Here is a 72,089-nt window from a genome sequence, read left to right on the forward strand (position 1 = left end):
GCTCTTAGCGGAGTGCAAGTGCAAAGAACCTTTTGTTGACTATACAGCAGCTAACTGGAGGATACCAACATCTCACAGTATTCCTCCAGGGATTTTTTAAGATGACCCTTTCTTTCCCCTTTTGATCTCTTAAAAGCTAGTGTCACTACAGCCCTGGCAGGATTGTCACTGTGTAATGCACTCAATAGCCTTCAGAAGTGCATTCCCATGGTAATACTTCAAACGCTGATGGCTACATTATTTCAACACAGTAAGTCTAATATCAGATGCTTGAGTCATCTGTCCAGCTCCTCCATTAACATAGTTAGGTACTGATACTTCAGCAGTTACAGATATTATTGAAATCATATTGCAATCAAGGAACAAACGCACAACACAAAAGCATGATGCAGCAAACCCTAAAGCAACAGTGAAACAGAGCTAGTACGGGTGAAAAGAGGAGGAGGAGGAGCACTAGTTCAAGAATTTAATGCAAATTAGAACTTAATCTGACCCATAATTTCTGTCTTGAGTCCTCATTTTGACCGTAGAGCAGTTGGAATCCTGTCCTTATTAGTGTAAATGACTGCATGGTGCAAGGAAACAGAAAACCAAGCTCAGCACTTTTCTCCTCTATAAATAAATTTAAGAGAAACACCTTGGGACTTAGATGGAAATGGAGTAGACCAAGGCTAGGTCATGAGAAGGAGGATGTCCTCTTTCTGCTAGGTTTGGACTTGGGCTAAAAACTGTGCATTCATCTGGATTTGTTAAAAGCCTGGTAGGTAGAAGTATACCAAGCACAATCAAATTCTGAAAACTAGATTGCATCCCATGCGTGCTCCCTTATGCATGGTCTGTGGGTACAGGGTACAAGTCATGGGATTAAAGCAGGTAAACAGGGGCCCTGAAAGGACAGCAAACAATTCCCCTACATATGACCTCTCTCAGGGAGACTGGAAGCTGCTACACATGCTATGTGAAGGGCAGCAGACCCAGAGGTAGGGAAGCTGGGACAGAAAATGGAGGATAGGATCCTATGGGGATGGGGCAGTGTTGAGGTGGAGCACCAGCACCTGGCAGCAGTTGCCTCCTGGTTTCACTTGAGGGCCAGGAGAAGAATCTCATCTCACTTACCTATAGATGGGTAAATTCAGAAATCTTGAACTAGTTATCTACAACATCTTAATAGTCCTCAGGGAGACATAGGCATTTCTAAAGGATGACTTATAAGGCACTTTAAACATTTACTGTCAAATAAGACAAATCATTCCCTATATCTCTCCATGGACTACAGAAGTACTCCGTATGCCCAGCTTGAGATGTCTGTACTGCAGATGTCTAAATTAAGGCAGCAACATCCCACTTTGTAGTGCCCTGATGATCATAGTATGAGGAAGAAATATTGTCTTAATTTGCAGGGCTTCACTGTTGATAGCCATCCATTGCAGTATCGAGGAAACCAGTGCTGTTTCCTACTACAGCTGCAAAATCTGTCCTAAATCCTTGTTAAATCAGTTACAAAAAGATGCTCAAGTTTTTGCCGTGTCAGAAAGGGCAGCCTGTTACTGCACCTGAGCTCAACACAGCCTTTTTTCAGTTTGCAGCAAGAGAAATTCTGTTTGCAGTGATAAAAAAACTCATGAAACAAACTAAAGATATCAAACAAAGAAGTATATGTCAAAAGATATTATGGTCACATATGTCAGCAAAAGAAAGGCAAGGTATAAATGAAGATGCTTGTAGCAGTTTGTGCCACGACAGCAAGCACTGCTGCACAGCACTTTATCTTTCAGTTCATGCAGCTTTGATATTTAAGTGTTACTGTTAGCCCCGAGTATTTCAGGTACTATTTCTATTTCTTGGATTGAATCCGTTACTGGAAGCAGTGATGCATTGCATGCATGAGCTTTATAACTCATTACAAAGGACTCCACAAGTTTTCAGCAGCAGCACAACACCAGAGGCCAGAGGCCTGTTTGACTCTTCCATTGTCACACAGAAAAAAAGCAAGAGTATAGTTAGGCCAGTAATTTCAGGTTTCTGACTGGCTCATTTTGTACCATTAAACTGTAGAAATGCTTATTTTCACTGGTAGTACTTCATAGTTCAAGTTCTGCTGCTACATGTTTTTTTAAAGCTGTTTTAATGCTTCAATATTTTTGCATAGTTTTGTGACTGAAGACGAAGCTTGTTGTAACTTAAGTGTTCAACTGAGTACTTTGTGAAAATATTAACTTCACTTTTTAAAGAAGTGAAAAGAGAGATGAAGGTTTCCATGATGACAGAGGAAATATTTAAAGTTATCAGAATATGTGTCTCTAAGGTCCAAGTAAAAGAGAATTATTAATTGAAAAAGTTTCTGATTTTAATCCAGTTTTATGATTTGTAGACCTTAATCATAAGCTTAGAACTCCTGGGGTTGCCATTCCTACTGCAATGTCTATCTTTCATGGAAACTGGAACCTTTCCAGAGAGGCACAGATACTGCTTCAGTACCTGAAAAATGATTTTATGCTACACAACTGACTCAGAGTGCAGCAAAAAACGTACACCACACGTTCCTAACTGGACAATATGATGTCAGAAATGGAAAACAGCAGCCCACTGAAGATGAGAATACATGATACATTACCACTTCAAATACCTCTCCTGGTACCTCCTAATCTGTCTAATATGCATTACTGTTCTTTTCTATCTTGCAGTCTCATCTTTTATCTACCCATCCAATCCTTGTTATCTTTTAAAAAACCTCCATATTTGGGCCAAATGATAAAAAAAAAAAAGACTGAAAAAAAAAAGAAGCCATTACAAACATGCTGACTCCACTGGCCCTTCATCTCAGGATCATCTATTGTATTCATTGCCTCAGTAAAATAACTAATGTGGACAGAATGCAAATTCTGTTGCAGTAGAAGAGCAATCTGAGCACCTGTTTGCATTCCAGACATCTAGGGGTCATAATCAGGGGATAAATAAGACCAGTTCAAGTGTATTGCTGATTGTACTGTACCAAATTTGCTAATAAAACCCCTCCATCCCTGAAAGCCACAGAGCCTGAGAAAATGTGCTTCTGAGAAGAGCTGTAGTGTGAGCTGATTTATGAGTGTGCAGTCAAGAAGTGAAAATGGCAAGGCAAAAAATTAACGCAAGGCTGGGTGAGGTCATTAGGAGCCCTACTAAGCTGTTTGCAAAATGACAAAATAACAGTGTCTAAATTCCACTGCAAATCCCACAGACTGCATGCTGGAAACAACAAAATGAGATTAACAAAGGGTCATCTATATTAGAAAGTTTTGCTGCTTTAGTCAATAAAAAAATAAACATAATTAAAGCTGTCAAATCTTTCTAGTATGATTGCAGTTTTACTGGTTAAATGAAGAAGCACTTGGAACTTAATGTGGTTCAGATATATCATTTACCCATCTGACTGTACCAGACTCTGCCATATTTTAAAATACCCAGTTGTCTTCCACAGGTAGTTCTGGCCTTCTAAGTCTTCTAGACCTATGTGGAAGCAAAGCTAGACCAAGAAAATGTTCTGGAGATGGCTAAATTAGATCAGGCTGGTCCACTATAGACAGGTACTGTGTACTTCTGTTCTTGAAGCAGTTGTCCTATGATTCAAGCATTAAATTGCAGTTAAATACTTTCTCCAGTTCTACTACAGGCTTCCTGGGAGTTCAGGAACACCAGTCGGAACGGGTGGTTCTTTGTCCACAAGTAGGAAAAAAATTCCTTTCTTCTCTTTAAAGAAATTTTGAGAAGTGGGATTATCCCTTACTGAAAAGGCTGCTGATAGTTCCTCTACTGCATTTAAATAACTGAATACATCTGGCAAGTCATAAATAAACATACAGGGCTTAAATTTCCATATAGTGAGTGCTTTTTATGACAGAGTATCTAATTACTCTGATTGCACGTTTGTTGGTTTACCGAAGTAACAACCTTAGTGCGTTGTAATGTTAGTGATCTGTCTTCACACCCCTGACAAAAACAACAATATGAACAAAAATAGCTGAAGTTCTACTGCAATATGTAGTAACAAAATGACCAGTAAAAATAAAGCCAAAGTATATGAAAAACACAGCAGCAACCATACACCTCAGATTCAGTGTGAAATATTGTTTCCTAGTACATCTCACATTAAACAGGTTCAGAATTTTAAGTGGCAGCACACAGAATATTTTTCAGAAATAGTTTTGATGGCATTTTTTCCAGACTTGCCATTCTGTAACGTCTAACACAGTTCAAGCTGGCATATCAGACACCATCTCAGACAATAAAGACACAGAAAAAATTTCACTTTCAGGGAAAGGTTAGAATGTTAGTGCTTCATGTCAAGCAATGCTAAGAGAACTCAACTCTTGTGAGGCCATGGGAACCAGAAAGCTCCATGCCCCAATGGTAGAGGCAGAGACCCTGGCAAATAACTTGTCTGCTTCTGAGGGGTGTCATCTGAAGACAGCTTCTGCCCCATTGAATAAGTGTTTCATTGCTGAACCTCAAAGGAAAGTGTAACTTAAAATATTTTAGGTTAAATCTGGGTGCCTTGGAATTGCCCTAACATGCAAGCCATTCACTTACATTTTTGTTATTCTATTTTAACTCCTCCAGCTTTAAGTGAAGTGGACACAGAAGATCAAGAGTTTACTTTGGGAATGACAAATACAAAGTCCTATTTCTTTGGTCTTTTACTGAATATGTAGGTTTTGGGCAAGATAAAAGATGTCCAAATCAGGGTTATTTGTACACTCTGAAGAAAACACAGATGGCTTCTCTTTCTCCTCCCACCCCCTTACAATCTTGCCTGTCCAATATTTAAATTAGACAAAGATTAATTCATTTGACTTTGAATTAAAATGAAGTTTCCTTTGAGGTAACTGAAGAAACACTAACTTGTTCAAATCTCCTTTGCTAGTTTTAAAAGAGACAGAAATTTTGATAAATTATGGACTTTGAATACACAAGATAATCATAATCTTTAAAGTCCTTATTGTTTTAGAAGCAGCAGCTCTTTTTCCATTCCTGTTTTCAGGTCCTATTTTTTAGTAAATGTTATGCAGAAATGACAGTACATAAAGGTTGCTTCTTTATGGAGTTGTTTTAAATTTAGTGCAACATGCTGGGCACGTAATTTCTAACACTGAGCTATTCAACTGCAATTAAGCTTAGGTTCTGTTGTACTCAGAAAAGCCATGCAAACTTGCTAAAACTTCAGAACCATTTCAAGTTTGCAACGAAGCCAGAAAATCTTAGCATATATTAATGCCTTGCTCCAAAGACTCTACACATTTGGGTTTCCCACATCATGCTTGGTAACACATCAAAATTCAGTTCTAAGTGATTTGCTTTTTACTGGTGTTAAATTAAGTACCTTTTCAAAGAGATGTGTCTATGTATATATAGAACAAATAGGCAATCAAATAAGTGAACACAGACAAACTCTTGCTTAAATGCTCTTGAAAATGGAAGCACCAAACTATTTCTCTGTGTAACGCATCAACCACAATTTTTAACAAGGACACTGCATGTCACTAAGTGGACAGCAGTAACTACTTTGCTCACAATGTCCCCAGGGCAATACAAAGATTTTTCATCTGAGGAAACTTTAGCAATGGAGAAGACATTCAGTAGCTTAAGTAGGCTAATTTAGAGAATGAAGGACAAGTAATTTTTCACTGCTACTAGAATTTTAAAGTCTCTTTATGCTGACCTGATATATACTGAGCTGTAATGAGAAGCTTCGTTTGAGCTTTTCTCTATCACACACTAGGTTTAGAAACTGTAGTATAGACAGAGTGTATCAAGAATCATGTCATACGTGGTCACCAAGTCACATAGAAACAACAATACACTAAGGACTTTAGCACCCTGTGAGGATTTATATGTACATATTGCCAGAGCCCAAAATATAACTATGAATCACTTAGATTTATATAGATCTGTTGGCCATCCCAATGCAGCCTTTGCCAAACATGAAAATTGAACAGAACTTTGTATACGTGAACTTTTGTTTGATCACTCCACTTTTTTTCTGAAAATATTATCAAGTTTCAGAGCTATGCTAGAGTTCTACTACTACTGTGTTCAATCACCCCACTAAATTATATGTTATGCTGACAGCTTTTTAATTGTACAGAAACCTGATTGGAAAAAGTTAGTGAAGGCGGGTGATTCATAGTGAGATCAGAAACTGCTCTCCCCTCTAAAAAAGCAACAAACAGGAGAGTTATGAAAAAGTTCCTCTTGTGAAGAACATTAAGATTACAAAGGTGCTTAACTAAAACCTGATAAAATTCCCCTTCATGCTAGTTACTGGAATTTATTTACTTTTTAAATTCAATTTTATATTCAGTTTGAAATAAATTTTTTTTGTAACAAGTTAAATGCTTCATTCTGAACTAAGAAAATAAGACATTGTTGAAACTTGGCTTTTTTTAAAAAAAGTCTCTGCTCTTTTACTATTTACTTCAATTTGACATATGAGTTTTCCTCACTGAAAACATCTTTATGAGGATTTAGTTTTTTAGCCTAGCTTTAATAAACACAGAATGGTGACAAAAATGTAACTTATGCCATTTTGTGATAGTTATAACTCACACAAAACTACTTGAGAGAGTAAATAGATGCTTTTCATGGTTACAGGCAGATGAGTCAAAATAGACACAAAACTTAAAAAAATGCCAACATCCTGCCCCTCTTCATTTTTCAATCTATTTTCCAGCCTAGTTCCAAAATTCTTTTCCTGAGGTTGGAGTAGGTCAAAGTTATTATCTTCACTCATTCTATGTGCCTAAAAGGTGTGATTCAGCAAAGCAATTAAGTGTAATTAATGAGAAAGTCATATTAGTAGCATGACTAACTTCAGTGAGAATGTAAGGAAGTGCTTGAAGTTGAGCATCACATAGATGCTCCATCTTACCATGGTCCCAATTATCATGTCTTCTCATTATTGACCAGGACTTTTATTACAATCCTCATTATGTAGCACAAGCAAAGCTAATGGGCAAATGGTTCCATACCCTCTAAAGGAAGTTTATAAAAATCTTTATTTTGTACATTAGAGTAAAGGCAAAATTTTTCCAAAGTCTGTGGATGGGTAGATGAAAAGGCAGACAGAAGGAAAACTTGAGGAATGAGCACTCAAGATTAAAGGTTATGCTGTCTCTGATTTCCCAATACAGAGGCTCTCCATGTCAGCCTCCAATTTTCTCTTAATTGATCACAGATATCTCTGGTTTTCACCAGAAATTGCATCTTTGAACAAAGATGTTTCTTTGAATGTAAACTTTAAGATTATATGTCTGTTCCCACAGCTGAGACACTAAAAACCTCCCAATCAACTGTTCAGAGTAAAGACTGCAAGAAACACTGGACAAGTGAATTACCACAGGGTGGCAAATGAAGATGGTGTGAACTTGCTTAAATGATATGCAACATGGTCATAAATCAGCACATGCTGATTTAAGGAAGATAATAATTAGAATTAATCATGGAATAATTCTGAGCATCACTATTTATGCACAGCTGGTGAGAACTGGTGCACCAAACAACAGAAAAACAAGTATTAACATCATTGTCTTCCCTGTGATTTTTTCTTGCATGACCAAGTAACACAAGTTTTGTAAACTCAGAGATCACAGAAAATTGAGGGTGTTTAATTAAATTTAGCAATGAAATAGCACTTGCTTGTGTTAAGAAAAACAAACAAACAAAAAAAAAAAAAACCACCAAAACCAAGCAAAACCAAAAAATCAAAACCCAAATCCCAATATTGACATTGTCAAGCCTAGAAAAAAGATTTGTGAAGAAAAGTATCAGTTTTTGAAAATGCTTCTCCTGGGCTTTCCTATCAATTACAATCACAAAACCCTGCTAATCTATATTTTTTAATTTCTCTGGGAATTTTAAGACAAATTATTCTTTGTTCTATAAAGACTTCAATACATAATTGAATTAGATACCAACATTTCTTCCATAAACCCCACAATTGGGCACATTTCCATCATAAGTATTAGTTTCAAAACTGAGGAAGATACTGAGGCATACTTGATGGGTGCAAGGCCATTAAAAGTGGATTTTTCTCATCTAATTCTCCCCTGTAGTCAAAGAAGGGAGATAGGGCATGCCATCACTCAACACTAGACAGCTATCTCAGAAATCTGTTCACTCTCTGGTGCCAGTTTGTTCTCCAGAGACTGTGGAAATTAATGCACTTACACTAATGCAATACATTTAGAAATTGAAATATAATAAAATATTTTTAAATATAAAAATATGTTAGAAAATGCTATCAAGTCACACAGTCTATCCCTTTCCCCCAAGAAGCTTGAACTATTCTTCAACACAGGTTTTCCAATGATATGTTTTTAGAGAATAATATGACTGAAATTTCTCTTTCTTCCTAAATCATGTGGTCTCATACTTTAACTGACAAGTCAAGAGACAGCTAAAGCACCTAATACCATTTAATTGACTTAGTGCTGGCAGTTCTCCAAAACAATGAAAAAGCTTGGAAAAAACTTAACCTCTCTTACTCTCTTTCCTCTTCTTTGCATACAAATCTAAGACAAAACTTACTGAGGATTTATGTGTAGACACAAGGAAGTTAGGTGCCCCATTATCTTAAAAGCACTGTTAAAATTTAATATGCTAATCCCTGAAAACTACTTTGAAATCCTAATCTAAAAGGATAAGAGTTGCCTGTTCATTAAAGGAACCATTCATTATAACAATATTGACAGTGTATTAATTTAATCCTTGCACTTATATTCAATTGGAATGTCTTAAATACCTAGTTACCTGCTAAGTATGAATGACTCCATAAGCATCAATGTGCTTTTCAACAAAGTGTCAGAGGCAGAGCTGCTTGGGAAGAACAACTATAGTTTGCCATGGAGAGTGTTCCACATGAAAGGCAGATCACATGGAATACTTTATCACAGAAGTTCAATAAAGCAATGAGTTCTAATAAGCTTAACAAATTGCTCAGGGAGAGTTTAAACAGGAAAGCAAGGTGGAATTGCTCAGCTGAGGATTAACCACTTATGCAATGTATTATAAAAATTGCCATTTAATATTAAACTCACTGAATCCTTTAAGCTTTTCGTGTACAACACGTTCTAATAGAAGGGTGAGTTTCTGCTCTCTCTGTAGCCCAGATTCTCAAGGGTTTGTCTTGATCTAGCCTTGTAGGTTAACTTACTAAGATCAGGGCACTAGGTTTTTCAAGCTCTCTTCTATTTAGCATGTCTTTGCAGATACGCTCCTTTCTGCAACATTTTTCTGTGTTGTGCCTTAAATTGTCCTTAGGAGTGATACAAGTCAAGCATAAAGCTAACACAAGTGGGATTTCAATAATTATTTGGCTGCTTTTCCTCTCTGCCCCAGAGTCTGAAATCCAATGCACAGACTTGCATTGGCAATGCAATAGGACAAAAAGTGAAACAGTTTTAATAAATTATTCTGAAAGATATTAGATAGAGGTCAATTCCAAATTCTTTTGAACTCCATCACAGAACTCTCATTTAATTTTCTGGGAATAGGATTTAGCCCCAATCACTTACAAAATGGGATTAAACTTCTGGCTTTCTTCCCAGAATTTGGAATGTAAGTACACCTATGAAAATATGCAGAAACATGTAACAGAGCTTCCTAAAGAAGAGAAAACCTTCTATGTAGCTTTATGAAATTGATTTTTTTGTTCCTTAGACTGCCACCTTCAGCTTATTCTGTCATTCATAAATTAATTACAATGCCTGAAGTCAGAAGCAATTTCTTGAACTTGCCTTGAATCTGTGGGCTTTCCACATTTTTCAGCATTCATTTAAAATTGAAGGGTGAGTATGAGCAGCTATCATTTCTGTAAGACCATAATAAAGGTCAAATATTTGTTAGATTGAAAGTGACATTAATACCATCAGAATTTTTATTAAAGAAGGTCCATCATGGTATCATTTTCTTGGAGAGTAACAGGTCAGTTGTCAAACCTATCACCATGTCTGCCTCTGTATTCCTACTTTTAATCCAGGACCAAAGAGAATAGAAGGCAATCAAAGAAACAGACTTCTGAAAAGCACCAATTTGACAACTTTAATTAAAGTAACAAGTTCAAGCCTCAGGCAATCTATTTCCTGGTATTCCTAGAGTTGTTTCTCCATGGTACATTGACCTAAAGAAATCTGGAGTGAGTAGAGGACTACAGAAACCATTTGTACTCTTACATAACTAGCAACTCAAGAAATCTGAATGACTTGACCCAAAACATGTGACAAACTAGGTTTCAGTTGAAGCTGACTTCATACTCAAGAGAACTGAAGAATCACCTTCCTGCTAGGCATGCCAGCCTTAGATTCAAACAGGTTACAGCTTTCAACTCCTGGTCTGAAACAGCTGAGCATGAAAGTATGAGTAATATAAAGAAATATGGCTCAATTTCACCTTAACATTTACTAATTAGAGAGAGGGAGTTGAATGAGAGGCCAGTTACCTTGTCCCCACACCCCATGCACAGTGGAATACTTCTGTGGACCTGACATTTACCATTTGCATGAAAAATACTCAGTAAATGCTGAGACAAGGATCAGGCATCAGTAGAATCACTGTATACCACTCAAAGGCACCATCTATCCTCCAAAAAAGACCTGGAACTCACATAAAGTGGTGTAACCACTTATGGGAGACATTAATGCCCTGTAGCAAGTATGGTGGTTGGGCATCTTAGAGCATCATAATATTCAATTAACAGATTAGTATATACTTTAAAAAAAATATTTACAATGTGGAAAAAGCAATAAAATGAGAAATGCAGTGAAAAGAAATACGTATTTTACATAATACCATCACGCTTCTGGTTTTAAATGTCAGTGAGAGCTAGCCAAGCTACTTGTGGTTTATAGGTTTTTGCATGTTGGTTTAAGAAGAACATAAAATTATGTAAGTGGAAGAATACATTATTTTAACTGCAGAAGGCAAGTCAAGTAAGAAAAAAAAAAAGCAAATGTAAGAAACTACTCCTATATTGCTGATCATTCAGAATACCTATACCTTTTTTTTTTTTAACCTGATAAGATGCAGAAAAGCTTACAAGAAAAAAATACAGTAGTAAATAGAGAAAAGAAATTAGGGAGTGATAAAGAAGGCACCAAAATTTATAAGAATCAATAAAGAATTAAAATCTGACTGTAGCCAGGGCAAATCAGGAAGAATTTCCATTTACATCAAGAGCAAGTTCTCCAGTTTTGCATCCAAGCAAATTCAGTGAAAGTCTGATCACAGACATGAAATTTAAAAAATATAAAAGTACTGAAAACAGTCAGGGTACACAAAAAAACCCAACAACCAACAAACCCATGTTGTTGAGTTGAAACAAGGCTCTCTAGTCTGTTAGTGTGTTTGATAAACAAAAATATACTGCTCTAATATCATCATAATTCTAGTGGCTTCCATAGAACAACACTGATTTTTAATGAGTGAGACAGAGACAGCCTTCCTGTCTGTAACAGAAGTGAACAAAGCTCTTTGCTTTGAATTCCCACATCCAAATCTAGATACAAGTACCAATTTTTTTCATCTCAGATTCCACTGGGAATACAGACAGTTTTAGTAGTGGGCATACTGAATTCCTTCATATAAAGTTATTTGACAAAATATCACACTATGATTTGCTGTAAATATAGAGTATTCTACACCTTTTAGCAGTGCCCAGTCTCCGAAGTTTTTATACTGGTGAATCTTACACAGAACTTTCTAAATCTCTGGTAAAAAACAGAGATTCTTATTAAGAGAATTTTCTTTGAGAAGGGAGGAAAATAGAAAATTTCTCTATATTTTGGCCACTTGATAAAAAAAATTCTCCTCCAAATAGGATAATGCTGAAGAGAGATCAGATCAGCCATTTGCAGTGATTTAGGGTCATGATTCACAGAACGCCAAGCCAAATACTTCCTGACACAAATGGTAGGAATGAAGGAAAACTTTAGCAAAATGAATGAAAGTTCTGAATAGGCAAAGACATATTTTCTTTGAGTATGAACACATATTTGAAAAAAAAATTCTCCTCCAAATAGGATAATGCTGAAGAGAGATCAGATCAGCCATTTGCAGTGATTTAGGGTCATGATTCACAGAACGCCAAGCCAAATACTTCCTGACACAAATGGTAGGAATGAAGGAAAACTTTAGCAAAATGAATGAAAGTTCTGAATAGGCAAAGACATATTTTCTTTGAGTATGAACACATAAGAAATTTTTCTGACCTGAACAATTTCTCATACTGGTCTAAACTATATTTGTCATGAGTTCAGCCTGTACAGCTCTTTCACATAAATTTCTACAGGTTTAAGAAGCAAAATGGGCACATTGGAAGTAGAGGAAAACTAATGCAAGACTCACAATATGGTACAACAGGGAGAACAGGAAATCCTAGTAGTACTGTGTAACTGTGAAGTGTTTCCTTCTCCAAAGTATTCTTTTTGCTAATATACACATATAAACTGAGAATAGAAGTAATTATTTCTTTACCCATTAGATATAGGAGGTCTGGCATCCTCCAGGTTTTATCCAATGCTTTAAGGCTACTGCAAAACTTCTGTATCTGTTACATATTAATTGTAGTGATTTAAGAATAAGTTTTTTTTCCTGGTTTTAGCTGCCTACTTAAAGATTGTAGAAGACTGTATCATGCACTTAAAAATTCATTATTAATACCATATTAGCATTTTGAGTCTCTAAGGGGGTAGATGTTGCTGCAGGTTAACTACAAAGAATCTGCTTTCAGGAATGAGGAGGGGAACTCTGGCATCTGTCAGCTGTGTAAATTCTACTGTTTTGTAAATATTGATCAAACAATCATGGTTAATGATACAACTCTGTAAGTGAATTAGACAAATGTTCCCACATGGCTATCAATTTAATTTCCCTGACTGAAGTAGCTTCTTTTGTAAAGGAAAACCCTTTTAAGGAAGATAAATTGTTCAGTGACATCAATGTCCATTTCAATTATGCCTTTGTTCTGGTGGAGGCTGTTCTGCATCATACACCTGCTGTTCACCTGGCTGTGTTATAAGAATATACAGTGGGAACTACATTACACTAACTTTGGACATTTATATCCCATTTCTCTGAAATATGGGATATCAGGTGTAAATAATACCCAAGCAAGTCATTGCCTTTTTTTACAAGCCTAGACAGTCAGTTAAGCTGAAATCACCCTTGTTACAAAATACACTGATTTAATTCACCTTAAAACACAACCCTGCGTCACAACAGTGCAGGAAGGTAACAGCTATCAGCTGAGCATGGGCTCAGTGCAAGAATGGGGAGCCAGGATCCACTGAAAAGTTACTTGCAAAAGGGTAGTGAACATACGTTAAAAAGACTTATTACCTCTTAGAAGTAATTCATGCACCACTCTACATCCTGCTTTCAGTGGAGACAAACTGCTTGGGTCTTAGCTCAGCTGGCCTCTATAAAGCAATAAGGGAGGGGTAGGAAAGGGCTTGAACTGGTCCCATGTAAAGAAGGAGGTACCCCTTTTTCTCAAATCTGCACTCCCTTCAGGGATGAAATACTGCCCTTAGAAGAAGGGGACCAGCTGCCTAGTGGCTGCAGTAGACTTTGGAAAACCTGATATGGAATATGAATTACCATTTTATTTCTGCATGTTAGCTTTTATTGGCAGCAATTCATGAGTTTTGAAAGAAAGGTTCCTTGAATTTCAACTAAAGGATCATACATAAAGTTTATTTCAAAACATTTTTGTAAACATAATCAAATTTTAAACTTGCTTTTGTTACAAAAAGGGTATTAACTCTTCCTTCCATGCAGTGTGTGGAAGGAAAAAAGTAGTAGGAGTAGTTTTCTATTCAAGATTATAACTGCTGCTTTTTCCCTTCAAAAGAAAGACAGATGCTGTTTATATGATCAGGTCTCACATAAGGAAAGAAAAAGCTTTTTCGTTGCTCTGCAATGTGAGTACATACATGGATTGTCCAACAGAAGCAGCACAGCATGAATCTCGAAGCCCTGTTGTTACACTGTGCAAAAGCAGGCAGTAAAAAGAGGTTATAGAGGCAATTTGCATATTGCATTTAGAGCTTAACGAAGCTCTTTTTTGAGAGCGGGTCAGCTATTTCAGGATAATCAGGTGGCTAACTCAATAGGAGTAAAGTGCCTTTAAATCTCCCTTGTGGTCCTCACTTTGCCAATTTCATTTCAAGAACTGTATTGTTATTGGAACAATGAAAAAAGCAATATCTGGACTATGAGAAAACTTTAATGTTTACTTTTCTCAAATTGGTCTTTCTGTATGTTTGACCCCCATTTGAAAAGGCACAGTCCAAGGATCCATGCAAATAAGCAAGAAGAGAGTGCTCTATAAGCACAGGAAACTGCTGAACACAAGATCTTAGGAATTCAGTTGGGGGCTGCAATTATGTCATGTATAAGTGCTACCTGAAACTTCTTCCATACTTCAAAATTCAACAGCAATGTCCAAGCTAAGGTGATGTTAATCCCTTACAAATGTCATCACTATTACACCATTTTGCATACGGAAAGCCACCTCTTCCCTAAAAGGTCTGTAATAGCTGACCTGATGAGTCTGCCTGCTCTGTGAATACTTAGCAACATACCAGTTAAAGGACTTGGACTACAATTTTATGCTGGTCCAGTGTTACATGCTCTGGGAAACCATTCCTGACTCTCTTGTCCCATAGGCACTTGGTTCTAACTTATGCATTATGTACATGCCATAGCACTTTCATTCATCTGAGTACAAGGAATAAATGAGAAATAGTAGCCTGGCGTTCATTGTGCCACAACTTTGATCAAGAAAACACTAGTCCTCTTGATGCTGAAACTTGGATGCTGCAGTTAAGATACCTAATTTCTTTAAAAAATAATCAGTGAATAATAGGGTAATTTTCTTTGATCAATTGGATTGTCAAAACTAAATCAAGATAATTGAAGAAACTTGAAAGGCAAGATAATATCACCAATCTGTTAGCATGGACAACACGTTGCAGTTTCCTTTCCTGACGCCTGCTACATTTATCCTGGATTAGCTGCCCATTGGATAAATTGTATGTCAGAGTTTATCCAAATTTCTTGGCATCCATAAGTTCATCACTAAAACAAATTCCATATGGACATATATTACAGGCACATGAAGACATTAGAGAATGTATTTAGTGCAACTTTTTTCCCACTACCTTCCTTGAAGGTATGAATAGCCAGTTCTGAGTGCTTTTGCTTAGCTGACTTGGGTAAACATCACTTTCTAAATTCCACAGTGATATTTGGAGAACATTGTCTCCATTCCAAGAACGAAAATTCATGCCCTGAGAGAGGTAGATAGATGGAGATATAAACAAGGAATGCAAGTCACTGAAAAATAGAAAAGACTTATCAATACCAAAGTCTGTGTTTGTGGAACAAGGACATGCTGGTTTGATTTATGCAAAATGATGCAGTCATAAATTCTCAGGGTTATTGTTTAGAATTTTATGCCTAGAAGAACCAAGATCTAATTCAGTACCTTTTATCTTTTTTTTTTTTTTCTAAAAAGCCTGCTTCCTGCAACAGTTTCAGTTTATAGGTATTTGTCTCATTCTCATAAAATAAACTTTTTCCCATACTCTTTCTCTCTTCTTTTTGAACAAACAATTTATTGGTTCAATATCAAATTCAATTCTAGATTAAATTCAAATATCATCAGCTGGATGAGTCAACAAAAGTCAAATGAAGAAAGAATCTTCTTCCAGACACTCCTTTCTGCAGAGACAATGTGATAAGCCATGGTCTTTTCTGACTCCAGATATTTTATTATATGATTGAATTGGGGAAAATAGAGATGATTGTACAGATCAAATGTTTCAAAGTAGGTTAGAACAAAACTGGAAGTAATTGCTTATTGTAATTATTTTTTCTCAAATGTATCGAAGTCATTTGTACAAATCTTCAAAAGCTCCCTCTAAAAATTGGAACAATTGTAATTACAGCTTCTGCATTTTCCACAGGCTATTACTAAGATTACTGGAATCAGGATTTAAACTGCATAACTTCTGGGGTTTGGCTTAGCAACAGACATTAATTTCAGCACTGCTTTTGTGTTAATTAGTATTTAGAATTAAAGGCATTGCTATTAAGTAGTGCCTTAAGAATGGTTTTCTGACTGTCCCTGAGTATGATGATTATGGCTGTGAGTGTTTCATAAATGGCTAACAGAAAAGATATCATGACATTAATACTTTGTAGTGGCAGTAAAAACTGACAATGTAGAAGACAGCCATCCCAAATATCCAAAATATGTATTGCCTAATAGTTTTAGCACTGATAGAACAGTAACATTTTCAGAATTTAGATACGGATCCAGATCATAGTTTCATAGCTGTCTTAAATTGCTATAATGGATCAAATTAAAACTCCATGTCCAAACATCTGCAGCTCCTCAAATCATGACCTAATGAACCATGATAAATCAGCAGGTCATGGCAGAATCCCAGGCTCTGAATATCTATGATTGCTCTGCAGAGACAAAGTTGTCATTTGGCTCTTTAAAATAGACAACTAAAAATATTTTCATGGCAGCTAATTGTGCTACACAATTGTTCAACACGCAGAACAAAAAAAGCACATAGCACTGAGGTTTGTAGGAGCCTGCAGTTTAAGAATGGGGAACATCGAGGCAGACAGGAAAGACTGTCCAGTTCTGGAGCTGAAAAAAGGAAGGAATAATTATGAAATCATAGCTGGGTTTTTTATTTTATTTTATTTTATTGAGGTAAGATATATTTCATTGACCTAGTGAAACCATTATGGTGACAGCTGCTACATTTATTTGTAAGAAATATTAGAAATGCCACCACCATCATTAAGGAAAGTTCAGGAGCAAATGACATATCACTTTATAGCAACATCTGTTTTGGGGAGGAGTCAGAGAAGTGATAGAATAAAATCAAGAGAGCTACATTGCATATATGCAATAAACTTGTGCTTGCAGAAGTTATTTATGCAGTCACCAGGAAAGCTAGAGTAGCAATGAATGTCACAGTATAAAATATCACTCCAAGATGACACTGTCTGATTTGCAAGTTCAGTCTTCAGAGGAACTCTTGTTCTACTGCCTAATTCTTTAAAAATAGTCTCCTGAAAATGTAACTTTTCAGGGCGTTTCTGCTCCAGGTCAGTCCCATTTGGCAGATGTTTGGAAAAATCCATCTCCTTACTTCTCCTTTCTAACAAAACCAATGACAGTAACTCCAACTAACGCATCATCTCTAAATTCACACATTTACATCCCGTTAAAAATAAACAGGTATTAGGTGTCCAAATAACTTTCTAAAGATGTTTGTTTCTTTAGAGTATTTCCTGCTTTACAGTCATGACTCTTCCCAGGAGTTCTCACACTTGTCTTTTGACAAGAGTCAGCATGAACAGTGAGTTAGGATAAGCAGACCCCATGGCAATGAACAACATGGATTTAAAACTCTCAATAGAACAGTCACTTGAGCCTGAAATTCACTATTTCCATGTGCCACAAAATACTGTAAAACTCAACATTAATGAAAGGAGCCTAATGTTTAATTAAGAAAGGATCCGAATTTCACTGTTGTGCTGCTCACAGTTTTCTACTTGCGCAGCATTGCACACAGAGCTGTGATATGTGTCCTCTGGATTTTCCGTATGTATAGTCAACTGGGTAAAACTTTCCATTTCTCTGTTTAATGGTTAAGCAGAAGCACATCTCTTTAGCTGCTCTTGGTATAATAGTATCTTATAAACACACACAGATACGTCCCTGAAAATTTTCCCATTGTTTTGCTAGGTGACTGATACCAATTCAGGGATTAAATGTAATGGCAGTAGCACATGGGACCTGTTTTCTCAGACACAGCATCTCAGCACGTGTAAGATGTGTTTGCTGCAGGCTGCAGTGAAGAACAGGCATGCAGTCTAGCATACCTGCATATTGGTCATTAATGATCTTAACAAATGAAACAAAACCATCCATGCTCCATGTCCACCAACTTTTGTCAGGAGTGATTTTATACACTTAGTTACACAAGTTAATGTATAAGGCAAGCTTTTACTGAACCACTTTTTTTTAGTCTTGAAAATTTAGTGAGACAGGAATGATTTAGTTAACAATGCCACAGGCTTTCCAGTGTAAAATTACACCTTATTCACCAATGCTCAAAATGACACAAACATCAGGATTTTTTAAACTGTACTTGGAAAACCTGGACTTCATATTTTACTTGCTAATATCATGGCCAAGCTTTCCTACCTTTGCTGAAAATTCATTCTTCCAAATAAGTTCTAATTGCCTGAAAAATAAAATAAAAAATACTAATTTTAGTAGTTTTTTTAAAAAGTTATATCACTAACCTTACTTTGTGTGCTGTGGTGCACTGACAAATCCCCAGGCCTGCTTCTACAGTAAAGAGCTCCGGTGCTTGAGGAAGGGCTCAGGAGCCCAGGTGTCTCAAGAACTCATACCACAAAAAGCAGACTTTCTGCTTCATTTCACAAGGAAATAAAATGGAACTCTGCTGCAAGCTTCTTTATCTCAGCAGTGCAGCCTGCAGAGCAAGGTCAGAGGGCTTCCTAACCAGAGGCAGAATTTGTATGTCTGTGTTTAAGAGAACATGAACATTTTGTTCACATTTTGATAGACTGATCCCAACTAAAACAATGAACTTTTTTGATTCATTTTGATCTGCTTTTTAAAACTGAAATACCTTCAGAAACTAGGAAAAACACAGGTAACTTCAGCTTAGTTGAGACAACTTTTCATTTGCTGCTTGGAGACTTTGGGCATGTCTGGAATTTTCTTTGTTCACCACGTGATGGGACTCAGGAATTCCCCAAATTTTCCAGGCTTCACCCCACCCAAACCAGTAGTGACTGGTGGTCCCTCTGGAATGAATGTACTGCCTCAAATGAGGGTCTCAAAGGTGTATATGCCAGGATTCTTGGAAACATTGTGGTCAGGATGTACTACACTTGGAGCAAGTGAGCTGGTCTCTACTACAGATTCTAGCAGACAATATTTTACTTTAATTCTAAGATAGATCTGGTTTTCTTTTGAAATTTTCTGCTATGAATGATGTTCTGCATCCCACTCTGAAAACAATGACAGATTCATTATCTCAAGGGAATCTTTAATGTGTGAGCCTTAAAATAGTATCAAAACTGTCTAGTGTCCTTTTCATCTAGTTTTGAACTGCTGAAATGAGCTGGCCTATTTCTCTTAGGGATGAAAAACTGTGAGTCTAACCTCACATAAATAAGATAAAGAAGAGAAGTGAGTGTAAGGAAGAGCATAGCTCCTAAAAGTCCTGAGCACATCATTCACAGCAATTCTCCTGAGCTTCTGAGAGCTGAAAACATGAAGTTGACAAAGAACATTTCACTTACAAAACAGAAGCATTTATCAGCAGCTGTATTCTTTTTGTATAGATGTGATGAGAAAATTCATTTTGCATTCCAAGTTTCTTCCATTCATTTTGCACCTGGGCAGTAAATTTCAAAGGTATATTTTTTCTCTCTCATTTCTCTCTCTCTCCCCCCAGAAGCTGGTATGCTCATTGCTGGATATAAGCAGGAGAGCAGACCTCCCAGCTCCTCTCAGATATGCATGAGAGACTTTTCCTCCTGCCGTGCTGGATGATTGTTCCACCTAGGAAGAGAGTGATGGGGCTATTAATCTCAGCTGCCAGATAATTCTCACAGCAGCATTAGTTGCAGCATCACCTCTCTGCCCTCACTGAGATGTCACAGTAAAAAAAAATGGAAAAAAACTGTATTCTGCAACTGCACAGAAAGCTTAAGGGAGGAGATCTTAAAACAAGAGTTAGTTCTGAAAACTCTGGCAATTACTGTCAGCTCACCTGCTGGGGCAATTAAAAGCCAGCAGTGCTGTCTACTGCCTAATTCCACAACATGTGCCCAAAAGTAAATAAATACATGAAAGCTAAATTCAGCATCTGATTTATACATATTGTTTTATGAATTAAAAAGAAGAAAAATATTAGGAATTAAATTAATAATAGAAATTGAGGAAAATTGGACAAAACTCTTAGTGTTGCTGGTTATGCATTAAGCTTATTTTGGCCTTCAACACGTCACATAAGCTGTGTCTCAGTTTCCTCTCTGGTAAACAGGAATGACACACCACAATGCATTCTCTTTGCACATCTGGCCAGTGCAAGACCTAAGCTATTAGATTATGAGCTGTTTATTTGGGATAACCTCTGGTGAACCATTTGGCAAGCAGGGATGCTTGCATTACCTCTGAAATAGTGCTTGCAGGACTTTCCAGCTCCTTGGTGTGGGTGGCTGTCCTTACTGCTTTCCTGTCTTAAAGGATGGAGAAAACCCAACAGAGAGTGTCTCTGGGAGGGAACATTAGTGCCTTGAACACAGAGACACCAATTAGATCAGCACAGGACGAGTAAACAGGGTATGTTCTGTGGTGATCTGCTATTGTGTCTTGGAAAGCAGCCAGAGAAAAAGCTTTCTGAGATCTAAACTCCAGGCACAATTGATGGTTAACTTCTGAGAATTTGGTGTCATCTTGCAGTGCTGCCAGTTCAGCTCTGCTGGATGGACCTGGGTCCTGTTGTGTGTGCTCTGCTCTCCTCTGGCAGAGACTGGTCCGAACAGATAGAACACAGCTATCCCCAAAGGTAGTGGAAAATACAGTAGGAGCTGTTCATCAAACACAATTTTGGTGTCTACTAATATATTGTATAATTGTACATAACCCTTAACCCTATTTTTAGCAAGATTTCACAACTTTCTTTTTTCCTTTTCCACATAACTGCAGAGGATTTATTTTGACTTCAACAGCCAGACTCTGAAACTCTCTCCCACTGAACACTGCCTTACTTTAAAAGACATGAAGGAAAACAATAGCCATGTATAAGAGTCGAAAGCTAAATATATCTTTTAAAATCTAAATTATTTATCTAAACACCTTTACTGATCTAAGACTCACTTAGGATTCCATCTAGGACAAGAACTCATATAAGCCACTTCTCACTCCCTGATTTTTAATGGAAATAGGTATTTTTTTCAACTGAACAAGAATATAAGCAAATGCTACTGAGATTTAAACTGAGAAGAATAATAAAAGTCTTTTCTTCTAACTTATTTTTGTTGAAATCCCACAAACAAATAGCAAATATTATAAGTGGTCCAACCACAAATGCAAACCTGTGCATAAAATCAGCTCCTGTTCACAGCTATCAAATACTAAGGCTCTTTTAGCTACAATTGAGAGAATAATTATATCTAGTAGCAGATAAATTATTAGCATAATACCCATGCTCGCAAATGTAATAAACCTGAGTTTTTCAGAATAAAGACTTGAAATGTCTTTATGTCCTCCTTTTCTCTGTTTCTCCAATAGAAGGAGCATATTCTTCTGTAAATTTCTGTTACCCTCTGTGTGTACAAATGTATTGTCTCCACACCCATTAACAGTATAATTTTGAAACACTAAACAAAATGTCTATCTGATTCAATCTATGCTTTAAATTTCCCAAAGTAAGAATTAGGTCCAAAGGTGAAATCACAAATATTTCATCAGGACACAATTAACAATCCCACTCACACTCAACAGAGTAGCTATCAACCTCAGTATTGCCTATACCTGAGAATTTGTATTAGTGCTTACTTGAGTAAAGTGAATAAACATTGATATTCCCCCAAGTACTAATTGTCATTAAACTCTGTGTCATGGTCTGTGTTTCATGGAAATGAAATTCTAAGCAGGTAGACAAAGGATGGCAAGAAGGCAACATTAAGAAGGTAGGTGGCTACTAGCCAAAAGTTTCTGACATGAACTGTATCTTTTGGAGCCTTGCCTGGAACTAACTAAATTGTGCAAGACATTTGTTTAGTTTTAGAAAAGCTGTTCAATGTCATTAAGAAACAGAGATAGTGACTGTGGTGGTGTTCTATGTATTGTTTTTTCTCAAGAGCTTTTGCAAGGATCAATCTGTGGTGGTGTTTTTTCTCAAGAGCTTTTGCAAGGATCAAAGAGCCTTTGAGCAATGGTGTCCAGGAATAAACATTACACAGAAATTCGAATTAGAAAGCCAAAGAAGATGAAAGAGTTGGGCTGGAGGCTGGTGCTGTGTAGGGCTCCCTGTAGGAGGGCCAGGCTGCAACAACACTGAATTCCATTGGTGACAGGGGATGGTCTCTATCCCCTCCAGCTCACCTTGGAGAAGAGCAAGAGCTGGAAAAGAATTGGCTGTTTTTTCAATTAAGAGCAGTGTCAATTAAAATGAACTTCACCATGTGAAGAATTCAGATAGCATGTGTCTTCCCATTTCTCTTGAATTATAAAGATTAAAAAGGAGAAATAATTAGACAAAATAAGCTAATCTGCAAGTGGAGGAAACAACTGAAAACGAAATATCTGCCTATAGAATGGGATACTAAAGCATATTTGAAAGTAAATAGATTCTGGGGGAAAATAGAAGCTATGTAGATAGAAAGGAGCAAAGTACCCTGACTTGCATAAAAAAGTGTTAATAATCAGAATGACATTTAGAAATTAAGATTAGTGGAAAGAGAGCACATCATGTGCAATTTAAAATGTAAATTCCCTGCAAATGCAAGAAAACCCTGCAGATACTCCAAAGGCAATCAGAGAGCAAAATCAAAATTAAAGAAGTCAAAAACAAGTGAACATCAAATGCTCAGAACATTTATGTATGTATTATATATATATATTTTAAAAGCCACTGCTGTGTGCCATTCTAATCTTTTTAAATTTCTGATCTGAAAATAGACATGCAGTCTGTGCCAAAATGTGACCAAGATTTTTGTCCAATAGCCAACAGGTCTGAAGTGCAGCTGTACAGCCCATTTATTCCACTGTCCCCCACTTACCCACATAGGACATGACCTTCAGATAACTTTGATGTCAGGGTTTGAAGCAAGGTAAGATGACTAGGATTTGAGATTCCTAAATATCATACAGTTTATGCTGGCATCCATCCAGCTTCTCTTTACTGTGTACCAACATACCTAACAATGTTTCTTACCTCACTTCAACTCTGCTCAGGAAAGCGCTATTCTTTCCTGTTGGAAAGTGCAGTGTAACTACGCTGCAGCCACAGCAAAGGTTGCTGAACATACATCTGAGCTGCTCTGGAGACTGGTGGCAGTTAATCTACAGTAGGATGTGAATTGCACATATTAAGCGTCCAAGTATTTACCAGATAAATCTGGTCCTTGCAGGCTTATTCAGTTCCAATATGTTGCACTGAAAAGTTCTGTAAACGTTGATAAGACTTAAACAGAAGCAACAAATATTAGGAAGATGGTTTCTAACCCTGTTCCAGACCTGGGATCAAGAGATGAGGTAGAAAATATCTAAAAAACCCCATGGGAGTGGTCAAACAGACCCAAGATCCAGTACCAACACTTCACATTTCAAAACAAATATCACAACTGCAACACTATTCACAGGTGACTGCTGAGATTGGTGCTAATGTCTAGATTCCATGGTAGCTTAGTAGGAAAAGCACTTCCTCTGTAAAAGCAAGGTTGGAGATTCATTCTCCTCACCAATAGAAATGGATCCATCTTCACTGGACTCATTCAGCCACAAGGCCACAAAAGCCCTGGGGTGCGCTCCAGACCTGCCATGGCTACCTCACTCCACAGCCAAGGCCACAAGGATTTGGAGGACAGGGGAGAGCAAGCAAATAAACTAGAAGGTGATCCTACAGCTGAGACACAAAGGGAAACTAGGAAGACTGTCTCTGAATGACTCGTTCTGGCTTTTGGTCCACTTTTGTATAGTGAGTCATCAAAGGAGCAGGAGTTGGCATCCTGCCCTCCCACAGACTGAGCGAGGTGTTTAACAAGTGGTCTGTTATTTACAGCAAAGGAGTCCAGACTGTGAATTTGTAGAATAGAAAAGCACTCAGCATGCAGCCCCTTGGGGCTTGGATTGAGGAAAACCCCATAGCTGATACTTCTCACTGTTTAGCAAGCTCTAGTCAGAGCCTGCATCATGTGCAGGATTTAGGTATCTTATTCTATGATACTCAAAAGTTTTCTGGCCTTCAACCACCCCATTTCAGTCAAAGCTTCACTTCTTTAAGTACTGCAGCTCCCAAATTGCAGAAGCCTAAGCAGTCTTCTCAGACCTTACAGCACTCTTGCTATATCCATCATTTAAATGTCATTAAGAACTTTGAGCCCTTGATCATCTATCTTTTAAGGGACATAAAGAAGAGAAAGAAAATATCTTAGCAGATTTCCTCTACACTATGAAGAGGCCATTGAACCTCTGTATTTTCAGTCATGAGCCAATTACAGTTTATAATTCCCTGTTGAAGTGCAAAATGACACAAAAAAGCTAGCACAGGACTGCTAATTTGTGGATGTGCATCAGAAATCATTACCCCTTCTTCATCTTATATTAAATTACTAAAACAGCATTGGTACTATTCACTAATTTTTACTTGCTTAAGTTATATGTTTTATTGTATTCAACCTTGGCAATAAAGAACTGAATAAACGCTATGTCTGCAAAGTTTCTGTTTTCCTGATATAAACCACCATACTATGAAATTACAGATCTTTTTCTCCTTCCAGACTTCAGCTAAACTTTATATCCTTATAGGGGGAAGAGTGATAAAAAGGCTTGAGTAAGGATTCTGGTATTCACCAGGTAGAGCTGGACCAGTGTGGGAGAAACCTTGCTTTGGCCAGGCAAACAATTATTCCTGCAAAAAAAAGGAAAGGGAGAAGAGGGATTTTTACTTTTGTTACCTGGTCCCTCATCTACGCCAGTACAGCTATGAAAGGTTCTAAGTTTAGAATATCATGTTTAAATTCTTAAATACAGTATGTTATTCTATGCAGCTGGTTTCAGCTAAACAGCAAAATGGCTGGTAGACACCTTGCTATCCAGAATTGGATAACAGTTTAGAGATGCATATCTGTCTGCAGCTATATGTTATTCAATTTATCTTTGTGTTATTTTAACCTCTTTGTGCAAGCAAACATCCTTCTGCCTTAAATTGGTGTGTTGCCAGGCAAAAAAAGGTCTTAGCCTATAGCTGCAATACCCAAGCTGCATGACAAATGATAAATAGCAGTTACACAAGTAAATTTGTCAGCCAATATTCAGCAGAAATTCTACCATGGAAAACCAAAACCATATTAAACATCAGGAAAACTGACAGGTCTTCTGATTGGTTTACTTTGGCCACTGCTATCATTCTAATCAGTTTATGAATGCTTCTTTCTCTATTCTTTTCTGGCCTTCTTCATTCCCATCTCTGCTGCTGCTTAATTCCAAATTAAAAAGTCAGTAAAAATAAAATTGGCTTCATCCTGTCTCAAATTAGGAGAGTAAAGGAAATTACTGTTAAAATTATTGATGTTTTGTTTGTTGGATGAGCAAAATTCAGTGCCACTTGGGAATAAAATGTTGGGCTTGATCTGGGCAGTCTTCCATGTGTTTACTCTAGATATTATTACTTATGAACAGAATGACCATCTGAGTCACTACAGGAACTAATTTCATGGGGTTTAGAAAATAGATTCAACAGTTTTATCACAGCCACCCAGATTCAAAAGTAAACCAGGATCCCCTCTACAGAAGGTACTCAGAGCATGGGAGTCAGCAGGGCTCCTACTGCTGTGTGGCATCTCTGGATTTAAGAAGCCTGGGAGGGGAACAAGAAGTTCTGCATTTGAAAGAGGCAAGGTAGGATTCTGTGTAAAATCTTTAACAGAAAATAATTACCAAATAAAAGAAAAAGAAGTTGATTGGATATGAATGCAATGTAGCTCCTTCTAGGGGTAAGTGTAGGAGCAAAGGATGCAGCCAGCTGAAGGCTGTGTAGGAGTTAACGGTGTTGAGTAGCAGAGATTTGTGAATATTTCCTTCCATCCTTCCTATAGGCATGAAACCCTGACCCTGAGAGCTGTAGCACTGCAGTCTATTCTTTCTCTTTCCACTCGGTAAATGTGAGAAGCAAGGCTTAGAACACATTATTCACGTTTAAGAATACTCAGCAATAGGATAAACAATATATATCACTATTATCCAAACTGATGGATAGAAAACCAATAGTCATAGTTATATAAAATGAATTACACACGTTCATACATACATGCGTATACATATGTATATAAATACTTGTAGCAGAAATACCATTTCTGATTCACTTAAACCTCACCTTCATTTTTCACCTATTTTTCCATAATTTATCTTTCAAAAAAACACTGAAGAAGACAGATTATTCTTCAGCAAGGATTAAAAAGCCCTAAATGTGAAGCAATTAATTAAATTATATCCTGTTTGATAACATTTCTGAAAGAAGACAGGATGCTATCAATAACATAGCAATGAGGGGATCTGTGTCTGATTTTCATTCAGGAAAAAAAATAAATATTCAAAATCAAGCCATACAATCTGGGGACTCACACTTCAACCTAACCCTTGGTCATAAATTTGAAGTTCAACAAAGGAATCAGTATTTTATAATTTTGATTAAAAATCGCCTTCAGAGGCCCAACCACATCTGAGTGTCTGCCTAAAAGAAGTTGACATTAAGCCTTTTTCGTAGGTTCAAGCACAAAGTCAGGGTACTGGAACATAAGACACATTTATTCTCCCTATTGCGATCCTCTAACCTGTACAGTTCATTGAAGTGCCAAGCTTTGAAAAATAATTTAACTTCTCAGGCACTTTGCTGTTTAGGTGAATTATTATTTAGCAAGTCTGGCCTGCTTATTGTTATCTAATACACAGAAATGTTTCTACCATCTATTTTAAAGCACAAATTGAATTTTAGAAAGCTTATCTCCCTAGACTCCTGATTTTGTCCCCAGACAATGAGTCAGAGAAGGAGCTTAACTCATCAGCAGGAGCCTGTCTCTGTGTAAGGAATTTATGTAAACCAGCCTTTGAAGTCTGACTGCCTAAAATTAGATATTCTTCAATACCTCACACAACCTTGATTCTGTGCAACTGCTTGCAGATGAAAAATACAACCTCTCTTGAAACACCCTGAATAACAGATACTTTGATGATTCTGATGTGGTTGAGTTGCTTTAAAACACTCTGACAAATGAAAGATAGTTTTCAAATACCCTGACTTTTTATCAAGAAGCAGAAATAACTGACCATCAGAGTAAATACATAAGAAGTCAAAACTGAGAGAGACAATTAACAAAAATCTTAGGTTTGGGCTATTTATTTACTCTTGTTATATCCATTGCTTTACTGAAGTTTTACTCTTCAAACCTTGGTGGGTTGGTTTTGACCAGAGATGTTTGGGGTTAATATAAGTAAATTTTTTAGGTTTTTGAGAAATCAGTTTTTAGTAAGCTGAATGAGTAAAGATAATAGATTACGTCCTTAACTTCCCACTGCAGCATTAACTCAATAAGACTGTATATAATTAAGTCAAAAGATCAATATGTGACCTTATGAATTTATAGCCATCAAGATTTCCCCAGTATTTGTATATATGGTCCTGGGTATTGTTTAATCTTTATGTTTATACTGCAGCTTGGAAGAGAAGTTAAATAACCTTTAGAAGTCTAACACAAGTATCACATTGCAAATATACTAAGAACAGCAGTTGCTGTGCACCTATCAGCATCCATTGCTTCTGAGTCCCATGTATAGGATGTGGGAGGACATGAGTGGGTGTTCGGATGGTGCAGCACGTGTCCTGTTTTACCTCTAATATTACACCTGTAGCTGACAGTTGCTCTTCGACTATGAGATCTAGTGTACTGTTTCACTTAATAATCCCATCCTGTTAATGAATTTTAGACAACTGCAACTTTCCTATTCAATGCATTTCTAAGTATCAACAATCTGATTTGAATATACGTTTACTACTCCAAAATTAAATAGCCTTTGGAATGAACCTAAAATTTATTTGTAAAATTCCCTGAATGAACCATGTGCTGATCTGAGTCTTGAGACCAACACTGCATAAATCAATAATTTTCTGCTCATCTTCTGCATTTTCACACTGGAGCTAGGGAAAATATGGAGGAAATTGTACCTAGAAGTGTATATGACTCATAGTGCCTTGGGCCAAATGGTGCAATTTATGCACTATGTCCTACACAGCCTAGCCCAGAGGCTCTGCATCACACTTTGATGAAGATTTAATTTACCTCCTGTAGTGAAAGCACAATCTGTCAGATCAGAATTTGAGTACATTAAACAGCAATGCCATAAAACTTCACATTTTCATTTGTAAGTCAGAAATCATTGCAGCAGGAAGAAAAAAAAAAAAAAGGATATTTGCATCAGAAATGGATTCTCATCTTCTGAGACAATTCTCCTTTGGTTGGAAGCTGTAACAGTGACAGGCCATATGCCTTTCTCACCCCTTTTTTATCTCTAAAGATACAGCTAAGCAGCAGGGCAACAGATCCAGACATTATATGAGGTCCTCCTTCCTCCTCCCTGGGCAGCACCATAAATTACCACAGTGTGCAATGAGGTACCAACAAGAGTTAACTATTCCTGAAATGGATGCACATAAGGGTTGAAAAATCTCTCAGCTTAAGAGCTTCCTGAAGTAGCTAAAGCACCACCTGAAAAAGCAAGACTAAATAAGCTAAAATCTGACTTCTATTTCTCTGAAGATTTTTTGAATATATTTGTTTTCTTCCTCATTCTCAGGCAGCAGACAACTAAAATAGTTTATTTCTGTCAAGCATTCTCTTCTCCAGTTTCTGAAAAGTCAGGAACCTGAGTGAAGTTTAAACAGTAAATTAATAAACTCAGCAGAGGGTGAAAGTCTAGTTATCAAGTTCCATTAATATAGAAGTTTCTGAAATGCAGCAACTAATAAATACCAGCAAATTTGATGTAAATGACTTGTAGGTCACTTGTGAATTATGCATTTTAATAGCACTCAAAAATATCTTGTTATACAAAAGTAGCTTTGGACTAACTTATTAGTGGGAAACATTATTAAAAGAAATAAATAAACAGCACAACTCTCCTAAAAATATTATTTCAGCCATTAGTCATATATAGTTGACATTCAAACTAAACAACAGATCTTACAAAGAGGGAAGTTGAAAACATCAGATTACCATTTGGGAACTTCTTTAACTCAGAATATTTGTAGTGATTTCAGACCCATTCCAACTTCATTGAATTGTCCTTGAAACAAAACTAAAGGCTGTGGCATGTAATAACTAGAAGGGAAATCCAATTCTTAATGGTGCAGAACCAAAAAAAAAATAATTAAATATCACAGCAGCACCTTAGTTTCTGGTCTTACACAGGCAAAAGAGCTTAAGAGATAGAAATTCCACAGGTATTCTATCTTTTTCTTGAGTTCCAGTTACATTAATTTTAACATTTTGCAATTTATGTTTCTGTTCTTAATGTAAGTGACTGGTGTCTCCTTTCCTGAGTGAAGCATTTGTCTCTAATCATAATGCAGTTCCTAAAACCCATTAAAATCAGAGACACGGTGTTAAAATGTCAAGTGTGTAATTGATGTGTGAAATAAATGGACTCTCAGGGCTATGTGAAGGGTGAACAGGCACTCTGAAGTATACTTTAAATGAATGCAGTAGTATTGTCTGTTCAAATACAATAGACAGGAACATTTCAGGCCAGCTTTTACCACTGAGCTTCTTTTGTCTTTTTTGACAATGGCTGTAAAATACAAACAAAAATTCAATAAATGCGGTTTCATTTGGGGAAAAAATCTACTGCAGTTCTCTCATTTCTCTGAAATAGATGCAGAGTGAGAAAGACTCAGCAGCAGAGCAAGCAGCCTGATATTTTAAATTATAACAGCAGACAACCATGAACCTGAATTAGTTTCTGATTACTTTTTTCATGGTATAGTGAAAGACCAGGAGCAATCACCACTTGCTGAAAACCCTTAGCAAAGGCTGAAAAGAAGGAATGCTCCAAGTAGCTACAAGGCAACTCAAGGGAAACCTAAGTCTGGGCTTTTCCAGAAACTGAGGAATAATTCCTGGTCTCATTCAAATGAAATGTCTATCCATCAAATCACAGAATCACAGAATCATAGAATTGGTTGAAAACAACCTCATAGATCATCAGGTTCCAACCTCCCTGCTATGAGCAGGGACACCTCTCACTAGATCAGGCTCACAAGCTTCATCCGACCTGGCCTTGAACACCTTCAGGGAGGGGGCTTCCCCAACCTCCCTAGGCAATCTATTCCAGTCTCTTACTACCCTCCATGGTGAAGAATTCCATCCTGATGTCTGACCTAAATCTACCCTCCTTCCATTTGAAACCCCTTGTCCTATAATTTCCCTCTCTGCTGAAAAGCCCCTTCCCATCTTTCCTGTAGCCCCCTCAGGCACTGGAAGGCTGCTGTAAGGTCTCCCTGGAGCCTTCTTTTTCTCCAGGCTGAACACCCCCAGCTCCCTCAACCTGTTTTCATAGCAGAGCTGATCCAGCCCTTTGATCATCTCTGTGGCTCTTCTCTGGACTCTCTCCAACAGCTCCATGTATTTCCTGTGCTGAGGGCTCCAGAGCTGTACACAGAACTCCAGGTGTGGCCTCACCACAGCAGAGGGGTAGAATCACCTTCCTTGCTCTGCTGAGAAAGTATAGGCTTTCCTTATACTTTTTAGTTTATTCAAATGGGATACTTTCACACTGAAACACTATTGAATTTTGTGATGGTATGAAAAATGGCACTTCTACATTTGAGAGACTAAAACATCAATGTGGATATTTATGTGAAGAATGTTTATTAATACATATTCAGTTTTAGAGAAGTTGTGTCATTTTACAGTATGATAAAACAGTTTAAATTATTTTGTAATTCAAGGGCACAGGTGAACACCTTTGAAACATCTAAGGAGGACACATAGCCACAGGGATAGATGTATAAATGGTGGGAATTAATGAAGCATAACCTTCTTCTAATCACTCTAAAGATTTTAATTTCCACTACTACCAGCAGAATTTAAATGTGTATTTAGTTGCATAAATGTTGCCAAGAATCGTACTTTATATCTCTATGGTCCTTATGAATATTAATATAAAAATAATGATTGCAAATAGGTTGTCAATAGAGCAGATAGACAGTCTGAAATGCTTAATAATAATAATAATCAACCCTTATATACCATTTTCCGTCCAAAGTATATAATGGCCTTTTTAAATTAACAGAACCTAATTAGGATACTTCCCAATTGCCTTGTGAGACTGCATAGAGAGAGAGTAAAACAAGAACAATTGGTCTACAAGATAGAAGTCTGGTCTTCTAGACAAGCAATTAACTGCAAAAGAGGAAACTTGGAATGAAAAGAAGACAAGGGTGTATGTGCCAGGCACTGATCTTGGACAAGTCTATGTGCATTTGTAAATCCTGAATAATATGGCTACCATGCCTCTTCACTCAATTCTTCCAGTACTTTAAAGTTAAAAATAATTCAGTATTTTGGTCATTTCATGTGGCAGAAATTGTCATCCCTCACACTGTCACTCATGATTTCATAGTGTTTCAGTATGAAGAAACGACTATTGCAATCTTTTCTCAAATGAAATACAAAGATTGAACTTGTCCACCCTTGCACTTAAATGCAAAGAGGAATATAATATGTTAGCTTAAGTGTCAGGAGGACACTTGCAATGATATAATAATTGCCTCTTTTTACTAGATATGTTTTGCCACCTTACTCCAAATCCGCTACGCAAGCTTGAATTACCAAGGGAAATTCAATTCCCTATTTAGAGTGCCTGAAGATTTGTACATCCCACTGGCACTGTCTTTTATATTAGATCAGTCCATTGAAAGTAGCATTCAAGCAGTAACCATCATTTCCAGCATGAATACATCACATTTCCCAAACCTGCTGACTGATGCAGCCAGAGCTCACTTCCAAGCATGTAAATTCACACCCTCCATTGAAAGGGTCTGTAGACTCTGGCAAAGTAGTGTTAGAAAAGTAACCTTCTACTGATCTCTTTTTTTAGACAGCCATTGATTTTTCTCTTCAGATTCTAATGCAAATTGAAAGTAACATGTTTTTTCTTTAAGAAAGGAAGAAAAATTTTTAATTAACCTGGGTTCCTTCTGCAACAACTGAGCAGAAAGCATAACTAGCAGAGCCTCTGTGCACAGTATTATCTTTCTCTTCTTAATGGGTATACATATGCACATGCATTTCCATTTTTCTGAATTTCTGTTTTTGTCTAATAAGACAGATTTTGGTTAAAATTATCTCTCCATTTTTAGAAATGTAACTCTTCTGTGCAAAGCATTCCTTCTATGGGTGGACTAAAGATAAAAGGTAAAGTTATATTCTGGTAGAAATCACCAGAATTCTGCTGATTTGAAAGAAGCAGCACCAATTTACATGAGCTCAGGAACTGTCAGCAAACACCTGAAATACAAAATATGTCCTTTTTCTTTTCCTTTTTTCTTTAAGCCACTCCATTTTTATTACCCTTTGAAGGGAACTCTAAAGCATTTACTTGTCAGGAAGATAAAGTATTTGTTGTTAAAGCTCATTCCCTTAACTTTTAAAGTGATTGTCAATGTTGCAGGGATCATTCTTCTCCCCATACCAAACCCCAGCTTCAGTACAGAGACAACAGTTAATGTTAAGAGGAAAAGTAAGCCCCCAAGGCCAGAGCAGGAGGTGTGTGTGCCTGGGAGCCACAGCCAGAGCTGCTAAGACACAAAGGCATTGCCCTAATACCCAGTGGTTTTCCACCTCTCTCCTCTTGCAGCAGATTATTTCCCCAAGTTATCCCTGCAGCCATCAGGTAACAGCAGACATGTCAAAATGCCCATTAGTCAGGCTGCTACCTTCTCACTGTTCTTGAGTGCCTCCTGTGTGTGTTTTTTAAAAAGGTAGAACTGACACAATTAGCACAAGTGAGTACATGGCGAATGGTGATAAAATGGCAGAAACTACAGTCAGCATCCAACTCTGAAGGATGTTTTTGTGGTGATTCATCCAAACTTTTTTCTTCCAGTGTTTTGAGGTCTAAGACTTTGTGGCTATTTTAAGAGATGAGAAAGTGAAAGAATTTAAAGATTTCTATTTGGGATCAAACTGACCATTCTCTTCAAAGGCAGGTTCTTCACATTTTAGTTTTACATAAAATTATCCATAGTTTCAGTTAAAAAGAGATGAAATACATGTTTTTAAAGAAAATGTAACTTTCATTAAACATTAAGTCATTAAATAAAGGACATAATTACATAAAACTCTGTTACATTACCTGAAATCTGTTACATCAGCCCCAAGGTTGGCTAAAATAAGGATAGCTCCAGAAATGTCAGCAAGGCCAAGACACAAACTGAAAATCTGACCACCTGTGTTCATATATATGCTACCATCTAAGATCTAAAATACTTCAGAAATTGCACCTTGCAATTATTGTTTAGAAAATCAAGAACAAATTAAATCTAATCTTAATTTTTAAAAAAAATTCAAGACTGAGTTGCTTAAAATTTTAACTGCATCCCAGTATTTCCACTATCACTATGATCTTTTATAAAAAAGATCATAAATACCACCAAGCACTGAAGCTCTCTGCGTCTCCAGCACTCGACAGTTCATACACAATTAGGTATAGAAGTGTGAGGGCTGGGAAGTGAGAACACATGCCATGTTAGTCCCCTCCCTGCTCTCAATGTCAGGTTCTTAGTTTTCAATAAGCAAGGCACTGGCTCTTGCATTTTCCTTGGAGAACAGCAGGTAGACAATGAATGCAAAACCTCTGCAATACTAACTTTTTCAGACTTCTTAGCAGCATCAGGGTTTAGCAATGTGTCTGGAAACTGATAATAATGAATGAATATCCGCACACATACGTACATGCATACAGATGTGCACATATTAAGAGCGGATATTTCAAATCAGCGAGTGTTATATGGAAAAGAATCAAATTTTATGGTCTGACAACATGGATGTTTGCCTCTTGAATGCCAATACAGTAAAGATATGCAGGAGATGATACCATGTAAACTTTCAGCAAAACCTGTATTGTATTTCTTCAGTATCTTTTATCCTATTCCCCTGAGCACCCCAGCTCTTTAGCAGTACTGCTCTGTTTTACAGCAGTGCTGCTGTCCCTGTTTTGTGGAGGGAAGTCAAGGAAAAAAATGGCAGAGCAGAAAGATGAAGCCAGACTTCTCAGCTCCCATGTTCACACCAGTGGATAGTGTTTCCCCTTCTTGCACTTTCAAAGTTAAGAAATTATTTTAGAACATATTATTGCAGGTTGCTTTTTAATACAGTATTGTCTGCTCCTCTGTATTTCTAGATACACTGCAAGCTTATTCTGTCCCAAGCAGCAGTAACAGAAGTATCTTTTAACATCCTTTGCTTTGTGTGACAATTCCTTTAACCTGTTTTTGCTAGGTTTTCACTGAAAGCCCATACTGTCATTTGGCTCAATTAAATTCTTTGGGTCAAGGAAAAATCAGGTCAAGGGTAATGTATTTACACAGAATGCATTAGCTGCAACAGGAACAAAGGAAAAGAGGATGACTGGCTGAATCTATCAGCATTGGGATTTGAGGGATCTCATTCCTCATGCTTTCACCATTCTGGCATGTAATTAAGACAAATGCTTCAATTTTGACCAGAAATCCAATTCTGGATCCTAGTAGTCTCTGAACAAAAAGTTTATTCAACTTAGCACATAGAATTTTAATGCAGGAAATTTTTAAAATGGTAATGGTAAAAATCCCAGAGCATTTGTGATAAACTGAAAGTATTCTAAGTGTGTAGAGATTATTGAAGTTTGATGCAGCCCAGGTGCCCACAACCCACTTCTCACTGAGCCTCCAGAGCTCTAGAAATCCCTGACAAATTATTTTGCCTTTTATGCAGATGAAATTAAAAAAAAAAAAAAAAAAAAAGGAAAAAAATATATAACTGGAAAGTACCAGTACAATCCCCTTTCCACAGAGGAAAGCAGGCAGGCAGGACTTACCAGAGTCTGAACTGAAGCACACACTATGTTAGAATTTATTCTGCTTCCCCCAGAGAGCCAGTTTCATTTATCATTAACTACAAAATTTTCATCCTGCAGAAATATCTCATTTTCAAAACTGTAGTAAGGAGAGGAAAGGGAAGGGATGAAGCCACTTTTTATTCCATATCAGAACCAAATTTCAGCAGTTAATTTTCCAGAAATGGGAATTTAAAAAAAACCAAACCAAACAAACAACAAAAACCCATAACAACAAAACAAACCCAACCAAAACCAAAAAACAAACATACATAATTTGGAAGAATGTAACCAAAGATTTGTCATTATTTCTGGCATGGGAAGGAGAGTCCACAGTCAGCCTGAGGGGGCTGGCAGTGAGTGATGCTTCTCAGCCAAGCAGTTCAGAGCAACAACCAAGCACAGGCTCCAAGGGAATGAGTGGCTCAGAAATGGCTGGCTGGGAGGATTTCTTTCAGCAGCCTCGGCCTGTTGGAGCTAACAGTGCACTTCCATTACAATGAATGAGCATTTTTCAATGAAAAACTGTCCTCTTTAAAGAACTTCCACAGGCTCTAAACACTTAGACATCACATATCTCCTTTGCTGAGATGACTTTCTTATAACACCCTTTGCAGTATGTTCTGTTATATTTATATTCTCTATTCCACTATGCTGTCAGGAACTATATTTTAGTCTAATTTTCTCCTCCCCTAGGTTGGTAAGAATCACAGAATTGCTCCCTAGAAGCCAGTGAATATAGAGTGTGAAGGCAGCCAAAGCTCTGCCTCCCATCTAATTCCAAGTGTGGCGAGTTCACTCTTAGCCTGTTCTCGCTGCTTGCTTTCAGCTGTTATTTGGCATACAAAGACAGCTCACTAATGGCCCATTATGAGATGGAAAAAGTATTTAGTAATGGATTGTATTTGTTTTGAGTGCACATTCAGACCTCAGAATGGTATAATATGGTTATTTTAAATGTAACTTAATGCAATGGAGGCAGGTTGCTTAGATTTTATTTGCATTTCAGTATCAATTATTTCTTGGCTTTTTCTTTTGCTAAAATGTATATATTTGTATAGAAATATTTTATTCTGTATTTTTTATATCTATAAAATTTAATAAGTTCTTAACTGGAGAAGTAATCACTCCCCCCCCCCCAAAAAAAAATAAATTAAAAAAATGTGAGAAATGGAAGACATGCCTATAATGAAAAGGAAATATGTGGGTCACCAAACAGGTATATTTGTAAGAATACAGAAAAGAAATAATAAAATTATATAGATTGTGTTCAATTATAATATTAGTATTTTGAGGCTACAGCATCATAGCAATAGAATTGCAAGAGTTTAAAAATGTAATGCAGCTTATCTTCCTTCCTCCTATTCAGCACTTCATCTTTAGCACCCTTGAAAAACATTCAGCAATGGCAATAGTCAGCACTGCCCATTCCACAAACTGACTCTTCATCTCCTTTCACAAAGTCCTATATCTGAGAAGGTTTTTCAAAATTGCATCCCTCTCAGTGTAAATGAGAACTATTTCATACTCTCCTATGCATAGAAAACATGAAGAAGGAATGGCGATTTCTTTTCCCAATGTTCTAATCTGGAAAGGCTGTTATCCGATCTGCTTTCAGCCTTCTTTTTATCTAACCACTCTAGCTCTCATAATTAATGATTTTGTTTTCTTCTTTAAAACTGTCAACTCTCTTGTTTTCTTCTACACTTTATTAAAAGCATGTAGGCGAAAGGAAGAATCAAGAGAATGTCATTAATCAAAATTTGACCAACGATATTCCAGTGAAACAAAGAAAAATCTAGGTTATAAGCTTGTTTTTCTGTAAGTTATTTTTATTTTGGGTTGCTGCCAGTTATGTGCTATATTTTAGAAATATTATTCTGTAAGAACTTTTAAATTCACTTCAAGATAGCCCTTTAAGACGTACACTTTTAAACCTTTATTCGTAATTAATATCTGAATATTAATTATACAGTGGCTTATTTTACCAACACAATTTTTAAGAAAGTTGTTAATTAGATAAATTATTCCTTTAAAGTGTCAGAGAAGTAACACTCAGTACTAGCCACCTGCTATCAGATGGATTGCTCTACAAGCACATAAACACTTGTTTGACAAAAAAATGTTAAGAAGCTTAGAAGAAACTGCATTGTCTAAAGTTTAATGAAATCTTTAAAATTGAGGTCTGAAGATCATCACAATTATTTCCCATCATCTCTTTTTACAGGAGCTGTGAAGTCAAAACTGAAGATAGGAGCCTATCTCACAATTAACCTTTTGTACTAAACAGTGTTAAAAGTCTGCAGAAAGAAGAAAATGCCTTCCTAAGCATTCTGAGAACATTTACATCACCTTCAGTGTCTAATAGGGTTGTTCTGTTGTCACTCTGAAGGTCACAACACCTCAGCGAGACATTTGGCAAGCAGTGGAAACGAGCAAAGGCTGCTGTGATAGTGTCACCCACACTAACAATATGCTGGTGAAAAATAATGCACTATTTTTTTAAGGTACACATAAAAATGACTTTCAGATCAGAGGCAGCTTTGGCTGTTTAGTTTCCCACAGCCCATGGAAGAAGCTGTTATTTTTTTCTCACTAGCATTATCAGACCCCTTTGCTCCTTGCTGAAGAGAAAACAGCTTTTACCTACTCTGTGTGAAAGTTAATTCATGAAATTATTAAACCTCTTGCTGGAGTTGAGCCATTTTGGTTTCCACATTTCACATTATGAAGATAATATTTTTATATAAAATTGGCCATTTTCTGAGTAAAGAAAAAAAGAAATTACTTACAGAAGATATGAAATGGGTTGAGGCAAAATCATGCAATTAATGACTGTGTATGATTTGAGAAAACCTGTCTGCTGTAAATCATACACAACAAGATTCTCACCAATATGAAAGTGTAAAATAAAGTAATTCCATCTGGTTTGCAATTTGGAAATGTTCTCAGGTTTTTATCCCTATGTTTCTGCTTCTTCCAGCTCTATTTAGGGTGGGATCTCACAACATGGCAGATCCTGTGACCATGTAATCCACTGCAAAGAAGTTCCAAGAGAAGTGCTCATGTAGGTGGAGAATGTGCAAAACACGCAAGATTTGGAAAGGCCTACCCCAGAATTTGCAGTTTCACTCAGATCTTTGGAACAAAATGAATTCTAGGAAAATTATCACATCAGGCCCAATATCAAATGCTTTTTCTTTCATGATTAGTGATAACATCATTAGTTTTTAGATATGAGTTGTAATTCTGAAAACATTTTCTCTCTCCACAAAGTCCTCCTAATGGAGGATTGTACATCTTTTCTGAAAGCCTGCTTTCAGACTACAGCTTTCTATGATTTACCATCCTCTGAAAGAAACTAGAAAGCACAGTGGTTTCCTTTCTGGAAATTCAAAACAAATTGATAATATGAAGGCATCCGGTGAAAACTGTAAATATTATAATAAGGTCAGGTTTTTAGTTGAATTTCATGTCCAAAAAATCCTTGTCCAAGACAGGTTGAAAGTAAAGTCTTATCATGCTGCCTAGTAGTGACAGTAAGCCATGGCAACACTGCTGGACACCACTTGTCTCTCTTTATTTGTATAAGATGAGCAGGAAAAAAGGAGAAGAGCATCTTTTGGTGTCAAGCAGTACTGATGAGAGGAACAGCAGACAGATTGGTATTGGTAATACTTACATTAAAAGCAGAGAGAGAGAGTGACAGAAGAGTGGTACTGATGAGAAGGGAGAAGGATAAAGACACCAAAAGTAGCCCACAGATAAGGTTTTCACATACCTTATCTTCAAGACCAGTTCACATTTTTATCTTTGATAGCCTTACAAATCAAGAAGGGTATTAGAAACCAGTGAAGAACTATGTTTTGGAAGTGCAGTGTTTTGTTCACACAGAAATTATACAAGAACCAGATGTTCATTAAAACCAAAATTCTACTTATGCTTGTTTTATAACTCTTGTTGCCAATTGAGTATTAATTGTAACAAAATATACTGGTAGTTCAGAGAGATAGCAAAGCACAGAAGTCTTTGTACCTACAGAAGGTAGCGCTGACTCTTACGTGCAAGTTGTAAACAAAAGCAGATATTGGGGGTCTAACACTTCTCTTCCTCCAGCCGGTAAAGTACAGGAGTGATTAGAATATTCTTCACTATTTTCGTTATTCAAGCTCATGCATAAAAAAAGATATTTCTTTAGAAAACAGAAAAAATAAAAATATGAGCTATAATCAAATATGCCCCCCAATCTGTCTTGGACATTGTCTCTTCGTGCTTCCAACAAGCACATCTGTATTGGATTGCCCTAGTGCTATCCCAAAATTTTGGAGATCTTTCATCCTTTGAGCAATGTGCAATCATTCCTCCAGAAGGAGGCCATCCTTAATGTTAGGTCTGTCTTATGCTAGACCAAAGAAAAGAAAATGCTTGGTTAAAAATCACAAAAGAAAGCTGAAAGAGTAGACTTCTCTGCCAGGGTATGTCGCAGAACAGAAACAAATCCACTCAGAAATTTTCTGCGTCTGGAAACAAAAAGGCTCCTCCATCAATAAGCAATTAAAATACTTAGATAACTACAGAGATTAATGAATAAGCCTTCAATTAAAGAGTGGCTGTTAGTGAAACAAGACCTGTGCCAGGCTCTGCTGAGGGCTCTACGGAGCCAGCGTCCTTCTTAACAAGAGACTCAGTACAGATGTTAGACACCTTAACCATATTTTCAGTCTCATCTGCTTCCTGATCATCCTCTATGGAACAATCTCCCTTTGTGCTTTGTCAATTGTTTCATTAATCAACAGTTCAACCCAATACATTAATAGATGGATTATAGCTGTGTGGACACCTTGTAGCATAAATAAACATTCACAGATGATTTTAAATTTAACCCTGGTTCCTTCCTGCACTTAGTGAGTGCTTAATTATTATCTAGCTTTCAAAGGCCGTCTTCTAATTAACTTCTACAACCCAACATATTAGTAATCTAAATAAACAAAATGCATTAAATTTTTCCACTGGTTCAATTTAATTTTTCCAAACCAAGGAAATATGGATGTATAGCTTGACATCTCTATCTAGTGAACTGGTTGCTTTCAGTGTCCTTTGTAAAGGCAAAGAATACTCTGCTATTAAGGTGTCACTGGTATCTCTGCAGAGACAAGAGATGCCTTTGTTCAAGTCTGAGTTTTTTCTTACTGTTACAAGGGGTTTCTGTATCTCAGTTTTGAGAGATAGTGAGCTTCTCACACCAGGAGAGAAGCCTGGCCTGGCAGGATGCTCCACTGCTGTGGGTATGGTTTGTGCATTGTTTTCTCAAGGCTGCAGCCACTGTTCTCCAGCAATGACCTGAGGGGGCCAGTGTAGCCTGTGGTCCCTTTTGAGACAGACTAGCTCCTGTCTACAGCTCAGGACCTAAGCTAACATGGTGTTCCATGACAAGCTATAGCAAGCAATTATTGATTTCAAGGAGTTTTGAAAAAGACTTAAGGCCAATCTAAAAAAGCATTTAGGTACCAAATCCCCAGTGAGAGGAATAATAGCTAAGTGCCAAAGTGCCTCTACTGCCTAGGTGTTTGATTGAATTAACATACTTGGAACAAAACATAATTTGAACACAACCCTTTAAAACACAAAGGGTGAAATTTTCTTTATACTCAAAATGAAGAAAATAGTATGTTTTCTAGAAGTTGTGCAGAAGGATAGAAATGCTCCTAATGCATCCAATAAACAAAAATATAAAAAGAGTCACAGAGTATTTTGGTATCTAACATTATATTATTTTAAGCATGGAAGTATATCTGCAATAAAATTAAAATCATAATCCTTCTATGATGTCATATTAATGCAATAAGATGAAGAATACAAGCAGAACATCATTACAGTCACCTCACACTGTATTCTTTAATTCTATTTTCCTGATTTCTGCAGACTATCTAAATAACTACTTATCCTAGCAATGTACAAATTGTTAATTTTATAGATACCTATTTATGCAATTTTAATTTTCATATGTAGCCATTCTAGCTCTATGTAACCATTTATAAAGTTGTTCCTTCTACTGTTCTCAGGCAGATGGAATAGAAAAGGAAGGAGAGGAAATATTCAGACACTCTTGAGTCCTTTGTCTCTGCTGCCCATTGAATACATATTTAGTCCTTGCCATGTCACAGATGTTGCGATGAAGCCTGTACCACTTTTTTCTACATTGGTTCTGTCAAACCATTTTATGTTGTATGTAAATGACCTCAGCAAGCTGATATTTCTGACAGACCAATTTAACTTTTTTCTGAATTGTCTTCACATTTATATGGCCTCATTACAATACCTGACCATCTTCTGGAAGATGTTCTTGGCATTTAAACCATATTTAAGATGTTCCCTTACACTTATTTGCATCGTAATCAGTAAGTCCTTTATTTTCCTGTGGGAATTTACTGCTGTCTTTTACCCTTTTACCCAGCTTATCACTTTCCATATATCAAGAATGTCCTTCCCCCTTCAGATCCCTATTTACCTAACTTGCTTGTACTAATTTTCTCGCAAATCATCACTGCTCACCTGAGAGGTAGCTGCCATAATGACTCTCCTGTATTTAACTTAATTTAAAACCACAGAAGAAAAAAAAAAAATAAATGACATGATTTTAAAAAGTCTAATAATCTAAACATTCAGTTGTAAAAGGCCTGATTTTCAGAAAGCTCCTAGCAATTACTTTTTGACAACTCACTTTGATTTGGTACTTAGCTGATTGTCTGGAACATGATTCATTCAAAAGCACTACTTTAGAAATAAAAAAGTAAATTCATAATTGCTTGTGCTACTGATAAATCCTTCTAAAATGACTCAGAGATGGACAGTGAGCATTTGTTTTAATTTTCAAGTCTACATTCAAATAAATAGTTGCAAAAATAACCTGATGCAAATACATAATCCCAGCAATAAATAAATTATCACCCATCAAACATTAAAAAAGAAATGGCTTTGAAAATGAACGGAAGGAATTGTTGTTACAGAAGCTTCCTTTCCAGGTAATGTTTACCTCCTCTGCTAAACACTTGAGAAGGGTAAATTAAATATATTATGTATCATTCTTAATTTCTCTGTGAAAAATTAAATGTGATCTTTCCTTTCCTAAATGTATTGGTGATACTGAGTTAATTAATGCCTAACAGTCTGACAATGTTTTCTTCATTGTTTTTATGATTGTACTGTAATCAGTATTAGCTATAAACATACTGGTAGTTTGTGGAAAGAATTTGTGCAAGTCTAAGACAAAGCTCTTGGTGAAGATAGATAGATAGATAAATAGATAGATAAATAGATAGAAGATCATTAGGCAAAAATAAATAAATAAATATTAAGTTTTGTCAATCTAAATAGAACTTTGAATATTAATTTTTCACTAGCCTGTGGTTTGGTTTTCTTACTTCCTAAATATTAGTACTGAGCTAAATTAAGTATCATATGCAATGTCTTGTCTATAAAATATTGTGCTCAACACCTAATCTTTTAAATTGACTACAGACTGAAAATCTCCTAGTTGCATAGCTGATCTTACTATGGCAAACTCTAGCACATATTAACTAGCAATAAATCATTTTGATTTGCAAGTGCAATTTTCAGATAAGCAACAGTATTGATTTTATAACTATTGCTTAAAAAATTACTTCTGTGCTTTCATGGTTTATGAGTCAAGGCATTAACTTTGTAGCCATGAACATCTGTCATTCTACTGCTTCCCTAATAGGATCCACAGAGCCACTACACTCATTTCCAAAATAGTAATCAATCCAAAAAGCAAAATCATCTTCTGTATTTATCTCAGAAAATCAGTTTCAGTAAGTTTCAAAAACAACTAGCTATTCTATTCTCTATCAGTTTTTAAATGGAAAATGGTGTAGAGTCAGAATGGTGAAAACTCAGTGAAAATTTCATCCAAGTTATAATAGAATTTTTGCTTTATCCAACTAGAAAATCAGAACATTACTATTGTAAGGCTTTGACTGCCAGGAATCAAATAAAAAATTGGACTTCAGGTAAAAATGGTGTAGAGCAAGAAAGCCTCTTTCAGAGGACAGAGGAGCATCAGCTCTAAGAATTAATTCAAAATCCTCCTCACCCAGTAAAAAATAAGTACCAACATTCCTGGAATTAATCAGCTTCAGGAATTTCAAGGTACAAGAATGATATTTCACTCATGATCTTCAGAAAAAAAAAGAGTGACTGCTATCAGCAGAAACTATAGTCGCAAGTTCACAATTAATTAGAAATCATTGTCTTTACATTTTCTAGAGTTATATTACTTACTTTGTTATGTCCTGCTAAACTTTAAAGAAGTCATACATTTGCAAAAATTAAGAAAGGGTTTGAGGAGAGGAACAGTAGTTACATATTTGTGTATTATTAATGGATCTACTCAAACTAAAGAAACTGGAAAAAATAAAATGTTCTCTGCCTGATGTTTTTCATTCATTTGGTTTAAGAATAATAACTCAAAAAACCTGTTTGCAGCAGGTTTTTTAGTATTTTTGGATAAATACCTCCATTAAAGAAGAAAAAAAAAAGTATTCTACTGCATTTTATTCCTAGGAAAGCTTGGCAGAGGCTGGAATAATAATGCTGACAACATTTCATGTGTCCCTCAGATCAAGAAAGGGAAAATCACTGACCAAGGAAATGGATTTTAGCAATGAGGAAAGATGACAATATTGATGATATGCCTTTGGGCAAGAAAAGGAGGTTCTTCATCATCTTTCAGTGTGCCTTAGGCTTCTAGCATGAAGTACCAGAAAGAAGAGGTAAAAAACTTTCATTAGGGTTTTAGACAATGCATTTCCTTTCAGTTGAAAATGGTGAGAGGGACTGAAATAGCTACCCCTTCCAGTAATGGATATTTTTGCTATCTAATATACATCAATGTAAATGATAGCTATAGTCAAATAAACTGCTGAAGCATAAGAGAATTCAGGCTTAGGAAAGGATATTTTTTGCCTGTATGAAACATATTTGTGAGGCCCACCCCAAAAGAAATGTATGTCTATACAAAAGGGAAAATCATGGCAAAAAAAATGTGGGGAACAGGAAGAATGTGCATGTATGGAAGAGGACAGTTTCATAGCAGCACATATTGCCTTACCAATATACAGCCTGTTCTTTTGCATACTTCTTAGGTATAAACAAAATTGATGTAATTTCTTTTTATCATATATTGGAATAACAATGTCTACGATTAATTTTGGGGCTTGAGGGAACATGTAAATCATGAAAAATGGAGTGCATAAGGGTTTTTATTTGTATTCTCCAATATGAACACTAATATTTATTAAGATGACTACTATAAATCAAGGTGTCATTCTCTACTACCTTGAAATGCTGCACTTAACTCTCACTAAAACACAAGCTTATTCCACAAGTTTGTCTTAATGTATTTTGTAAGAGGCTTAGAAAAACATTATATCAACTGCTCTGTGCAAGGAAACTGAGTTGGAAAGGGCTGTGTTTTAAGACTTGTTTTTGATTACCTAACTCTTAACTTTTAAACTATCTTTTATACTTGTTATAAATGTCATGTGAATAACACACACAGTGCTAACAGCGTGACCATGATTCTTCCAGCACCCTGGTTGTCTTATAGCCATCGTCGCAATAAATATTTTTCTCTTTTGGCTAATAAATCTTTGCATGTCTTCATGGATATGAAATTCAACTACTCTGGAAGAAGGCTTTTTTAAGTAGCAATTCATAAAATTAGAGGTAGTGACTGGGTAGTAGTGGCATTTACAAGTATGTCCACACAGGTGCTACAAAACCAAAGGACAATAAATGCCTGGCTAAATCTCTGACCACACACCCTGCCCACTAACCCTCTGTGACTTCTGTCACACAACAGTTCCTCTGTGGCTCATCTTGCGTCTTGGCAGAGATTCAATTGATATGTAACAGGAATATACAAGGGTTATGGAATTCTGCAATGGCTTTCCCCCCCCCGCCCCACTTTCATCTCCCAGATAGTCTCAAAATAAAGTAGGAACGAATACAACTGGAAGGTTTGCTGTACAAAATCTATCAGCTTCAAAACATTAATGAATTTTACACAGGTTTACGTCTCCTGTTTTCTTGACACAATCACTGGAAGTACTTGGATGTTCCTGATGTCTCTGTTCCAGAGCTATTATAATAACAGCAGAGTGGAATGTGGTCCTTTCTCTCTCAGAAATGACTGATGCTTTCAAAGCCTTTATGCCTCCTAATGCATACAGAAGTAAGAACATTGCTTTTTCAGAACAGCAGATGCTGCCTGCAACTGAAAATGTGCTTCTCAGAAAGACAGAACCCTTTGACAGACAGCAATACATTGTAGTACAGTTGGACACAATATATTTTGTAGATGGGTATGCAAAGTGGTTTTGATCTGCAAACCTGAAGGAAAAATAAGCATTACCAATAAGTAATTTATTTTTTTTTATTAGAACTATGTGGAATATTATAGAACTAAACCAGCACAAAGATATTACTCCCAATTATTCCTTTTTTATTTCTTCTTGATTTTTCTCTACCTTGTTCTTACATTTTTTATTCAAGAGTCTCAGAGATAATCTTCTATGTAAGGATATGTCTTTAAAAACCTCTTCTGCTCAGAAATGGTATACATCATTATAAAAAAATTGATTTGCTTTTCAGCAAGTCCAGAGGAAATTACTATATTTATATACTTTAGAAATTATTTATCTTAAAACTGAGTGAATGTATTGACTTTTTTCATTCACTTTTTACATGCTTTTGAACAACTCCCACACATTATTCTGGTTATGTGTGCAAGCAATGAAAAATAGAATTGTGTGTCTCAATTTTCACACAGAATTTATATGTTCAAGTTTATTCATATGAGCCTCCATCCCAAATAAACTCAGCTTCTCAAATTAAACTATAATGTGTGCTTAGATATTTTTAAACACTGATTTCACACAGTCTTGATCTTGGCTTCAGAGAGCTCATTGTTACAACTGGTTGCATCTGAAGTCCAGTAGGGGATGACAAATGCTAGATTGTCCAGTTGATGAATGGCTTGAGGGGCATAAAGAAGGTAAACCTGACTGAGAGGTCTTTATAATCAAGCGGCACAGTAAGAATATTTTTGTCTATTTCAAGAATATTCCTTCACAGGGATAAAACATTGCTCACAGGTACTCTAGGATATAAGAAGGAGGTGAAACTCAATAATGCATCTGTTTGTTTGCTCAGTGGAAATTCAGGCAGAAAGATGTTTGTTTTCTTTTCTTTTTTAGGATAAAACTACATGTCAAGCTAGGGATCTTTAGAAACTTATTACTGCTCTTGCTGAATTCTAATTTTACTTCTCAGAGAGTTCTTGGTGTTGACCTTTAATTTAAAAATGGCTTTATATTAACTTTAAACTTTAAACTTCCATGAGGTTTTCTGTTTAAGAGGCTGGTTTAGCTACTGAGTATTGCAGTTTCTTGTTTTCTTAATAGTTATATTTTCTTGGATTTTACCTACAACATCTTGAGGTCAGAACGTTTGAATTCAGTTGAAATCCAAATACGTGCTAAAATCTAGTACGTGTAATATTAAATTATTAACTTTTTTAAACACAGAATATTGTTTTTTCCTCCTGTAATTTAAGTGATTTTCAACATTGGAGAATGTCTTTAAACGTGAAACTTGTTAATTTTAATTCCGTAATGTTTTCTTTATTTAGTACTAGACTCTCTACATTTGTATCTAGGTTAAAATACTTTATTTAAAAAAAAAAAATCCTCTCTAGGTGAAATTTGAGCAGATGCAGATGAGTCACTGACAGTTGTAACAGCCAAGAGGCTTCTGTGCAACATCCATATTTCATCAAGCATGAACAATTCCTGATGAAGTCAAAAGGAATTTACCTATGCTGTCTTTAGATATATTGGGTCTTTTGTGATGTTGGTGATCTAAAAATGTATTTTACCTCTGCACAATTTTCAAGGTGTTCTAAAAGGTTAAGGAAAACCAGGATGTAAATTGGCAGTCATTAATGTCATTTACCACCATTTTGTAGGTGGGAAAATTGAGGCACAGAGAGGTTAAGACATCTGATGTTGATGTGGTGAGAAGAAATAAGTGTTCTCTGAAAGAGAACATCTGCTGGTGTCAATTGAGCTATCAACGTCACTACAGATGTTGACTTTGAACCTCACTTTTGACAGTTCTGTAGCCTCTCCACGTGTAAGCAAAGAAGAATCTGTTTCAGTTCCTGAATTACAAAAAGCAACATCAGTCTCCTTCCTCCACAAAGAATCAAAACCTATACTTTAAAAAAAAACAAACAATGCCTACAGATTCATGGCTTTAAGGGATACAGAACAATAACAATGCTACAGCGTAACTCCCTCAGAGCCCATTAAGTACAGTGAAATAATCCAACATTTAGAAAAATCATAAAATGCATAGTATACCCAGGAAGACATGTCCAAGTGGTTAAAGAACCTTGTTGACAGTATTAAAATGATATTTTTTCATCTAAAACAAATGAATGTAAAAACAAGGTCTAATGGTAACACTGTAAGGGTGGGAGTGAGAAGACCCTGAAACTGCAGGGTTTTGAGTTTTTCATATTGTTTAACCTTTGACTAGAAAAGACCTCAAGAAATACACCTGAAGCAGAGCAGGAACCTGACCATATTTTCCTAGGTCCATATGAGTCCATTAGGTACTATAAAACCACATTTTTTTCTTCTCAACATTGTATCTTGGACCTTAGATTCACCACCTACTACAATTCTTATTCAGGTCAAGGTATTTCTGTGAAACAGTTTCAGCAAAACACAATCATAAAAAAATGTTTTGTTGTTTTAGTTAGCTCTATTCTTGAGACTAACTTCACCAAGCATAGGTATGCATTTCTCCCAATCCTCAAGAAAATGAACAAATCCAATGAACTTGAAGGCCTCAAGAGCATAAGAACCCCTTGTCATTTAATTCAGAGCTCCAATTGCAACTCCTTAAGAAGCTGTTATATTTAGTGCTGAAATAAAAATGAACATTTAGTGCTTGAATAATCATAATTCAGGTAGATTAATTCTGTAAATATTAATCAACATTTAAAGGTCTAAGCCATATTTTGTTTCCTTTTAAAGCAATTTGTCAAGGTTACTTTCTACTGTCCTATTTGTGACCTTGAAATATGAAGGAATTTAGTACTGCATATACTGCAGTCTTTTCAGAGGTCAACTGCATGATACAAAACAAAATTCAAAATTACCTTTAGATAATAGTACAGTTCTCATTCAACAAATTTCTGGCTTATGTAAAGAAATACCTACGTGGCAGTATGATGCCAATTTTATCTTATCCTTTGAATTATTATATTCACATTATGGGAATGAATCAATATGTTCACTAGAGAACATGATTTTTATCTGGCTGTCTCCGGCAAAACAGTTTCCTTGTTGTTGGAAACTTTTATTAAGAGGTAAAGAAGTTACAAGAATAAAACAATATCTGAAACAATTTTCCAGTGCCTATGCATTTACTTCACAAATCCATGATTAAAGCAATTTGTAACCTATGCATAAGTTTAATTGAAATGTATGACCTTCAAGATATTGATTCTGCCAATTAATACCATAGGATGAAAAATAATTGTCCAGTAAATTGCACTATTGTTGCAATCAAAGATTTTCATTGCAGAAGAAACAAAGGTTTAGAGAAACAGGCAGACTAATTTAGCTTATTCAGATAGAAGGTTCTGAACGTGTTATGAATGCAAAGCAGCATCTGACTGCATAACCCTTAGCACACAATCACAGACGTAATTGATTTCACACTTCTAGATTTTGTTTCTCATTACTACACAAAGACACTGTTCATCTCATCTCATATCAATGCAAGAAATGACAACTGTTGCTAATTAATACAGAATTTCTTTAATATTTTCCCAGATATTTAATTTTCTGAATCTCTCAAATTTTTAAAAGTCCTCAATTTGCAAACCAACATCTCTCAGAATTGTACAACCTTTCTTTTATTTATATTATCTACTGAAAATATTATAAGAATTCAAGAATAGAACTATTGTGATAAAGTTTCCACGTGTCTAGGAAATTCATCTTATCCTGCAATAAGTTGAATTGCTATTAAAGTAGAGTTAACCTGAATAGAAAAAGGGTGAAAGGAATGGGCAAGGAAGAGGGAAGGGACAAGTCATATTGGTAACAATGCTATTTTAATAACAGGGAAAATAAAAGAGTAAAATATGTTTGAATTGTTTACCCAGTTCTGCTGTAAATGAAACTAATGCACATTTTACCTTCTATCATATAAAACTGATTTTACAGCTTCATATCAATAAAAAATATTTTTATGGTGGGCCCTGAAGTGGCATTACAAGAGCAGATTTGAATTCACATAGGCCTGGGTGGTTTACCAGTGCTGTGTGTTGCAGTGCATGTGAGCTTCTTTCCCCGCACCCTTCATTCTGCAGCTGCACTCACACCTACCTTAGTTACTTCATTTTCTTAATCTGTCTTGCCAGGCACACCTTACAACATTTGATTGAAATAAATTGAGTTGAAATAAGAAGTGTTTGTCATAAGTGGTGTATGACTAAGAAAATAAAACTAGTGTCATTCTGAGCTTTCCTTGGCAGTTCAGGTTCAGCCAATCACTGACCCAGCTTCAATTCAATAGTGTGTGTGCCTGCATCTGGGTGTGCTGTTGAGATCCTTAGGAGCAACAATGCTCTGTGCCTCTCCATCACTCCAAAATATTCCAGGGTTTTGGAAACCTTGACTGTTCACCTCCCTTTGATTTTTTAGAGACATAATATATCAATTCTGCTGATGAAAGATCACATCTTTAAGAAAACTTACTTGGTAATACTTAGTGATCTGAATAGAGAAGGGTAGTTACTTGCTTCATCTTAAAATATGAAAAGACCATAGTAATATTTAGCAACTCTGTTTTTAAATAAATTGTTTAAAAAACCCTCTAAAAACAAATTATTGAATTGATATTTCTTTCAAAATATCCTTTTAATTAAGTTAAATGATAGAATCCTCTCACATTCATTTAGATTCAGGGTATATATTTATATAACAGATACCTGTCTAGATCATCATGCATCTGCTTTAAAAGAGTTATCTTCTGTTCAATGCCAAATGTTTTCTATCCTATAGAAGAATCGTTAGGAAGAACACGTCATATAGCCTTAAACCTACACAATGCTGTAACAGAAATTTTAATAACTACGTTCAAATCTTTTGCCAAAATACTACCCAATATATCACAGTCTTTCAGGGAATAGCACATTTTTCCATTGAATACAGAAAGTGATTGATAGTGGGTTTTCCTCAGAGCATTATCTAGTCTATTTTTCCTGCCACCCCAATCTTACAGGCTTCTGGGCATGTATTATTAAACCCATTTTGTGTGCAGACTTTGAAATCCATCATAAGTCTGTCTGTTGATAAATTGTTTCGTCTGTGGTAAAATAAAGAAATGAGAATGACAAAACCAGTATCTTTCTATGTTGAAAACAGGGGAAAGAATCAATACATCTCAACTCACAGAAGTTATCGTAGTATTTTTTTAAACTGCTTTTGTTGTCCTAAATAGTAAGTGGACAGCCCTGTGGTATCACCACTTTCAATTTTCTTTAATAATGTATTGTTTGTAGAGAGGTTTTTTCCCGTTGTAGAAGATATTCACTACTTTTTGAATCATATTAAGTGACTAATGCTTCTCTGAAGTGCCAGAAGTTTTAGTTGGGAAAGTAACTGACATCAATTTTTTATGTTGTTTTTTATCCTGTTGTAATAAATAGCTAATATTTGGGGTTTTAAGCACTATATTAAAAATAAATAGAAATAATAATAATAAAAAAACACTGGTCATCTTATATACCAGGATAAACTTCATGTTACATGAAACACATTTTAGGTTAAAGAATGAGTTCTGAAGCATTCTTTATCCATTCCTCACATCCATTTGTTATGTACATGGTCTTAAAATATTATTTTTGCCCCATGAAAAGGTCTGAAGCATTCTCCGTAAACCACCTAATTTCTAGAAGTGCACATTAAGGACATTAAGACCTATGCTGATTCTTAGGGCAAATTTCAAGCCTAAAAGTGGCACTCAAAAAAGTTCAGACAACAGTTGTGTACCTGAATAGTTAGTGTGCACTATTAATGAAGTGTGACAGGTGTGCTAAGTTGAATAGATTTTACCTTTTTATGGCACTGCAGGCTTTTAAGAAGTCAATTTTGACACTACCAAAACTGTGCTACATCTGTGGCTGTACTACACCTCATCAGTAGATCAGGAAAATCCTAACACTCTACTAAACTACTAAACTGCCTTCTGCCTCTTAAAAGGTCAAGGTTAACAATGCTTCCCACAGCTGCTTGCTCAGTGCAGTAACTCACTTCATCTCTGCAAGACTGAAGTAGCTGTCAGCAGTTTGGTTCAAATTTGAAATACATTATCTTTCTTGGATACCTCAAATCACACACTCAGCTGAGCAACACAGCATTATGTTGGTGATAAAATATCTTTTAAACATAATTGTAATTCTATATTATTTTTCCAAGCACAAATTACAGGAACCTTTTCCAAAAGGTTCTGAGGAGATACTACTGACATAAACACCTTGTTACCTTATTTAGCAAAATAGGAGATGAAAGCACAATTCCTTATGGCACGATCAGTGTTTGGATACTGCAGTAATTACTGTGAGCTACATTTTTCCATTGCAGTGCAGTGGTAAAACATGTACCCTTACACGCTAACATGCAGCTCCAGAAGACAAACAAGATTAAATTTGTAAATTGTAGTGCACAGTTCTGGAAGCACACAATATACTGTCTTTATGCAATTTTCACAAGAGAAGGTAAAAGAATCAAAAAAGCAAAGGAGGAGGAATAAGGAATGAGCAGCATGAAGAAAAGAAAAAAGGCTTTCAGTAGTGCGCTTACAGTTTCAAACTGATTTCTGTAACACAGAAAAATCATGTTGTCTTATGACTGTTCATTCAGATGTACTGTAATAGGAAAGTAATGGGAAGTTTGCTTTTTAAAATTTTTCCTCTAAAATAGCTGATATCAACCTCTGTCAGCATCAAGATAAATAGGCCTCATCCTACCCAGTATATACTGATTCTTTTGTTTCTATTAGTTTCAAGCTAGCCAATCTACAAGGTTACAGAAAAATCTATTTTCTGTTGCTTTTCATTATTGATTAGTAGTTACTTTGAAGGGTTTAACAGAATGGGAAATCAGTAACTAAATCTTAATCCTGTCCTTTAATCTTGGGGCATCAGTGTCAAGGTAGTTAGGGGATTTTCAAGTTCTTGCCTGCTGTGTTTTTCAAGAATATGGTGATTGAATTAATACCTGGTGATACATGCTCAGCCAACTGATCAAATTATAAAGATAATTGCCATTAAATTTATGTAATCAATATTCACATTTTCCTGACTGTTTCGCATCAGCTTCTATTATCAGAAATAGAATAACAATTTGATTCAGGTATCAAGCAGTACTGATCATATGCTTTAGAGTTATGCCTCTGAGTGTCCACAAACTTCTGATGGTTAGACTTTACCAATTTTAATTATTATATGATTCTATAATATATGAGTATAGTCAGCAGAGAATAAATTCTATTAAGTTATAAATTATGAGACTCAGTCAATATGCAAAAGATTTATTGAGCAGCTAGAGACTGCAACCAAGAACTCGTCTTTTGACCTGATATTCACATATTATACTAGTTATTAATCTGACCTCATAACTACTGAAGAATGAATTGTGAGGACTCAGAGTGGACTAAAAATGCAAAGACTGATGACACATTGCTTTCATGCATTTTTGGTGCATTCTCAGTAATTTATACACATCTGGGTGGGTGTTTCCCACTATTTAACTGCCAAAATCCTCACCTATAAAAGAAGGACTTTTTGGTAGTTCAGAGAGACTCACTGGAAGCCCACTGTGTGAGGTTCTGCAGACAGATAAGTATATGAAAACAAGACCAACTATCTGAAAGTTATTTTGCTTGGTTTGTATTTACTTTTCTTTTTGTAAAAAAAAATAATCAGTGGACCATTTTTCAATCTCCTTTATTTACTTTGGTCACATTTCAGCTGTGACTTTCATTATATCAATACTTGCAAAACCTGCCTAGCAGATATGTCATTTTATAGTGTTTACATAACAGTCAGCACTGGAAGACTATTTTGGCTGAAATAATCACTAGCAGCTATGATTTTTTCTGAGATGTAGCTTATTTGAAGAATTTATCAAGGAAGAGAGGAAAGATCTGACCTTCATTCAGCTAACATGAAGGGAGCATTTAATATGGAAATTATGACCAAAGTTGCTTTACTTATTTCAGATTACAAAGAGAAATTAAGAGATTCAGCAATTCAAGGGAGCAAAGCTAATCTACTGCAGTATGGATTGGTCAGTCAACAGGTATAGCCATCAGCCCATCCTAAGATTAACCATACCTTTTATTAAGGTATTATATGATAATTATAGTATTATACTATTATACCTTATCAACAATAAGTTCAACATATTCTTTGCCTTCTAGTGTCATGTTTATATTAAAATCTTTTAACTAGAGAATTTCTATTTAAGGATGAATTTCTAGTTTCACATTGAGACACTCAGTCTGTACTTTAAATTGATTTTATTTTATTGTTAAACACAAATATTTCAGCTTTGAGGAATACTCTAAGGATGAAAAGCATTCAGAGCTTCATGCTTCACAACATGGTTGCCAAAAGGCCCTACAGTTATCAAATACAGACAAGGAGTACTTCAGTTCAGGAAGCCCCTAAGTCAAACAGTAACAACATTTGTTTTAGAGAGCAATTTGTAAAACACATCTATCTTAACATGACTGGAGTAATCTCTGAAATTTTAGTGTGTCAGAAAACCTGTGTTAAAAATGCAGAAATGGGAAGATTACATTCTCTGACACAGTTGTGCTGATCTTTGAGTGTAAACTGCAGCTGTTGACCTGAATATATAGAGTGTACTTAAGAACTAGAGGAAGGAAGCAGGAGACTTTCTGAATTTTATTCAGATGAAAATAGGATCAGATTGAAAATGCAATAACATAAACCCAGCAATAGCAAAGCTATCTTTAGCAGAAAAAAGTTCTTACAGGAAAGGAGAATATCTTTTTGCAAAGTTTTAGATTTTCAGAGACTGAACAGGACTGAATATCTAAGCAAAATATTAAATCTTGATCTCCCTGAGCCCTTAAGTAATCCATAGAGTCTTCTTCAATAAAAAAGGAAAGAGATATCTGAAAGAAAATCCATAATACCTTGTAATACTCACACTCTTTTGTTTTTTACAATCTTTAATTTGCTGTCTCCAGGGTCTTTAAACTGATTAGACTCCTCCTTCCTACGCAGCAAACAGCATTAACTTCCTGTTTCTGGGCACCACATGAAGGGTAAGACACTGTGAAGAAAGTGTGGTTCTGACCCTAGTATGGAGATACTACTTTCTACTCTCTCATGGAAACCTAATGTGCTATGTGTTGGGGAAAAAAAAAATGTACATTGCCTTTTAGATGCCTGTGTTCACTTTGCCTACACTGTCAGAAAGGCTGAAAAGAACTTATTATAGTGGCTTTACTTCTTTTTATCTCTGCATATGGTTCCTTTTGAATTGTCAGAATTCCTGACTACAATAACATATGCTATCTCTTCAGTCAAATGTGCCTGTATTTCTTTATCTCTGCTATTACCTTTTTAGTAAATATAATGAAGCTGCAAACCTTTCTCCTACAGTGTGGCTTTATTCTGTAGCTATCGACATAATTCTAAAATGTATTGATGTTAAATTTCAGAAAGGCCCTGCCTAGCATATGGAAGATTTTTATAAACTTTTGTCTGGAAAATGACATATCACGAATCTCTTTACAATGTGATTTCTAAGTGCTTAATATTATTTTTACCATTTTTTATTGGGATTGCAAAAACCAAACTAACAAACTCCTATGCACAAAACACCTGAAAGTCTTAGAAAGACAAGTGAAGTACAACATCCAAATAATCTTCTCAAACATCTGGAGTTTCCATCAAGCAGGTCTTGATTTATATTTACCTATAAACAGCATACCCAGAAAGTATTTCTTCCTATTATGATTCGACAACCTAAGCTTCATATATATACAAAAACTATTTGAAGCTCACTGTTTTGCTGCAAAAATGTTATTCACAGGACATAAAGCTGAACACTTAAGAATAAAGAGAAACCAGAACAAAAAAAGTATTTACTGCACTATTTGCCAAATTTCTATCATTTCAATACAGGTCCTGAGAGTAGTCAGCTGAGGATGAAATTCAAATAAAGTATATGATATGATCCAACAGATGACATTTGTGCAGTTATGAAATATTTAGATACCCACCAAAGCTTTAAAAAGTTGTATGTGATTTGTCACATTTTATACAAGGGTAAAACCCAGAAATAAAGCCATATTTTCAAGGAACATTAAAGCCAGTAAGAAAGATGTGTGTAGTTCTATCAAATTGTATTAATTTTTCTATTAAATATCCTGGTGTTCTGGTATGTAGACATTCTAAAAAACTTTTAAAACAATGTATGCAATATTAAATGGTTTTTAACTATGTGGCACTTTGATTTATAGGGATAAATTTGTATCCTTAATTCCCTTAATGCAGGCATATGTACTTAATCTCTTTCATTAATTACAGCAAAGTATGTAATAATTATAATTATTTCAAATTATTTTTCTGAAGCCACAGTTGTTTTTAAAACATGGGAAACAATGAGAGACAGCAATAATATTATTTCTAAGGAAGGTAAGGATTCTTAAAGACAGTAGGATTTTCAGAAGCCAAGATCTGAAGACTGGAGAAGAGAGTTAAGAGCATCTATGAAATGCCACAAATGAGATAGCCAACAGTAACACAAAAAAAGGGCAGACAGAAGCTGAAAAATCACCAGTCTTAAATGTAAGAATACCTGTGGAAGACTGGTCAAAAACTTAAAATAAAAAAAACCTTTTACTTGCAATATTATTTCGATAAGGCAATAGCTCTGACAAAACACAACAGAAAAAATCCACAGAAAATTTTGGTCTCACAATCAGATGAAATCCATAAAAAATATTCTCTCTATGAACAAAAAGAATAGAAAGCTTGTGGAGTATTAGAGGAATATTATAAACATGCCTGTGTTTTTTCCTTTTCTATAATTACATACTTATTGCTGCTGTTGTATAAACTACTGGATTAAACCCTTAATCCATCCAACTGCTCAGACACTATGGTCTCCATCAGTGGACTACTACTTGTTTCCATGTACAAAAAAGCTTTTTTTCTGTCATGAAGACATCATCATGAAGACACTAAGCAGCAGCTCTGTCTTGTCAGATGAGAAGATTTCTTCCCCACAGGAGCAAAGTTTCCAGGTATTTAGGGCTTTGAAAAGCTTTCAATAGAACATTTTCCTTTTTTATCCCCTTCAGAAAAAATAAGTAAATGTAGAAGTTGATATGCAATGATAATGTGTTCATTGAACCCATGCTTTTCCTCTTTAAGAGTGAGAAAAGTATTATGTTCACTGACATTACAGTTAGCTATGTGTACATGATTCATAAACCACTGAAAAGTATTAAACTGCCTGATTATTAAGGCTCGCATAATCCAAGTAGTCTATAAATGTGCACACATTTGGATACATTGGTTCAGATGTAGAACCATTACCTGTCTTGTAACACAGATCTGTTTAATGCATTCTCATGTCCATTTTCTGCAGCTAGTATATAATTAATAATTCTCCATTTTCAACCAACCATCAACTAACTAGTGTAATTATTTTTGCATGCTTATTAATTGTATGCCATAATTAATTTATTCCCAAGCAAATTAAAACAAATGAAGAGTCTAGAATGCTAATGTTTTGTTACAGAGCAAGAGCTGTTACAATATTTGAAGTACTTACTATTGCTGACCCCAATGCAATACATACTTAGAGCCTACTAGAGGCTTAATTAAGGTATTTTGTGTACATTTAGGGTAGATAAGACAGTAAATAACATCTTATTTTCCAGAGCTATACATTTGGCTGCTAGAGCATGACCATACCAACGATTGCTACCTCAGGAGTATGCACCTTGGGATACCTATTTAAAAGGAATGGGAAAGAAAGCTTTGGCTATGTAAGCTGAGGTAGTTAAGAGCAAAAAGATTACTTTCTAAACAGTGGTCATGGCTATTTTCTCCTCCAGATTAGTGGCACTATCTCTCCTTTCTAATGCACTTGTCATTGAGAATAAATGGAGATTGATGGCAAGTCTTAAGACTATTTTCTCACACTTTTTGTGGTTGGGTGCCTTTCGGCTTGAAAATGTTGTGGGAAAAGATGACTTCTGTCAGCTATATTGTTCATTAGTTCAAATAATATGTATGAATATAAATGTAGTGCTACTGATTTAAAACAGAAGAGCATAAGAGGTCTCTGGATCTTTATGTCAAGCCTCTGTAATCATACTCAGTAATGTAAATGTAAATCCAGAGAGTTCCTGCATATGTATCACAAACCACAGAAAAACCTGTTAAGCTAACACACTTCTATACAAAAGACCAAAAGCCTGAAAATATAAAATATACTTCAGAAAAGGAAAAAACAAGATATTACCAGAATCCTGGAATCCTTCAGTATCAGAAAATTTGTTAGGTGCCCAAATTCAAGTGTTTAAGAGCCACAAGGAAGAAGGACTCAGGAGAGTTAACATGAAATGATTGTGAACAGATCACTATAAACAGCTGCATTCCTGGAGGAGGTGACCATGAGATGGCAGTAGTCGAAGGAAAATTGGCAAGTCTTTCTACCAGAGAGTGAGGTAACATTAGCCATGTGTTCCATTTTTAATTGGTTACAAATGGTTACGTGCTGATTTGCATAAAAGCACAACAGGATCTTCACAGTACTGTAAGTTAAAGTTTACTTCTGTCAGTGTTTGGTATGTTCTCATACAGCTCAATCTAATTCCTTTCATACAGTGAACCCTTTAAGAAGCCCTGCTTACTGAGGTGGAAAATGATCACTGCATTTCATGTGTTTGTGATGGGTTTGAGATACTGCTCTTCTCTTCCCACATAGCTTTGCAATAAAAGTGCTGCCTGTTTGATGACCTTCTCCTCTTGAAGGTTAATAGTTCGTTATCTATAAATTACTTCTCAAGATACAGCTTGGGATATGAACTCCAAACCTGTCTTCTGTGGAATCTCTCTCCAATTTGTTTTAGGCTTAGAGAAAAGCACATTTCCTAGTAACTGAGGCAGATTTCACAATAGGCAAAAGCAGTACAGAAATGAAAAGAGCTAATAGGCTGGGCTTAGAAACTTGCCATTTTGTTCTGTAAGACATATGATTATTTTAGTTGGCCAGTGTTGTGGAACAACTACTGTCATGTTCTCTGATAAAGTTGAATGCCTAAATGACTGCAGTTTAGTGAAAACTGTCCTATTTGTTTTATCTTGCCTCAAGCCTTTAGGCTAAAGATGTTACAGAGAGACAACAATTAGAGACTTTGCATTATTGTAAAGGTTTACAAACATGTTAATAGTGGGACAATTTATAATAGTCTTTGTTATCATTATGGAACATCTATTACTTAAGAGTCAACTCTAATAAACTACATACTAATATTTTATAATCCTGTCACAGTGTAAGAGGGAAAAGTAGAGATGGTAATAAATTTGATCTTGAGAGGCAGTAGACATATCTGCATCCCACTGAAGACAATACAAGCAGGTGGTGTTCAGCAGCACCTTGTGGTTTTCATATACTTCAATGATATGTCACATTATTCTTTACCAGTTGGTTCTTTCCACCCTTTAAACTTTGAGAGCGAATTTTATAAGAAACCAACAAGACTCCAGTGGCACATTATAGCTCTGTACCCAGGAAATACACATTTGCTTTCAAGCTCTGGGAAGCATTAGAGTATCTGCACGATCAAAAAAATATAACTTCACCACTTGAGCTGTAATTTCAGTCATAAAAATAGCTGTAAGAGCCTCTCATGCAGTCTGACTGTTGTTTGCTAGAGATAATTTACTTTACATGATGCCATTTCAAGAGGAATGTAAAAATCAGGCAATAATTCAAGCAAAGCTTTCTCAGTGTATTTGTGGTAACTTCACACCAACTGTATTGCAAACTGCTTCATTTGTTTAATTTTGTATAAAGTATAGTCACACTTATTTTTAAGGCTTTTTTTTGAGAGATATATGGCAGTATGCTTCAGAATTACAAGATATATTGACTCAGCACTTTATCAAGAGCAAAAGCCAGATTTTTGCTTATAGTTAATAACAGTTCTGTTATTGCCATTCAGAAACTGCTGAAATCATGTCATCTTATCCTAACAATAAGCCCAACTTTTTTTAGTTTGTCCAAGCTGTTAGAAAAGGATTGCTAATTTTTCATCTGCTCCACTAATACATTCTCCATACATCCATCTGTCATTTAATTACTTCACTAGTCCATTACACTGTGCATCAGACCACTGACCACATGGAACTCATTTTCTGTTCTGTAAGATCTAGTTATTCAGTGGTTGTGATGTACTATTTCTTTTGTCAACGGACATCATGATTAAAATCTCTGGTTGTAGCCATGTGTGCAACACCTTCAAGCTATCTCAGTCCAATTTTATCCAATATTTAAGTGTTTTTAAAATATGTGATCTTTTTTCTTTAAAAGACATTTGTTTCCAAGGGTTTGCTATTCCTCTTCCTCTTAACACTTTCTCCTGTTTAGTTACCAATTACCTGTGGCCAGAAATTAATCTTTTTTTCTATCAAATATACACTCAACTCCTGCAATGTTTTGCTGAAATATTTGCTTTACTTCGTGTAAGTCTTGTTTTCTCAATTCCTTAAGTTACTCACAGCAGTGAAATCTAGGGTTCCTCTAACCTTAGCAAAGAATATAGATCTGGTTTTCATCTTCCAGAAGAGACAGAGATGAGCATGTCAAGCTTAGAGCAACAGCACTATCAAAATCAGCAGGGGTCTGAATAAAGGCAATGAAGTAAACCATCTTTGAGAGTGGCTCTCAGCTTCCATTCATGTTCAAGGAAAGGACTTCAAAAAATGCAAAGTTAAAAATAACTTTAAGAGACCCTACTTCTTAAAAAATAAGCTTTGTTAAGAGGTCTCAGACCGTGGACTCAATTCCTAACACAAAGCTTTAAAACATCCAAGCCCTGTTTTCTAACATGGTTTGGAACTTGACGGCTTCAAGTTGGCCTGCTTAAGTAAAATATGTACTGGATTTAGCAAAACTTCCAGAAGGGATGGATCTGATATTGGCACTCTGCAATGCCAGCTTAAAAACAGTGATCCATTATGAAACAGATGCTATGAAACGATTAAAAGCTTTGGGGTTGAAGAGAAAGAGCAAGGTGCTGCAGCATTTCCATCAGAGTAAATCAGGATGGTAAAACTATCAATTCTTTTATGACTATGCAAAATTTATCTTGGTTAAAGCCCTAAGCCTTTCATTATCTAAATTAAAAGTATACTGTGTTTATTGAATTCAGAGATGAGCTTTCTGTTACAGTAGTCTTACTTTGATGTCTTCGGATTAATATTCATGAAGCTTCAGACTATCAACTACACATGTATAACATCTGACAAGAAACATCTTACAGACTACGAGTATTGAAGGATTCTTTTAGTTCTAATTTTATCTTTCATTTTCCTGTGGATTCACACAGAGTTTTCATGTTGTCAGACAATGTTTTAAGGTTGGTTGTTGCAGGTTTATCGTATTGATGGATGTGGCTGACACCTAGTACAATCAAACCCAAAGGATTTCTTTATTTTTTCTCATTTTAAATAGTTTTGCATGAGTGCTAACTTCCAACTTCAGTTGCCCGAACTATCAACAGAATTAGAAATCACCAGAAACTGTTCATTCCTCAATCAGTTGAGCCCAGAACATTGCACAACACTATACGTAATATTGGCCAAAATTGACACCTGACACTTTTCAGAGAGTCTTAATGACATACCATTATAAACTTTGATAAAAATAAAAATTCACCCCCAAAATTGCCTATTTTGTTTTTCATGTGGCACTAGTGCTTTGAAAATAAGATCAATCCCTTAAACTGAAAAATTGCAGCAGAGATCCAGCACCACATGAGGAAATGTCTAGCACCATCAGATAACAACAGTGACAACATTAGCTCACACAGGTTTAGTTCTACCTGGCACAGTAACTATAGGAGCACTATAATAACTATAACTCAGGAAGACAAGCTTAATAAGCAAACAGTTAAATGCATTAGTCTTCTTGATGGCAGGTGAAGGCTGCCTGGAAACATCAGGTCTTGGATGCAGGCTTTCTTGGGTGGTTTTGCGAAACTTGTTATCATCAGATTTGAACCACAGAACTGTGTAAGATCTCAGGGAAATAGCTAAGACCTGATATATCAAAAATATGAGACATTTAAATAAGTCATGAAGGTAAAGGTAATGGAAAATATGATTTCCAAGTACATGAAGGGAAGACCACCAACCATAAATGCTCTTCTGAGAGATCAAAATGCATGGTGACAATGTGTTGCATAAGCTAGGGGGGGGAAATAAAAGATCAATGTGGAGACAATCTCATGGTTGAAAAAGATAGGTGCCAAAAATAACTATAAATACAAACAAACCTGTAAGCTGCTACTTTTTTCAGAATTCAAGTTAATACTCAAAACAAATTATGCATCACTTGTATGGTAATTCCCACACCAGGCAGCTACTGTGCAGAGAGCCCTATCCACCCCTGCCCTGTTATGTTGCTTAAAAACTTCTACTAACTTCCTACAGTGCAGGAGAGAAAGTCATAAACTGCATAGTAATACAGCAACAAAAAGCAATAACAAAAGCAAATGTCAGAATTTGAATTGCAAACTACAGATGAGCCTTGACTGCTAAAACTAAATCCCAGATTTGAACATTAGAGGTTTGAAGTTTCTCTGCTGGGGCTAGAAGCTGCTTGTGGTCACCCCTTTAACTAGGTATTGAGCATTACAGATAGACTAGAGCTTGTAAAGGATAGAGTATCACTGCAGAGTGTCTCTCAAAGAGAAGTTAACAGGATTCATGTGAAAGATTCACTATTTTAATAGAGGTTATATACCAAATTACTCCTTATATAATACAGAATGATTTTTCTAATAGACTTCTGGTGCAGGAATATGACTTTCTAAAAGAGAAAGCAAAAGATATTTTAGACCTTTCTGTGTGAGCTCTAATTCCCACTCAAATCACTGGATTTAGTAAAATACAGAATTAATCTTTTGAAAGGCACTGAATTTCCCATAAATTTGAAATGTTGATGCTTCAGTTTTGTTGTCTTCCAAATTACGCTTTCATTAATATGGTCTGTGCTAATGCCTATTGTTCCTTACATCGGTAAATGGATTAATCTTTATATTTTGCTCCAACACAACCATATCATCACATAAAACTGGTTTCAGTTTAGCTCTCTGTGTAAAAGTTTAAACAGGAATGAAATAAATGCCATTTTTCAGTCCTACAATCATCCTCTGAAATCTTGATAGGGAAGAAGACTTAAAATGTCCAAAACCAAAGCAGAGACCTATGAAGAGCTAAGAGCAGTTATTTCCCTTTAACAATATTGATACGAAGTTATTTCATTGCTTTCATTATTGATCATAGTCACACCTGACAGAACTCAAAAGCCTGACTATGAACCTGGAAAAGACAAGAGAGAAAGAAGCTTTCTATTACTGCTTGCAGCTGTACTTTTAAGCTGGTTTATGCTAATCAACATGACAAGAATTTATTTACATGCATATAGTAATAGATAATCTTTTTAAACTCATGCTAATTTTTAAAACAAATTTCAAGATCTTACATGAAGGAGCTTAGCCAAACTGATGTTTATGTGACTTGATTTTTGCTAAATACATTTCAGACTTCCTTAGTAGGAGTTGAAGGTGAGGGCTGTAGCAACCATAGAGCACCACAGGGTGTTTTTTACTTTTATAGTTCAATTTTTAACATTATCTGAAGAATATCATATAAGATAATTCATATCTGGCACTTCGGGATTTAGGTTATTCTGCTTTTAAGATAAGACACTGGTGAAAAGCTAAATTTTACTGAGTATTGTAAATAAATAATGTGAAAAGAAACAGAAGTTCAACAAGCAGAAATTTTTAATGAAGAGTAAGTAACTTAATGGGTCCATGTTAACACCAGCCATTTTTCTGGGTACAGATCTAGGAAGGCTGAAACTCAAAATACTCTGTATGCCCTGTGTGAAAGAACTCCAGCTAATCCAATGCTGTACCTGATCAAGAGGTATTTACACACATTTCTTATTTCTGATCCTTTACTAATAAGTTATTTAGAACAACATGATAATATGATGTGACACTGAAGTACCCTGTGGTCTTGATTACATTTAAATCCCAGTCAATACCATTATGCTGCACATTGCACTCTTATCTGTGTTGCACATCATTTTATTAACATGGTCCTCAGCCCCTGGATAGAAGTTTTTTAGAGATTTAATAACCAACAAAAGTTTACATATAATTTACTAGCCTTTCATCACTTTAGTCATCACTTCACTGCCTGATAAAATCAGAACATAATGACCTGATAGTACAGTAAACCTTTCATTAAATATGAACTCATGCAGCTGAAATATACACAATAGAAGTTTAAAAATAGATGTGTTTTGTCACCACAGAAGAAAGGTTAGTTCCTCTTTCAAGATGCACAGTCTCATCTTTTCCTACACAGTGTACATTTTCTTGATTTGAAGAAGATACACAAACCCTCAGACAAACAGATTTTCAGGGGTGCTTAAGTGGTGCTAAGCTGTATGAAAGACTCCCTCATCCCCTTCAGCACAATATAAACAAAAGTCAAATCAATGACTCAGTATTTCTATCCATTGAGACCAGAAGAAACTTTGGCTGCCTCAAGTGCCTGAATAAAAATGCAACTGAACTTGGTGTAGGGAGTGGGTGAGTGGATGCTCCTGTTATGTACTATAAGTAAAGCCTAAGAAAATTTGTAGTTAACAGATTCAAAGATTTCAGAAGACATTTGGGAGTTGTAGAGAAGGGAAGAAGAGAGCCAAAGACCTTTAAGGATGCTTAAAAATACTAAAAAACCCTAAATAAATACTGAAATACTAAATACCAAAAACCTAAAAATACTTCTCAGCTAAAACTACTGTCAGAAAAAAATAACTAGTCATGTTTGCATGAAGTTATTGAACAACTGAAAAAAGCAAAGTCCTGGCAAATTAGTGGCAAGACAAAAAGAAAACAAAACACAGTGGGTCATCCTCTACCTGGAAACATTTGTTAAACTGACTTTTTAGAAAAAAATTACATTACTAAGAATCTACAAATGAAACAACTTCTTCAGTATTCATATAGAGGAACATGCTTTTCAAGGAAAAAATGGGGAGTGTAGAAAAGGATACATAAGAGTATTTTTGAAATTAACACTGAGAACTCAATGAATGAAAACAAAAAAACAGATTAAGTTCAGTTTTATGTTTTGTGGGAAACATTCAATGCAACTTATATCCATGAACATTCTGAAAGCAGGAATCCTGTGATTCATAGATGCTGCTAGAAAAGCTGCTGTAGAAAAAAAGGATCCCACAGGCTGGGAAAAACTGGCATTTATTTCTTGCCAACATTGTATACCTGTTATCCATTAATGTTTTAAAAATTACTATTTGTACTAGGCCAGGACTACAAGAGTTATTTTAATTACCAATATGAGAGATATCTACTACCTAAAACAAAATTTACAAGTAGAAAATCTATTTGTTCAAAAACAAAGGCCACATATATATTGGGAATACCCCAGAGTGGGGTAATACTACTTGTGAGCAGCTACAACTCGGAAAAAAAACAAACAAAAAACTCTGCAATTCCCATCACTACCTATCACAGAGTGCATGCAGGGAAACAGAAGTTTTATCTGCATCTTGTCTCTTCATCCTGTGTTCTGTGGCAGTTTATCTGAATAATTAAAATAACAAAAATTAAGCCATTATTGAACCACTTTTCCTAAAGAAATGATCTTTAGATTACAGTGTTTTCTCTCTGTTACTAATTAATGACATTTTTGTTAATTATCAGTTGAACTCAGCTGAAACTGACAGAGAAGCAGATATCTCAAACACAGGATGTTCCCTAGATGTGAAAATCAGTTACTGGATAAAGTGACTCAGATTAATGGTTCCAGACCCTGCAAAACCTCCAGGGATGGGAATTCTCTACCCTAGGTACTTTGTATTAGGAAAGCATACAGTACAATTTAACAGAATCAATGAATTGACAAGAAGTTTAAGTAAGGTCTTTTCTCTTAAAAATTTTCCAATATGTTTCAGAATTTTGAGTACGAGCATAAAGAGAAATGGCTCAAATATTTCTTTTCTTTCCTACTATCATCTGTACCTGAACCTCAACTTGTTGTAAGACATAGATGCATAGTCCACAATGACAAAGCACAATCCAAAATTTAAATATTTCACATGGTTGAATAGTGCATACTACATCAGACCACAGCATATACAGGCTGTATGGCAGGTTTTATTATAGGGCTCTGTGCTACATGCCTACGTATGTGTATGGAATGTAGGTTCATAACATAAGAATTATTAGTAATAGAAGAAATGAACACAGAGCAACCAGCAAAAGTACTAATTGTGTCACTGAGATACTACAGAAAAATAGAAACTGCCCCTGCAAATTTGTATTGTAAAAATGAAACATCATTTCCAGTGCCTATTTAACCATCATCCTTGCATATATATCAGGAGGAATTTACACAAGCAACTCCACTAGTGGTGCAAGGGATCCTGTTCCTGACTGAAGTATAACTATGCTGCCAATCAAATCCCTGTCTCTGGGAAGGGTTCACTCTACTCATCCCTGAGCTCATTAGTAATTGCAGCATCTTGACAAATTCTAATCTTAGAGAAGGCTTCTCTTTTATATTGCAGAATTGCCAGTGTTCTATGACTGTAAGCCATCCTCCAAAGAGAAATGCATACACAGTCAGTGAGTGGCAGTGACACTACCTTGCATAAAAGACACCTCAATTACACTAACAAGCACCTCTACTGAGAGAAAGACTTTAGATGAAGAAATACGCAAATTACTTTTTATCCATTAGGAGACAAAGGAAGAAAAATGCATGTAATTAACAGAAAGCACAGCAGTAACTAGCTCTCGCCTATAGCTATCTGTTAAGAACAGCAGGAGAAATGTCTGAAGTCTTCATGTTGGTGTTCACATTCCTCTGTTTAATGAGCACCCCACTGCACATCTAGCTCTCAGTATCTTTGAAATGAACTTACATCTGTAATGCCTAGTATATGTTCTTTTAATCACTTTTTTTTCAGAACAGTGGTGGTGGTATCTATTGTCAAGGTGAGGAATATGAAACTGGCTAATTACAGATTATAATTCAGACACTCTTCATTGTAGACGAACACAAGGAAGTAATTTTGCTACTGCAGGGAAGCAGTAACCTTCTTAGTCTGCATTAAATCCCTTTACTTTTAAGGGATCTGCAAGGTCGTGCATGGCTCTGCTTCACTCCAGTGTGTGTAGGGACCAGTGTGTGTAATGATAAGTCATTCAGACACATCTCAGGTTTTCAGGGATCAACTCCGCAATGATCATATGACTATAGAGTTGCATAACATGCATATTATGACAACTGAACTGCTAAAAGCATTCACACAGGGCTTCAGAGGTGTTAAAAACATGCAGAAATAGAACATACTGTAAGAACTCATAGCTCACAGCTAGAACAGCAAGATTAGTCCGATCAGAACACAGATGACCTCCTAATGATGACATTTACAAATCTTGATCCAGAACTAGAAGTATCAGCTTTCTAATTAAGCACAAGCAATGTAGATTTTGACCCAAATACATTCCTTCATGTATTACTTGCTTTTGACAGTGAACTGTAAACTTCATTTGTTCTCTTATGATTCTGAGAACTCTTCAGTTTTAACCTGCATCTCACCTCTCCTAAATTAACTTTTTTAACCTGAATTTGAAGGTACAGTACCTGCCTAACTGTCCAGGTAAACAAAAAAGTTAATTTATATCTTTAATTTTATTATTGCAATGAAAGAACTATTTCTAAACAAATATCACAAGTAGGATTCCTATGAAACCCATACATTTCTAATTTTCCCATATCTCTGGAATTCTCAAACTCTCTGTACCTGTTCATAGGCATATCTATGATAAATAATCTCAAAACTCTGAACGTGATTTCTTAAAGGTAATTCAAGGCATGCGAAGTGAGTTGAGCATTTATACTATGCCTCTCAGTTGCTGAGCCATCTTTCATTTCAGCTCTGGCATTTATTTTTGGCCAACAAACTTGGCATAATTCAGCTGAAATGTGTGAAGCAAAACCACTTTACACTCCTGGACAATGCAGGCTTTTTATGCCTACATGTCCTTGATGCTTTTAAAACAAAGCTTTTTGAAGTGCATAGGAAGTGCAGAAGCTTAGTGAATAAACAGTAATTACATGTTCACTTTCAAAAAATATACAGTTCTTTTATGCATACTACTAGCATAATTTTAATGACATCAAATAGTAAAAATACTTAAAATATTTTGAATATTAGTAGCTGCTGCAGGTACTCCTGATACTCCTCATTGTTGTATAATTTTGCAGTACTATAATACAGAGTTCACCTTCTGTGCAGGTAGTGAGGTACTAACAAAACACTGACAATACATGAACAGAAAATCACATACATTGCATTGAAGGCATAAACTATGAAGTTTCCCTAGCTTTCAGAGACTCAGAATTGACAGTAAGAGGCACAAATATAAGAGACAAAGATAAACTGTTTTCCCAAAGTAACTCTTTGACAGGTACTGACAGTTTTGATGTTTCTTTGAAAGAGTAACGTTCTTTATTTACTGTTGTATTTCACTTTATGGATTTTTTTCCACATTGAGTTCAAACAGAACAAACAGAAATTTGAGTTATAGCATGTAACATAGTCAGAAAGGGACCCTATAGAATTAGGTCAATTCTTGTTACTTATCCACCTGGATTCATAAAACACTCATTGACATCCTGGTACTATAATCTGTTTTTTGCTACTTACATTTTACAATCCATTACAATCTAAAGGAAAAAGTTTTTATGAGAAAAGTAGAAGTCATGAGACTTTATTAATGCTTCTGTCTTTGCATGATTTTTTTCTGAAGCATTTTAAAGAAGTTTTCAATCTCTTGTTTCTTCTGTGTATGCATGTATTAAATAACCCTTCAATGAAATCCAGGAAATCTAGGATCTTAGAGTCAGGAAAGTCAACAGAAATCTTTCTCCAGGTAGCTCAATAACAATAGAAAAATGACCAAAGAAAATTTGAAAAAATGGACAAATTGTAGATGTGAAGTGAAATGGAAAGGAAGTGTATGGGTGGAAAAAATCCTACTCTACCACTTCTAGAAAGCTCCAAAGGGCTTGTAAGAGCTCAGCGTGTTTCCATTCCTCTAAGCATTATGACAAAGGAACAACCAGCAGAACTGATGCAATATTGTCTTGCGAAAGGAACTGATGGACACATGACCTGACTATTCTGTGCAGGAGAAGATAATATATCCAAGATGTTTCTTAAAGAATGAGTTATTGCTTAAATAGCTTTATGAAGTTGAAATGGTGTTAGGGAAGGTCTTTAAAGTTCTCTCTATGGTTGTATCTATCTAAATTATTGGAATGATTTACTGTATTTACCTTCCCGTACTTTTCTTAGGAACCTTTAACAATAGTGGCTTGAAACATGGCTCGAAAGATGCAATTTCTCACTTCTTTTGCTACTTCAGGCAAAAATGAAGCTGTTTGGATTACTTCCAGTCTGGCTCTCAATATGTACAAACAAAGAAGCAACTGTGCCTGTGATTTAATAAAAGTGATTATCTGTAATGAAAAGCTGTGACCCTTCTGTAATTCATCTAAATGAGATCTTCGCAATAAAGAGGAAAATTTCTTCCTTCTTGGCCTTGACATCCTGGATGAGAACATCATTGTTCCAAGTGAGATACTGAGATAAAACCAAAAGCTACAGAGTGCTACTGAGCACAAAGTTCAGCTTAGATTCTGACTTAATTCTCTATACAAAACTCAATATACATTCCAGTGGGAGTGGGATGAGCCCCTAGCAATGAGGTAAGCTTGTATATGATGTGTCTAGCAGCAAAATGAATAAGCCAGTCAAAGTTATGGGAGCTAGGCACACAAATCACGTGGGCATCTAAGATGCTGGAAAAATGTTTTTTTTTAAATCCTACAAAAATTCTTAGGATTGAAGTAGTAACTGCAATTGCACATTGGATCAAGAATTAAAATTTCATATTCTGTGAGTGAAAAAAGGAAATTTCTATTACAGATAAAAAGAAGTGCATCTTTTTATCATTTTCAAATTACTACAATACTCTATGTATCCAGTAAATTAAAATTCATATGACCCTACCACTATGTTTTGCAAAAACTGGACTCTTCTGATCCAAAGAAATCTAAATTTTATTTAAAAAAAAATACAGCTGAAGAAAATTTCACACTTTTAAGAACAACAACAAAAAGTTAAGAACACTTTTTCTGGAAGTTTAAATGGGATTAGCACCAAAAAGCCACTCCTTCATGAACAGCATGCATCAAAAGGATGGTGTACATTTACCTTAATATAACTATAGTGATGCACATTTGCATTTGGTAATGTTGCTAACAACTTAATTAATAGCCTATGCCTTTATTGGCAGCCAAGAATTGTATTCTCTTTGAATTTCCTGCTGTATCTAAATTTCTTGTCTCCTAAGGGAATGGACCTGATATGGGAAAGAAGAATGTGGGAACCTCTGCCCCTAGTGACACTTCACAGAAAAGCCCTATTGTGAATTATGGTGTGGGACTAAGTTCTTGTTTAGAACACGGAAGCAATTCTGACTAAAAAATGGGCTAACAAACTAATTTAATGTGCTAGTTTACTCCTCATGCTGTATTACAGTTGACTCAGAATTATTTTTCACAAGATGTCAAAGCCAACCCAATTATTTAATTCAGATCATGTGTTTGTCTCTGAAAATGTGACTTTCAGTCATTTTGAAATTACTGATTTTATATAAAATCACTAAAGAACTGACTAGTTTCAAACCATCCTATAGAAATTAGAGGTTTATTTCCCAGGATATTGAATGCTATAATGGAAATAAAGCATTTATTTTGGAATCTTTTATACCTTCTTAAAGTAGTATAGATTACCTCTCTCACAATATCAGAGATTTAAACACCCTAACCCTTGTCAGTGTTAGAGAGCGCTTTAATAATTGGTGAACAAATGTCATTTCTATCTTGGATTCATCAGCTCCTAAGGTATTTCTAGACAAGCAGAATCCCTCTATTCTCTAGTAGAGTTAAGATTCCTCTTATTCCTTATCATCATCGTTTTGTGTATTGCTCAATGTCGCACTAGAGCAGTAAGTATTGCATATTACATTTTCTGTTCAGACCAATATTAAGATTCATAGCTTTTAAAATCTAACACTGACTGCCTTCACCTCCAACAAATTAGTAACTTGATATTAAAGTCACATAACCATAGCAATGAAAATTAAAGTAAAAATTATATTTCTTCTCTGCTGGTGCAGGTACTTAGGCTGTCACTGAATTACATGAAGGGAACTATTAGCAGTTGGCTCAAGAAAAGTTGCATGTGTCAGACCAATATTTAATATTTAACATGGAAAAAAAGAAACATTAAGATTGCTTACTGAGCACAAGAGTCAGATGATTTTGATTGATAGCCTGTTTCCTTTGGTAAACAATAGATACTTGTGTGTTTAAGAACAAATATATCTAAAAAACAAATGGAAATAAACTGCATCCACATCTCAAGCTTAGAGCTTTATCTATTATTTTCACAGCTAGTTTCATAAGTGGCAGTCCTCATCTCCTAGGAACTGATTCACACATCATAACATCTAGCACTAGACTACTGCAGTAAAAATGTGTGGCTGTTATCCAAGAATCACAAAAACCAAACTTATTTAATAAAACATTGCCTACAAGCAAATTAACTTCTTCAATATTTGTATATCAATGAAACTACAGAAAGTGAAAAGAAAATTACACTTGCCATAAAACCAAGTATTAATTTACCACTGAGGGATTAAGAAAAAAGTGTAGGCACATCTATAGTTATATAATATTTTTGATAGACAGAAAGCAATTTGTGTTCAAAATTAAGCCTTTCAATGGAGAAAATCTTGCTCTCTCAAGCCCTGGAAGTCTCTAATCACCCCCACTGAGCCCTGCCCAAGTGACTGCAGCTGGCAAGGGTGTTCTGTGCTGCTGGTGGTGGATGTCTGAGAAAGGAGGAAAGAGAAGGCAGACATACCTGCAGTATGAGAATGCCAGAAACAACCAGTGCTAAACCTCTTCATTGTCATCCTTATCCCCTCAACCAAATCAACAGTGACACACAGGGTGCAAATCCAGGTCAATTTTTCCTCACAAAATCCCCACAACTACTCTAAAGCACTATTGGATATTGTGTGTCATAGTAAGCAACTAGAGTGATTTATTGAAATGTTGTAGGAAAAAAGATTAATCTACACGTTCTAAAAATTAATGAAACTTGAACCACTGGAAGTCCCATTACGCTATAATATGGCAAAGCCATACACTGTTGCACTTGATTCAAAGTGTGGATTCTCCTTTATTTGAATTGTTCTTGGGGAAACAATTGTATTATCAAACCAAACATTCAAACGTTTCTGGGGATTTGGGTTTTGTGGAGGTTTCTGGCTTTAGGGGTTTTTTTTGTTGGATTTCTCCCAAGTCCCCCACACCCCAATCCCTCAGATATGAATTCTGAAAAGAGTATCAAGCACAAAACACAGTTTAGTCAGCTGGGTCATGACAAAGCAAGTTTTCTAAATAGATAAAAACATCCTCCATGTAATAAAGTTACTTGTAATGACAAGATGGTAAATAAATAAGCAGTGCAAT

Source organism: Chaetura pelagica, unplaced genomic scaffold (assembly GCF_000747805.2).
Source record: "Chaetura pelagica isolate M959 unplaced genomic scaffold, ChaPel_1.0 scaffold45, whole genome shotgun sequence".
Classification (NCBI taxonomy): domain Eukaryota; kingdom Metazoa; phylum Chordata; class Aves; order Apodiformes; family Apodidae; genus Chaetura; species Chaetura pelagica.